Below are 63,354 nucleotides of genomic sequence, written 5' to 3' on the forward strand. Positions count from 1 at the left end.
GTTATTAGCACAGACCTTTCAATCTAAATGAGTTTGGAGAATGGGGGGGGGAAGAGCACTTCCAAGCCACCTATCCTTCCCAGAGAAGCTGTGGATGCCTCACCCCTGGAAGTGTCCGAGGCCAGGTTGGATGGGGCTCTAAGCAACCTGGTTTAGTGGAAGGTGCCCTCCATGGGCAGGGGGTTGAAACTAAATGGCCTTTTAAGGTCCCTTCCTACCCAAGCTATTCCTTGATTCTACTCCGGCCCATTTCCCCTCAACAAGTGGAGGCAGTGCCACCCCTCTCCCGCCAGAGAGGAGTTGCTGTGACGCGGAGTGGGTTTTGTGAGGGGAAAAAGCGTCACTTCTTACTGCCTATAAACCTACGGACGGGCGCCCCGAGAGAGCCGGCGGGCGGAGGGCAGGCGGCCGCCGCCACCTCGGTCCCTGAGGGCGCGCCAGCCCTTCCCGGCCCTTCCCGCCCTGGAAGCCCCTCCCCCCGCTGGAATGCGCCGGGAGGGGAGTGGAATGACGCGGGCGCCGCGGGGTCACGTGGCGCGAATGGAATGCCAACAATGTAGCGAATGTCCCGACTGCGCCCCGCACTCAGCGCCCGGGACGGCCGAGGGGGAAGATGGAGAGCGGCCCGGGTCCCCGCGGCCGCCGCCGCTGCTGAGCCGCGCCGTGCCGACCCCCGGAGGGCGAGCGGCGGCGCCGGGCGCCCCGGGGAGGTGAGCGGAGCGCGTGTGGGGGGCGCCGGCTCCCCTTCAGCTCCGGGTGGGAGCGCTCCCCATCCCCCAAAACTGCTCTGCGCGGAAGGGAAAGTCCTGTGGGGAAGCGGGAGGTGCGGGCGAGCGGAGCTGGGTCGGTTCTCGAAGCGGGAGCGAGCGTCCCGTGTGTGAGTCCCCTCGTGGGGGCCGCCTGGGCGCCCTGCCCGCACCCTCCGACATTTTCCGGACACTCGTGTGACAGCGCAGCGCAGCTCCGGCGGAGCGGGGTGGGGGTCCGCCTGCCCGAGGCCTCTGCCCCAGCTGGCCGGAGCTGCTAATAAATGGCCGGAGTTTATTTTGGGAGCTTTCTGCCCACGAAAGGAGTGGGGGGAGAAGGGGCTCCACGGGGGTGAGAGGCGACCCGCTGGGGCAGACCCTGCGGGTTCGGTGTCGCAGGGAGCGAGGGCCCCGGGGAGCCGGCCGGGGGCATGCAGGGCCCGCGGGGTCCGTCTGGCTGCGGAAGGGGCCCCGCTGTTCCCAGTCAGCTGAAGGTCACTGCCAAAACCCAGGAGCAACTCGCCACCCTGTCCGCTGCCTCGTGAGCGATGTGCGTGTTGAAATACCCCTTTCCTCGGGAAAGGCACTCGCCCAAATGACGCAAAAATGCTCGCTTGGAGTGTCCGGGCTTTGCGGTCAGTCACTGCCGGGCTGCTGAAGGAAGGTGAGTTGTTTCCCACAGCTCTGCTTTGGGTCAGTGCTTTGTGGCTGGCCGTGGGACACAGGCACAGAGTCACTTTTGGACAGTCATGTTAGCAGGAGAGTGGAATCGTTTTAGGGAAAATCTTCACTTCCATACTGTGCCCACTTATAAAGATAAGCACCTTTGTATAATAATGAAAATCCTTTCCCCCCCATTGTAGACGTCCAATACGAACTGAACAGTCCCTGCTTCCTTGGTGTTCTAAAAAAGCCCCCAAAGCGATACTTGTAAATTAAAAGAGGGAAAGAAGTTGTAGCAGTTTCTTAAAACTTTACTCCTTCCTATACTGCAGTGATTTCAAGTTCAGCTCACTCCAGTGCCTGCACAGTTACAGGGAAGCAGCTCACCAGCTTGGGTGAGCTTTAGTTTCTTGCTTGTGTCCCAGCTCCACGGAGCCACATGCAGCCTGTTGGTGAATGAAGAAACAGGAGAGTGAATAGATAGTGCTGCTGGGAAAACAGACATCAACTTATAATTTCAGTGTGTCATTGATCAATTGTTTGGTTGCTGACAGAGCAGCTATTGGTATTTCTCAAATGAAACAAAAGAATCAGTTACTCAAAAATCGTTTAACTTGATGTAATTAAGCACCTGCTTGAAATGTCCATTATCTTTCAGGATAAAGGACAAGCTTCTAATTAGTACAGAACATGTAACATTTTGGAAAAGATCTTAGGACTGTTTAGTCGGAATGGCTAACAACTCAAAAATAATTTCTTCTGCTGGCAGGAAGGCTGTTGTTACATCCATGCTGCAGGCAGGGTGCAGATTAGAAGGATTTGAAATTATCCAAATCCAGATGTACAGTTAGAAATGCTTAGACAGAATGAGACACACTACATACCTTTTAAAGCATACAACCATATTATGGGGTTTTTTCCTAAAAAATGCAAATCACAGGAAGATATAAAAAAAGCCAGCAGCTTGTCTTTCCTTGTAAATCATCTGTAATATTTAGTGTTCAATTTTTTTTTGCTTATCTTACATATTTAATTTTTTAAAAAACCCTGCAAAATTTGAAACAGGTTTGCAGCTATCTCCAGTACTTACTGCTGTTGCTGCTCTCATCCATACTGTCTGAACGAGCAACATTTCTTTCTGGTTTAAGCAGTATTGTAAATGTAAGCTGAGGAAGTTGCCAGCTGGCTTGACCCAGCATTATTAGACGCGAGCTGACGCCAAAGGTCACAGAAGTTCTTTATGTGAAGCATGTGTGTAAGTGGGAAAGCAGTCTTTTGCTGCAAAAAGGTGAGGGGCTTGCAAGCTTTCCCAGCGCATCCCAGGCCTGAGGATTGGCACAGGGACTGAAAAGGAAGAACAACCCAGATGCCTAAACCAAGCCATATGGTGCCTGCTGCTGTCAGGAAAAGAAAGAAAATTATTGACCAATTAATTGCTCTGTATCTTCTAAGCACTAGCTAGTTATGATGTAATCCAAAGAAAGCTGCAATACCATTGTGTTTTATTTTTTACCAAGCCTGTGTATTATCTTTTGCTATATTCTTTCCAAGGAGAAAAAAACCTCTTTTTGAGATCCTGCAGTTTCTTTTGTCTTCATTTGGGACAACAAAAGCTTGATCTGTTACTGACCAGTAGCTGGTTTGTGGAAACATCAAAATCTGTATGAACAGCTTTAGCACTTCACTTAAAACAATTGGCAAATGTTGCTGTTGCTCTGTGAGTTAGCTTTGCAGGGTATTCATGGAGAGCACCGAATGGAGGAACTCAAGACCTCTAACACATTATAGGTGTTTTTTTAGTTAATGGAGCATTTAAACCCTAACAAAAAAGGTTGTTTTGGGTTAATCTCAAGCGTTTAATCTGTGCTCCTGCATTTCAGTCTGGTCAACCATCATAGAAGAGTCTGGGGTCTGACTGCACTGTTGCATTTGAGACTTTGGTAGAGGAAAGCTTGAAGTGGACTCTGTCCTGATAAGGAAGTGGTGGTGGGCTTCAGTGGTAAATGTGTCCTGATTCTGTTGGGCTTCACAGCAGTAAGCTGTTTGCTTGGCAGTGAGAAGTGATGGTAAATCAAGGAAACGGTTGGTTTTTTGGGAAGTGCTACAGCTATCACAACAAAAAGAATTTTTAGTATGACCATGGGAAAATAAAGAACACTACTTCCCTGAGAAATCCTTTTTAGTGATAAATGTCCTATGATCAAAAGTGAAGCACTTTTAAAAAAAATCCAATTGACTTCTGAGTGCCGGTGAGAAACATACAATGTGTTACCATCCTCTGTATTTGCAATTTGGAAAGAACTGAATGGAATTCTTCCCTTACCATCAAGGTGGCTGGAGCACCATTCAGGACTCACTTTGCCTGTGCAAATGGCAGCAGAAGAAGCCAACTTGCGTAACCAGCATCAATAGCAAGGTTGCATTTCTGATGAGGCTGTCTTTTAATCCTGTTCCAAACGTACCATTATTTCGTTATTGTATTGTGGTGATGCATAAGGATTTAGTTAAGGTAGGATTCTTGTTCTACCCTCTGCTGCATGGAGAGCACAAGTTTTACAGTTGCTCAGTTGTGCTGCATGGGTGTTCTCTGCTGTACGTCAGAAGAGCTGACATGCAGCAGAGAACATAAAGCTGTCTGAAAGTCTTCTTTTTCCATGTTGGGATGCTGTATGATCTGGTTCTTCATCTTCTGCTCTTACTGTGTAGCTCCATTTACCCATCTTTTCCCTTTCTTCCCTATAAGTCACAACTAATGAAATATCAATATACCCTTTCCTCTCTTCTTTTTTTGCCTCCTCTCTTCCTTGCAGTTCTGGTGAGAACCGTTACCTCCGGACTTTGCTAAGTTATTCACGTGGAAAGGCAAAATATCTTGTCTTTCTGTTGTTCACTTTGTTATTGAAATACTAGAAGTTGCTATGGTTAGAGTCATCAATATTTCCATTATAAATTTTTTTCATAAACTTCTGAAACTGTGCTCAGCTAGTGTAAAACAAACAAAATCTTAAGTGGGGGAAAAACATTTCATAAGCGTACTCTTCCCTATTTATGAAATAGGATAGGCTTGTCCAGAATTCGGTTATGCAATTGGATAGGAAACTTGCCACAATTAGGTACTGTAAAATTCCTAAATTATTTTTTTAAACCTTGGTTTTTAGGAGTTTTATTTTGAAGATTAGACTTACAAGAAAAATGAGTTATTTATTGGTTATGTTGAGAAAATGTTCTAGAATCCTGCTGAAAACAGATAAAGTGAAAATCATTAAAGGGTATCCAACTGTGACAGCTTAAGAGGTTCAACTGATTCATTTTCACTTGATTAATTGTCATGCTGTCCCTTCAGAGGCATTTACAATATCTACTTAATTGAATGTACTTTCTGTTTTTTTTTGTTTCAGTCACCATCAGTCTGCAAAATGATGATTCCACAGATTATCATTTTCCGTAGGAAATGTGAAGATTGTGAGCTGAAGTAAAACATTGGCAGAAATCTCTTGAAAATTTTGCCTTTTCTTCTCTGTGAAGGATTATGTTTATCAAGAAATTGATGCCATCAAGTGACGCTTCTTTGAAATAATTTAAAAGAAACAAAGACTAAAGCTGTATTTATGCTCAGAGAAAACTGGATCAACAATGAGGCCAAAGACTTTTCCTGCTACGACATATTCTGGAAACAGCAGACAAAGGTTGCAAGAGATTCGAGAAGGTTTAAAGCAGCCATCCAAATCTTCAGGTCAGGGTTTGCCAATTGGAGCAGGCAGTGAAACTTCTCTGGACCCTAAGATTTTAATAGGGAAGGATGCTGCAAGGCAGCAGCAGATGAGACAAACGCCCAAGTTTGGACCATATCAGAAAGCTTTGCGAGAAATCAGATATTCTCTGCTGCCCTTTGCTAATGAGTCAAGCACCACAGCAGCTGTGGAAGTCAACAGGCAGATGCTCCAGGAACTGGTGAATGCAGGTTGTGATCAGGTATGTATGAACTGGGAGGGAGGATTGACACTGCTGTCAAAACAAGTTCATAGTCTGGGCTGAAGAAAGGACTTTGATGGTGGCTGTCAAAATCATGGAAATGCACTGATTCTTCTGGCAGTCATATTTCTCTATGAGCAACAGAATAGATGGACTTACTGGAGACAGATGTGAGTAGTGTGGAGTTCATTTATGTTAAAGACAGTCATGGTCACCTCTAGGACTCTTCTATGATTAGTCTATGGTTTCCCCAGTTGATATGTGAGACTGAACAAGGTAGCTTGTCTTTTTTTTTTTTAGCTTTCTTTTCTTCTTTTTTGTTTCTTCATTTTTCCCTGCAATGCTTAGTAACAAGCCTTAGTTGTGAGTAATAGGGTGGAATTTTGTCTAGCACATCCAGCTCACGGTCAGAAAAAAATGTAAGAAATTATAGACACAATATCTGGTATTTGAAGAATCTCACTTGCTGTTGGCCAGAAGCACGAGGGCTTGGATGGATGTTCAGCTGACTGCAGTGATTCTGTCCACACCTTTTCTTTTTCGCTTTCTTTGCTTCTATTAAGAGGTAGCCCTGCTCAGATCAGAGACTTGGTGTAGAGATGCTTTTTATTTTTGTCATCCTGGGATTGATGTTAGAATATATTCTTAATTCAAAGACCTTTCAAATGGTGCAGAACACAGTCTTTTTGTGTTGAGCTGCATTCATCTTGCTTGTGCTTCCAGTGTTGGTGTCAACTTTCACCTCTGTCCAGGAGTTGCTCAAAATTTTGCTTTTTAGAGAAAAAAGCTGGTTTGGGTTCAGATTCTGAGTGTTGCAGGAACACTTTTTTCCCTGTGTGATTGAATAGAAGTTGTTGACAAGCTGAAACATTTCTATTTATAGTCCTTGATACAAATTGTAGAGATTTAAAACCAAAGTGCTTTCAGTGGCATCTCCTTGATTTCAAAACTTAGCCCCCATTCACTCATGGCAGAATGTGAGTCTCTTTACTCTCCTAGACTATATTCTGGTTCTGTATAACAAAATTAACATCAAGCATTATTATAAACAGTATAACAGTATGCATTTCCCTGGAGCCATATAAATATTAATTAGTGCTGTTTCTATGCCAAAGAGTTTATGCTACACAAGATAATCAGAGCTAGAGTAGATTGCATATCTAATAAGAAGTGCTGCAGAACAACTAAACACTTCCTAGTCCAGTGAACCAAGATGCTGTACTGAATTATTTAACTGAAGGAACTAAGGATTTTCTCTGATCTCTAGTACGCCATGAAAACAGTGTTTTTTAGAACTCTAGCCTCTAAATTTCTCTAGCTGTTTAGGATGGGAACACTCCCTGTGCATATGAGCCAAGGTTAAATGAGCACAGCTGGATTCTGGATTGGAAATGCACATTTGGTAAGTTACAGGGACAAATCGTTCACACATAGAACTTGGCTTGTTGGACTGAGATCTTGGAAAGTACTTTGAGCACACTACAGCATAGTAATGTTAAGCCAATGTATAAAGCAGAAATACCTGAACACCTGTTAAAATGTCTTGGTATTCAGAGCAGTGTAATGAAGTATGTGTGTGAATTTTTTTATATATTCAGCTATTTTGACTTCAATGTTCATACAATGGTATTGCTGATTCTAGAGCATTGAACCCAGTTCTGACTCTGATGTGGAGATTTTTGCTCCTTAAATTTTGCTTGCATTTTTGGTTGGGCTTTTTTTTGCCCCTCCTCATTGACCATGATTCTTCCATCCTCCCGTTTGTTGTTTCTCCCTAGCTGTGACTTGTTGCCTGGCAATGGCATTATTGGGCCTATTCTTTAGGTGTGTTTGGCACTCAGGTCTATGCTTAACCAGGGTCACATTTGGCTAGGGTCCAAATAGAGGTTTCAAGACTGGAGTCCTGTGAATAAAAGTGCTGAGCTTCCTAGGGTGAGTCCAGACCACATAAAGATTCACTGTCCTGGAGGGTTACAAATGATTGGAGCTTCTTGAGATGATGTGGATGGTATCTGACCTTGGAGATGGCATAGTGTAGGGTGACAGACCTGCTTACTGCCTCTAGGTTCTTCTTTTCCCCCTGGTGCCTGAGCTGTTTTGAATCAGATGCTGAACTGTTTCGTATCATGATGTGTTTTAAATCAGTGATCCCAAGCTGCCCTGTCCATGCTTGTGAATCAAAGCCTTTGAATGCCTACTACGTGGACATCTTCTGTAGTCCTGTGGGCAGCAACAGATCTCTGATTTACTAGAGAAGTGAAGGAAGCTTCAGTTTCTTTGGGGATGTTTTTATTTACTCTGAACCCAATGCTTGTGTTGGTAAATGGGCATTGCAGCCCACAACCAACCTTCCCCTTTCAAAAGCCATGAGAAGTTGTTTTGAGGTTAAGGATTTCAGTCCATGAACAGCTAATGTTCTACTTGAGCCTTCCACTAGAGCAAGCCTGCAGAATACAAAATCTTACTCCTCCTGATCCTGCTTCATGGTACACAAATCAGCTGCACTTCAGGTGCTGCAAGCATCCTGAAGTGTCTGGCAGTTTGTCATAAGCTCTATTCATGAGCATTCTAGGAGGCTGTGTTTGGAACTCCATTTTCCAGCTGGGTTTGGGCTGATGATTTTTGGTGTCGTGGATGGGGCACTGAAAAGTAACACTAACCTTGTGGGAAATGTTGTGGTGGACACCATGCAAGGGTCATGATTATTCTTCAGTCTGTTTATTAAGCCACAGGAAGGGCTTTTGGAAGGGTGAAGGGAGCTAGTGACAATTGAAAAGGTAAAGAATTTTAGAGGCCAGAATAAGGATACTTCTATTTAATACTCTTACTAGCTCCACATATCTGTAGTAGCATGGATAGATTTTAACAACAACCATTTTACATCCTACAATAGATGTTGCTTATTGGGGTTTGGAGCTCCCTGTTCTGCCTAAAGTGATTCTTAAGTTTTGAGATGAAATTGAAATTGGTTTTGTAAAATAAAAAGGAAACATAACATTTTATTACTTTCCTCTTGTTCTATAAAGTCCCACACAACCAGGTTCGTTATAAACCACTTGGTAGACTTAAAAAGTATATGCAATGCAGTGTAATTAATGGAGTAAATATCAAATTCTCATGTCTTTCAGTTGCAGTCATCATAGGTGTTATGTAGGAAAACAGATTTTTTTTTAAAATTGGTTAGGAAGTTGCCAGTATTCTTTTAAATTACCTCTTTTCTTCCAGAAAGATTTCTTTTTCAGCCATAGTGTAGTTTTTGGTTTTAGAGTGAAATCTGATACACTAAACTTAATGGGGACTTCACTGTTCACCTGAAAGAAGCTACAATTACATCTTTTCTTTGTTTTAAGAGATAAAAAACAAAATAACACAAATAATTAGTCATTGTTTTTCTGAAACAAATAGAGCAACTTGTCTGTTGTTTGCTTAAGTCATCTTTTCAACAGTAATTATTTAGTGAGTTTCAATCAAAAATAATTAGTGCAGCCTAAATAGTTTTGAAACTCACAAAGCATGACTGCAAAAGACCAGACCTTTTTCTTTGTAAAAGCTTGAAACCAAAAGCACACCTAATATGCCATTCTTTAGTAAATAAAAGTCCTTGGGCTTGAAAGCATAACTTGCAGTCACTGTAGGGGGACAAGAGTGTGGGGCATCTGTCCTGTGGGCTGGTAAACCACTGGAATCACCTGGGGCAACTGGGTGGCGTTTGGGGTGTGGTGGTAAAAGCAGCTGCTGTTGTGGACTGAATGTTTCTAATGAATAGATGCAATTGAGTGTATGATCAGTGGCATTCCAACAACCTGAATGGGCTGTACTGTACTTACTGTACTTCCTTGGAGCATAAACAGCCACTGACATTGTAATTTAGAGTGGGCTGCAGCAGTTCTAGATGAACTGTGGAATGTTACACGCTTGTCACTTTTGTGGGCTTTTTTTTCTTTCCCTCAAGCAAACTTTCCTTTGAGCAAAGGGTGCCTTTTCTGGGTGAAGATTTCTAGACATGGTTTGTTTGGGCAGCTATTTTAAAGAAAAAAATCATGTTTTAAGATTTTTTACAGGCTACATACTGCCAGTAACATGCTATCTGTTGTACAGCTATGAATATGTGAAGTGGGGAAGTTCTTATGCTTCACTTTCTCCAGAGGCTTTTATAAATATCTGGAGTAAAACATGTACCCCCAATGCCGATATCAGGATACTTTGAAGGGGAAGATCTGTCCATTGGTTACTAATTGTAGTGTCTTTCAATGAAATGGAATGTTGTCTGTGGAATGGTGTAATAATGTGTGTAAGAATATCAAATTAACTACCTTGTCATCAGTATTATGCTGAATTAATGAGATTCAGTTTGTAGAAGTGGGGTGGGGGTTTTGGTTGCCTTTTTTTTTTTTCCCTTAAATTCCTCATTCCAGGATTCTTTCAGTCTCTTCATCATGGCTTGCCTTCTTTTTATTGAACCCATTTGGCAAAGATTCTACCCTGTTTTGTGAATGCTGATTGGTTTCAGGTTTTGAGAATGGGGAATAAAGTATTTCTCTCCATTTGAACAAATATTTGCAGTTCTTTAAGTGAGGAAAATTCTGCTCTGCCAAATAGAACTTCAGCAAAAAGTCCTTTTTTTGCATTTAGCTTGTACAACTAGTATTCTGTTCTTCCTGTTCTGCATAGGTCATGCTTGTCCACCTATGATCCATGTGCCATTGAGCAGTGTGTTACTGAGCAGTAGGACTTTTCACCATGATCTTGGAGTGGTGACAGGAAGCAGATACAGTGTAGAGTTTTGTTTTGATAACAGACTTGCTGAAGCTTTGCTGTAGTAAAATATCTGTTGTGATGTATTTGTTAAGAGGACAAGTATAAAGAGACAGCTTGCCTTCAAGGTGAAGGACAGCAAAAATTGTAAGAGCAAATAAGAGAACTAATTTCATAACATTGGCCTGTCCTGTAACAAAATTTTGTGTTTGCTTGAGTAAACTTTACCTGTGTTAGGAGTTTTGCCTGCCCAGCTATTTACCAAAACCTCCAGGATGAACATCTTAGTCATCTTCTGGATGTTTTCAGTCCAGATTGTTTGGTTAATAAAAAATGACTGAGCTGTTATAAGGTTGCCTGGGTTATTCTGTGGGACATACTTTAAAGGTGAGGATCACAGAATATTTTGAATTGAAAAGAATCCACAAATATCATTAAGTCCAGCCCTCAGGTGAATAGCTCATACAGGGATCTGATCTGTGCCCCTCGTGTTGTTAGTACCATGCTCTGACCAGCTGAGCTAATATGGTGCAAGTCATTACAAGCTGTGCTGCTTGTAAAAGTATTTTGGGCTACAGGGAGGAAAAAAGGGATGTTCAAATGAGGGCACTCACTGCTGAATGTAGGAGAAAGGTTTTATTTTAGCAACTGAAGTAGATCTGATAATTCAGGGTAGCAGTCTCTTGGGTGTTCCATTTGCATCCACCATTTGAAGGTAAGTTGTTCACTCCACCTTCTCTTTACTAGGTGTATTGAGGGCTTGTTTCATAACCTTTTCCTACACTTTTTTCTTTCTAACCTCCCTTTTTGGTTTCAGTCTTTCTGAGAGATTTGCAGTGTTCTTCCATCAAAGCATGTAACGAAATGTGTTTCCCCACTAATATGCCTGAGGTTAGCAACTTAAGTCATTTCAGTTCTTCAGAAAAAAATTGAGTCATAGTTTTCCAGGGGCTCAAAGCAAGAGGTGGAGATTGCTCTTCAGCTGATCTCTTCTGACACCTTTCTCTCCTAAGCTCCTAAATCTTCCTATGTTTCTGTCACTTCTTGATGATTCTGGCTTAGTGAGCTTACTTATGACACATGACACAACTCCCACAGTGTATGTGAGAAGGTGCTCTTGGTATTGTTCTGTGTGAGCATGGCTTGGGATATGCTTGTCCTGCAGAAGGAAGAAAAGTATTTTCCCTTGAGTTTTTGTGGTGGTGGAAATATTCATTAACAGTTGTAAATGATCGTGTGTTCTTCCCATGACAAGATTTGGCAGCTGGGCAGTAATATTGCACTGAACAAGAATATTTTAAACTCTGCCCTTAATTCTTGTTAGTCTTTTTTCTTCTTTATCAAACTATAGAATGAATTGCATCTTGATAGTAGGATTGTGTTTGAAATGCCAGGACAGGAATCAGATGCTAGACTTTCAACTGTAGATAAGTGTGAATCTTGAGTTACCTTAAACTTTCCTATTCCTCATGTCAGATAAACATTCTAGAAGCTTGGGAGTTAATATAAAAATATAAAATTGTATCTTGTTATAACAGGGTACAGGATTAACTTGCGCTGGATACTTAAATTGTATTTATTAAAATTTAATCACCAGCAGAATTTTGAGCTACAGATTTTTTTTTCCTAATGAGAAAGGAAATGACTTCTTCACAGTCACTAAAAAATCTGCATAAGCGTTTACTTCAGTCTCTGAATAAAAAGCCCTTGTGACCAAAAGTGAAGATTGCCATTATTATTCTAACAGGAAGCTGATATCACAATAGTAGTAGGGTGTAACAGTTCCTTTTGCATTTTTTATGTTGTTCTCAGCCTAAATCTCTGCTGTTTCTTCAGCTTTAGTATCTGAGAGGAACCAATGTGATATTATATTTTATACTGAGACTGAAAAATAGCGTCTCTGCATTGGAAGGGGGATGTGGGGTGCTTTTTGCTTGTCTGTGGGAGTTCTTTTTTTCTTAAAGAATTTGAATGGCACTTTTATTAAACTTGGAGAGATTTCAGCAGAAGGACTTGATACAAGACTTTTGCCTGCTACTGTCTTTAGGGGTAGGTCAAGGTGTGCATTTAGAACTCAATTCAACCTAGGAATGTTTTTAGTAGTTACTAAACTAATTAAAAGCTTATGTTAAAGCTGCTAATTGAATACCAGTACAACAAAAATAAAAATTCAGTGCTACTCATGTGAGACCCAGGTATGTGCTATCATTCTGTGGAGTCATTTTTTTAAAATTGATTTTCTTTTTCCTAAAGCATGGGCAAATATTCTTAAAATAGCATACAGTTACATTTGTTTTCCTCAGTTTTTTCTTGCTGTAGCCCCATCTCAAGCAGACCACAGCTTGTTGGTGCTCCCATGGGCCCAGTATTCAAATTGTGCTCAGCAGCTGCTTGTGGTGTTGACTTGTATAGAATGTCCATGTGCCATGTGTGTTATCCATGTGTCCCCCTAATCTTCCATAAATCAGGCTCCAGTACTTGCACTCTTTGCTTCTTGGGTGCTGCCTGTCTCTGTGACTTGCAAATGCTTATATGCAGTGCTGTCTGAAGTAGATAAGGAGAGATGTGAAAGAGCCCTTCCAATCTTTTTACTTGGTGGTGCCAGCTGCTGTTTTTCTCATGTAGTGGATATGTCCATTAATTTCCCACCATTGCCTTGAATCACTCTTAAGAAACAGCTGGTTAGACCCAGGTTTTCCTTTCTTTGACCTCAGAAAGAATTCTGAATGGATTACAAGCTGCTGTGGCTATAACCAATCTAGTTATAGAGTAGATGTTCCACAATCAAGTACTACTGGAACAAATGCAATTTGCACTAGTAAAATCAAGCAGAGACAGACATATGATCATTGTTTGCTTAAAGCTACAAATGTTTGTCTTAACATGGGCTTTAAATTTACGTAGGTTATGTGTATAGCATGTGAAATACATCTAACTTCTTTCATTCCTTCTGCTTATGTTCATAATTGTGAGTGTATATTAGATCTGACATTTTTATGTTTCTTGGAGCTGAGGCTTAGAGTGGGAAATGCTGGCCCTTATTTTTAAGTTTTTCTCATTCCCTAGCTTTTTGGAAAAAAACAAACTTAAATTTAACAATGCTTCTGATTTCCAAATTAGAGGTTGAAGTTGCTGTGGCATTGTGGTCTGCGGTCTCATCCTTGCAGTAGCAGTCTCATATTGTCCAGGCTTGAGAGGGATCCCAGTTTCCCATCTCCAGGAGATGCTTTAATAAAAGCCTGGTGAAAGCCAGTCAGTCAAACTCTTGCTGTCTGCCTGCTCTACACATCTGCTGCACGTCACCCAAAATACCACTGCTGATAGAAATATTTTTGACTTAATGTTACTGGGCAACTCGTGTGGAGGTGATTCTGTCAGCTCTGATCTTGATGGGGTCTCCCAGCTATGGCTGCAGCACAGCAAAACTGGTTAGTTCCCAATGGACTTGTCCTGCCATCTGGGCAGTCACTGACAGTTCACAAGAAACTTCTGGGTTACAAATGGACACAGAAATTTGGTTTCATACAAGCAACGCATGTGTTCATATATGTGTTGGGATATAGACTGCAGTCTCTGCATGGTGCCAGCTGCTTGTGAAGAACTTAATCCTTAGGATTTGGTACTGCATTGAGGATTTCTTTTTCAGTCTAAGGAAACAATATTCTAATGTTTGAGGCTATGTTCTGCTTCCCTGCAGTGTAAGAGATGGATTTGTCCTGATGAGAAACTTGTGCTCTTCATTTTGAGTGAATCCAAGTAATTAAAAATATTTCCTTAGGGAGGTGAAGGATAAAAGGAATGAGAGAGGATATGAAAATACTTAAAAAAAATTATTTCTAGGTCAGTTAATTTTCAGAGGGCTGAAGCCGAAGAACACTGTGTACCTGTAACTTTGTGAATCAGGTAATGGCCATGGCAAGGACATGGAAATAACTCTGTCCTGTGCCGCTGCTTTGTCTTTAATTGTTATCAGTGTATGTGTGCATGTGTGAAACTTACTGTGACACACACAGTCACCTATGCACTAAGAGAAATACAAACCCAGTGGGAATTGGGAAAATGGTGGGATTTAAATGTATATTGCTTGAATGACCAAGCATTTTGCAACTGTTTTCTATACCCTTCATTATCCTCCTTTTCTATATCCTTCATTACTCTAACGTAAGGTTTGTAAATTACTCATTTAATCCAAAGCACGCAAAGATGCAGGGTCTTGCACCTCACATGCATAAAATGCTAGGAAGAAGGCTGCTGCTACTGGGTGATAATATGGTTAAGTTTCTGCCCTTTAAAGAGACTGACTTTAGAAGGAGAGCTAGCAGTGTAAAATTACTCCTGTGAAAGTCTTTATATGGCTACGTTTGGATTTTTTCCACTGTTTGAATCTGTTGGATGGGGGTTATTTCAAAACAAAGAAAATGTCAGCTGAGACTTAGAGATCGCTGTTGCTGATCTGCAGCTTCATTCCCTCCCTGTTTTTGTTTTGTTCTCCCCCTGTATCAGTTCTTATCTTCCAGCCTCTTCAAGTCTATACCTTCCTTTCTTTACCTGTTGTCCTTTTGCATTGCTTTTTCTGCTCCATTGGTTTGAATGACTAATATCCAACACCTCTTATGGGCCTGTCTCTATGTGCCTCTGAGCACCCTAAATGAGTTCATTTTTTTTAATAATTGCAAACTACTAAGGAATAACTCTTGTATAGACTTCAGTTTTTCATATTAAAAAAAAATTGGTGTAACATGTTAAAGAATTATAGATGCAACTGTAATGTGACTTTGCCAGCACACCCTGTGTGTTTTCATTTCTGCATCTTTTCTTCCATTCAGTGTCAGGGCTTCACAGGCTGTGCTTAAACCAGCCACCTGTCCCATTCATGCTTTTCTTCTAGCATTGCCACAGTTGCTGTGTTCATTCCACCATTCTACCAGATGTCAGCCGGATAAAGATGCATAAAATCCAATTCAATCAATGTAATTGAAATCTTTGAAATACTGATTTATGCGGGGTATCCCCATTTACAAAAAAAAAAAATAAAATTCTGGTTATATCAATTAAAAATATAAAAAGTTGTGGTCAAAAGACAGAGACTTTTGAATCAAGATAAATTCACTCCATATTGGGCTGGTTTTGTTCTGGCTCCAAATGAGTGCTCCAAACCATATGCATTACACCTTGGTGGAGCCTGTTTTTTTCTGGTTGTCCAGCACAGTTTGATTCTATTTCAAGTGATCCCTGTATTTTAGATGATCGATCCCCTGATTACCCATGTGATCTTGCTGCCCAGACATGGTAGCAACCTGCTGAAGCAGGGTGGAATTTTTCTTTTTCTTCCAGATGCTTCAGCAGTTGCTATGCTGGAAACTCACTTCCATCTCCTTCCTGTGATCGTTTCTTGCATTTCTTCATGCATGAGCCATCCCTCCTGTTTAGAAGATCTTTTTATTATGTTCTTTAATGCAAGCACTATGCCCATTGAGTGCTTTCTGGAAGGTGTTTTATGATGAACCTGTGAAATGTGTGGTGTTGCAGTCATGCAAATAGTGGAGAGAAGCTACTGGTGCATTGTTCAGCAGTGCAAATTGAAGATCTAGAGCCTGGGAATCTACAAGTGGGCAAAAGCCCTCAGTGTCAGCCAGGACACGTGTCAAGCCAGCTGCCCATACTACGAGAGGGCCTTACTGGGAAGTGCCAGCAAATTCGAAAGCAAACCACAAGAATTTTCATTTGTGTTGGTGTGCCTCCCCCCGCCCCTGATCTCTGTTTGCTGAGAAGTGAACCTTCAGGGCTCTTAACCACATGAAAGTAACTAGAAAAAGTATTTTTTCAGTATTACTTTGTAATGCTGCAAAATCATTTGCAACAGATTTTTCCAGGAACTTCTCTGTGATTTGTAAGTGTTAGAAACGGTTGGAGGTTGAGAACTTGCTGTTGCAGGCCCTGCTCCTCACTCAGGCAGAAATGGGAGCTCAGATTCGCTGCCAGGGAGAATCTGTTGCCCTCCGAGCCTGGAACAGCACTGCTCAGGAGAGAGAGTCTGGGACAGAGCTCTACTTTGAAGTCAGAGCTGCCTTCTCCCAGATTCCTGGGAAGGTCAGAGTGTTCTGCTATGTGTTCAGCACCTCCAGGAGCACTATTTCGAGCAAATAGCAGTGCTACATGCCTAGCAGGAATTTTTGGTTCTTTTCAAAGAATGATTTCTTGCTTTGAGCTAGAGGGTTTGTGCTCCCAAGCTCACCACTGTGTAGTGGAGTATGAACTCAGTGTTGACCCTGCCCCACACAGGCCAAACATCAACAGCTGTAGCATCAGCATAGCATCTATATCTAGCTGGAGCAGGCCAGTTATCTTAGTTTCTGCCATGCATACAACTTCCTTCTCTTCCTCTCTCCCATGAACTTAGAGAAGCAGGACCGTTGCCTAGCTTCAGACCTGAGTCAAGCTGGTGGAGCTCTCCTTGCAAAGAAACTATTGAGCCCATGAATTTGGGGAAACTCCTGCCACTAAACAGAGAGGTAGTTTGTTTTGCCACATTCACACAGTAGTTTTGTGGTTTCCCACTCTGAGAAGAGGCTCTATTTTTTCTTTTTGACTCACAGATCATGGCAGCTAATGGATAGAGGAAGTATTGCTGTTGAGGTTTAAACTCTGACAGGAGAGTGATATCCAACAATGATGATGGCCGATGGGAAGCATAACAAGGATGAAGCTCCTGCTAAAAAGCAGGAATGGGTGTGTGAGCAGAGAGGATGATATTTGACTTCTACTTGACGGGCAATGGCAGTTGGGTCTCAAAGGTGGTAGTGCTGAGCTCAACCATTAATAATAAACTGGTTGTTTTAACTGGCATATCTGGCTTGAAGTGATCATGCTCAGGTGTTGGGAAAGCCCTTCTCTTCCATTCTGCAGGGTGGAAGAAGCAGCAGCCTGAGCCTGAACTGCCCCCTGCACACCAGGGAGAGCAGTGTGGGGTTCCCACCAGAGTTCCTCCAGTGTGTGCCTGCTCCTGGCTCTAGCTGGGATCACTGCAGAGGTGCTTTCCCCACCTTCTCAGTTTACTGAATTTAAAAGCTCCAGGTTACCTTGCATTCCTCCCTCCCACTCTCTTTTCAGTTTTTTGTTTGCTTGCTGTCTAAGGTCATGCTTAACCCCTCATTCTGCCCACCTGCTCTGTTCACAGGGCTTAATTGCTTTTTGTACTTTCAGGTAACACCCTCCTCTATTTGAAATGCCTGGCTTCTGTGCTTGTTGCAATGGTTGTTCTTGTTTTTAAGAAAATAAAGGATTAGCTTTTCATGTAAAAATAGCTTTATTATTTCCATATGCAAGGAGAAATCAGGGCAGGCATGTTTCCAGGTCAGCCTGGAGATGGGGTTGGATGTGAAACCCGCTGTTCCAAAAATGGGCTAGGGCCGGCAACAGTTCTTGATCTGCTGAGCAAAGCTAACTGGCTTGGAGGGAGGCAGGATCCCTTTTTTGGGTGCACATGCATCATGCTGGTATTCTGGAGAGGAGTCAAGCACTGCCATAATGAGCATTTTGCTCTGTTAAGTGCTTGTGTTTGTTTTACAGTTTTTTCATAACCAGGTTCTTTTGTAATTGTAGGCGTGAGTTTTGCATAAAAGATTACAAAGGAAAGTTTCTTAGGGCATAGTTCTATACTGCAAGAGTATCTGAGTAGAAGACATTTGCAGGAGCAGTCTTATGTTGTTCCTATTGTTAGATTGTGCTCAGTTGGCAGCTGTACTTTGGATTTTGTTGTCCATGCGTAGCCTTCTTGCGAATCTCATTGCCATGTATTTCTAGATTTATATGAATGTGATGTGGATCTTTTTCATCTTTGTATTTTGCTAGGTCATATTTTTACTTCCTTCAGGCATATTTTAGAGATCTCTTTAAGGCTTTTAAAATTAGTCACCTTGAATTTTTCCTTTAGCTTCAGAAAAGTCACTACAGAATTAAAAAGTGCACAGAAGGGGAATTACAGGCAGTGTTAAAAATGTTCCTTCAGAACAGAAAAGCAGATTTAACATGAATTAAAAACTCAGCTCTGTTTCAGAGTTGCAAAAGCTCTTTTATTCACCAGAGAACTGTTAAAGCTAGTAATTTTTGGCATAATATCGGTCAGGGAAGCGTGACAAAGTGCAGTGGAATGCACTGAGCTGTGATCCAGCTTGTAGTGTTATATGACTTGTAGTGTATGGAGCATTGCAGGAAGTGCTGCAGGGGGATGGGAAGGAAGGCCTTTTAGTTTCATCAGCTACTGAGTAACAGTGTCCTCCTTCCTCAGACCCCCCACCTGCAACAACAGGGGGTCCGCCTTGGTGGCTTGGGTCAGAAGACAAAAAGCGAACTTTCTGCCTGCACAATCTGCTCAGAACCCATTTGTTGTCTGAGCACCGCTGTGCAGAATGCAGTGAGATAAGGAAGTTTTGTGAAAGAAGTGTGAAAGAAGAGCAGTGTGTTTGGGATTTCAGATCCACTATGCATGTGGACTGGGATCGTATCCCCAGCCCCACCATGCTAGAATATGAGGATTCTTGAGCTGAACTTCTACCCTCACTGGAATCAGCTGTAAAATTCCTAGTGATTTCATCGGGCCAGAGTTTTGCTGCCTATTTTGAGCAATAAAAGAGTCCCCCTGTTTCACCAGTACACACACATGCTAAGTCCATTTACTTAGACTTAGGGTTTGGCACAGATTTTGGCCTTAAATGAAGTATGTTCAAATCTCTTTAATATTGGCAACTTGGCTTTCAGATTACATGGATGACTGAATAACCAGTTATAATAACCAGCCAAGATATTCTTGTAAATTGTAGCATACCTGGTATTTTCCCTCTTTCCTCTCTTAATTATGCTGACAGTGTTTACAGAATTTTCCAAGCATTTATAATGACATTATAAAAAAAAAGATCGTACCTTTCCTAGCGGAACAAGATCTTTGGTTTATGACCTGCATGTTAGAAACTGGTAAAACCTCAGTATGGTATGGGTGGTATTACCAGTGTAAATGGCTAACAAGAGTTTTACTATTCACTTTGGATTTCACATTTGCATTGCAGTGATAATCAAATAAAAAGCCACCATTTCACCCTGACATTGGAGTAAAGCTGTTTGGTGCAACATCAGTGTAAAGAATGAGGTCTCTACCCAGAAGACATTACAAACTGGATTGATTTTTCTAGGGTAGAAATGTGAGAAGGCTGCAATGCAGAAAAGATGAAAGGATAATGATGTTCAGTGGTTTTATTGTTTGCATAGAGATCTCTCTCATTCTTACTGTATTCTTGTTTAACTTTCTACAAGAGGACACCTTGAGGTTGTACTAAAAAAATGGCTTAATGTTCAGGGCAGGAGTAAATGAGTAGTCAGCTGGTGGGATGGCCCAGTCCATACACTTCAGGTTAGAAAGAATGCAAAGTCCCTTGGCAGAGAGATTGCTTAGATGGGAGTATTGTAATACTCATTTGGCTTTTAGCACATAGATCGTATTTAAAATTTCAGCTGTCAGATTATTACAGTTTAGGGTACTTCTGCTCTAGTTTCCTGGCTCTAAACTTTTGCAGAGAAAAGCTGCAAGTTGAAAACCAACTATTAAAACTGATATACAAGAATCATTATAGTCACTCAAGTAATGGGCTACATATGGAACTACTATGGCCTTATTACTGTTTTCTTTTGCAAGGCAGTACTTTGGATAGTTCCAACAATCTCAGCTATTGCATGTTCTGAAACATAAATCCTACACATTTCATTTGTGGAAAAACATGCCTGAATTCAGGTTTTCACACATAGTTTTGTATGTGTGTGTGTGTATAAATATATATATATACACACATATGCACATACTTCAGAGCCTGCCTGTCATTGGCCTCTGGCTAATCTCTGAAGGTGGTGGCAGACACTGGAGAGCTCAAATAAAAGTAATTAACCATAATGACAACAATTTTAAATGCTGATGGATGCCTTGGAGAAGAGGAATAGACAGTTACAATGCCTGTTACAGGAAGCAGATGTTGGCCTTGGAAGCACTGCTTGAACACTGCTGTTCAGGAATAACTGCATCTGTGATTCTGCATCTCACAGCACTGTCCAAGGCAGTGTGCACCCAGCTGGAAGCCCAAGTAAGTGGAATTGTGGAAAGACCATTTCTCTGGAACTGTAGGAACTCCCCAAGATGACCTCTTAGTGTAGAGTGAACCTGATCATCAAAATACAGGGAACCATCTCCATGTATCATCACCATGGAGGCTTGGCTTTGTTTTGTGCTTGGCATGCTTGAAGAATACAATCACAGATCTTCCCGTGAACCTGCAGTGTGGTCTAATGCAGGGACATATTTAACAGTACTTGGCAACATGCTCGCAGATTAGCAATCAGTAGGAGGACTGTCTCCACCCAGTTCTCTTAGGGCAAGTTTAGGAGGTTGAAATTTGATTGCCTAACCAGGCATATGTCTTTACCTTTGGCAGCTTTGTTGAGCAGGTGCAGAGAAACTGAATTATTTTTACTTCATGCAGAAATCATGACATTCACCTGTGCACTACTGCACATTGTTGTGTCTTAGTTTCCGAAACTCTGCCTTACGAATTCTCCCTCCTGTGCCATGTAGTGTTGTGCTTGTTACCCCATTAAAGCATGGGCCAGTTTTTATTCTCCTGCTGAAATACTCAAAAAGAATATTGTTCATTGTGGTTTTGCTGTAGACCTCAATTTTAAGAATATGTTTCCTCAAGGAAGGAAAGTGATCACTTGTCTCTTTTTGTTTATTAATGTTTTGCACCCTTAAAGATCTTAGAAGAAACACTGCTGCCTTTAAATAGTATTTGTGCAACTGAGTATGGGCTGTAATAATGATAATGCTGATAATAAGAATTGCAGAACCGCAGAATAGTTCATGTTGGATGGGACCTCAGTGGGTCGTGTGGCTCAACTTCCTTGCTCAAGCAGGGCCATCCTAGAGCACGTGGCTGGGGATTGTGTCCAGATGGTCCTTGAATATCTCCAGTGAGGGAGGCTCCACAACTTCTCTGGGCAATCTGTTCCAGTGCTCAGTCACCCGCACAGTAAAGTAGTTCCTCCTTGTGTTCAAGTGTTTCTGCTTCTTGTCTGTTGTCCTATTGCGTGGCACAACTGAGAAGAGCCTGGATCCATCCTCTTGACACCCTCCCTTTATACATTTGTATACATTGCTGAGGTCCCCGCTGTTTCCTTTTCCCGAGGCTGAGCAGCCCAGTTCCCTCAGTCTGTACTCAGGAGAGATGCTTCACTACCATAATCATCTTGGTAACCCTCTGCTGGACCCGCTCTGGGAGCTCTGTGTCTTTCTTGTACTGGGGAGCCCAGCCCTGGACACAGCCCTCCAGATGTGCCTCACCTGGGTCTCCTCCCTCGACCTGCTGGCACTGCTCTTCCCAGTGCACCCCAGGATTCCATCTGGGCCACAAGGACACTGCTGGCTCAGGGACAGCTTGTTGTCCACCAGGCCCCCAGGTCCTTCTCCACAGAGCTGCTTTCCAGCAGGTCACCCCCAGCCTGTGCTGGTGCCTGGGGTTATTCCTCCCCAGGTGCAGAACTCTGCATTTGCCTTTGTTGAATTCCAGACAGTTCCACTCTGCTCATCTCTCCAACCTGTCAAAGTCCTTCTGAAGGACTGCACAAACCTCTGGGGTATTGGCCACTCCTCCCAGCTTTGTGTCATCAGTGAACATTTATCAAAATGATACTGGGGCAAGTATTGAACTTAATAGTAGTAATGAAGCGTGAAAAACAATTGGCAGTTCCGCTATCAAATTATATAAGTTGAAAGCATTGGAAAATTAGAGCCTCATAGAAGTTTGAGTAAAGGCTTGAAGAGAGAGGTGAGGAATACTGATCCCCTGCCAGCATTACTGGGAACTACTAAGCAAATGTATCAACACTAAGTGACTTATTCGAGAGAATATATCTGTTTGAACCTTCTCAACCTCCCTCCTCAGACTTCAGTTTTGAAGATTAGTAGAATCATGTCCTCTGCTCTGCTTTCCTCCCTCTCCTTTGTTTCAGTTTAATTGGGTTCAGACTTCTCTAGAGTTCAAAATGTATATTTCTTATGTATTTTCATAAGAAATATAGTTGTTGTGGAATAGGTCCAGTATATTCTAGAGTGTTAGAGCGTTTTTATTGGCTTGATACAGTGAGATTTTTTTTTCCTTCTTCTGTGGTTTAAAATTACTCATCTAACATGTTGATTTATAGCCTGTCATGTAAGACTGTTTCCCCTTGGCTATATCTTTTTAAATGATCAAATGTATTTTTGAAAAATGTCCTAGTTTTGCCTTGAAATATTAGGTGATAACTGCACAAGTAAGGGAGGGATTAGCTTGTTAAACTTAGTATGATATCAACATACAAAATACAGCACTTAAAATCTTTCTTAATGCAGCACGGAGGCAAAAAAAAAGAAGAAAAACCTTATGTTCTGAGATATTACAAGCATATTCCTTTCACCTAAGAAGTTTGTAGGCTGGTGTGAAGGAAGTAGAGGAGACTCCTGGACTGGATTTCCAGGAGAGCAGCTTTTGTTGTTGCTGACAGAGCCACACATCTTCCCTCTTGGTTCTCCCCAGTTCATTCTTGCGAGCTCTGCCAGCACAGTGTTTGTGGAGCTGAGCAGTGACTGATCAGAGAAGTGATCCAGGTTAAAAAAAGTTTTTGGGGATGATGGGAGGAACATGAGCACAATTGAGGGGTACAACAGGGGGAAGGCACAGAAAGCAGCAGAGAAGTTGGGAGTGGTGGCAGCTGCCTTGGCTGTCAACCACCATCAGAGGAAATGCCGAGAGAAAGCTCAGCCTTGCACTCACATGCTCTCCTCCTTCCAGCTGTGCTCCAGGGAGGGCCATCTGCTCCACAATGTTTTATCTTGCTCCTCCTCTGGTGAGGTCTTACTGCCCCAGCTGAGCTGCTGCTGGAGTTAACCCTAGCTGTCTTGGGGCAAAATGCTTCAACAGCTGAAGCACAGGTCTGTGCTAAACGAGCTGGCTCTGGTGGCAAGTGTGGGCAGGCAAGAGGGGAGCAGGCAATGCGTCCAGCACAGGGAGAAGTGACAGGCAGCCAGGGACAAGACAGAAATAGTTTTCTGCCAACACACTTGCAACTGGAACAGGTATGTGCATAGTAAGTTATGAATGCTAAAAGTAGTGATGTGGTTGTTTTCTACATTGCTGTGCTGATTTCTTTGATGGCTCATGGCAGGTTTCTGAGAAAGGGGATGGCATTAAGGAGAATCTTTCCAGAGGATTTATTTTATTGCAACAATCTAAAATACATCTAACAGCTTTTGCATTTAAAATGAGCAAAGCGAGAAAGATGCTTCTTTAAGACTGTGTGTCTTGACTATTAAAGTGTGCCACTTGGCTGGTAGCCCTCAGAAGTAACAGTGAGGTGAACTGAATAAAGATACTGTTAAGGAAAAAGAAACAATTTTAAAAAGGACAATTTCAGAGATAATGTGGAAACCTCAAAAGAAATAGTTTTATACTGTCATGTGTACTTTTGAAAATAATTGCACAATAAAAGCAAAGTTGGATGACTTAGTTGTTTCAGTTCCTTTCAGTTCTGTTCAACACTATCTAATATTTATCCCCTACTCTTCTGTATTGAACTGGACTTGGATTCTTGCTTACAGTGTCCCTCTAGGACACTAATTAAAGCATGTGTTACTAACTGGCTTCAATTTATTTTTCATTTATTCATTTATTTATGTACTTATTTCTGCACTTCTCTATTCTTATGGAGCACAGTAAAGGACCAGTGGAGTGAATCATTATTACCGATCAGAAGTAGTCTTTTCTTCATGTTTCTCATCAGTTTTGGGGACCTCAGTGGGCATTTCTCCCTCCCCCCGTGTAGCTCCCAGTCTGAAGAAGATGCAGCTGCTCTCTTGGGGGAATTGTTTACCTCTCTGTGGAATCTTGTCCTGGTCAGCTATGTGCTAAGAATGTGAATAATTTTGCTGCGGCTGCTTTACATGTAAAAAGCCGGACCTTAAGATATTTTATCTGGCTGAGGGGGTTTTTTTCTTCTCTTTTTCTTTTTTTGCCTCCAGCATTGGTAGGTTTGAGAGTTTTGTCTTGCAACTGCAGAAAGCTGTAGTAACTTTGAGTCATATGAGGCATTTAGTACAAAGAGATATTTTTGTAGTCTTGAAAATCATTAAATGCCAGTCAGTGTTGTTTAGCAGTTCTTACTTTTGGAGCTTTGTTATATATATGTATTTTATAGAGTTAATGAAACTAAATCAAGAGCTGCATGGAGACTTCTGGAAAATCTCTAATGAGATCCCTAGTGCTGAAGTGTATATTGCATTACTGGATTGAGCATATTGATTTTAAAATGTTAAAAGCTGAACGAACACCTTTTAATGTTTTTAAATGAGAATTTGGGGGGGGAAAAGAAAGATAGCATTACAAATAATGCATACAATTCAAAATGGCAAGGAAATTTTAAAAAATAGTATTTTATATGAAAGTTTTGCCTCTTCCTACTCTGAACAATAAATATGGCAAGTTGCCTTGCACAGCACTTGCATTCTCTGTGTGTCTAAGTGTCTCTACAGAAAAATATTAGGAATCTTATCTCAAGATAAAACCCAGATTTTTCTTCAGTCACGTGAGATGTGCTGTGTTGCACTGGGAGACTGAGAGAGAAAGTAGCCTTCATTTGTCTCACAGCAGACCTGTATTTCTCAGATATATTCTTTGTTTTAGACTCTGCATTACTGCTTCGTGTCTGTTGGGGTCCCATTGTGGTACAAATCCTCAAAGGAGAGAACAGTTGACTGGTAATGCATTCCAACCAGATATCCTGGAGGTTTTATAAGTTCTTTTAAAGTACTCCCCAAAGAAAAAGTAGGGGAGCCAAACTCTCATAAACTTCTAAAGGCCATATCAGGAATACTCTGGAACCTTGTTTAAAAAATTGTTAGTACTTGACTTGAATATGAACAGGCAGCTTAAGTTTGCTGTCTTCACTTGAACTTTCCTTGCCTTGGAGGCTTTAAAACAACGCTTCAGAGTTCTAATGGTTTAAAACTGAACAAACGACCTACAAGAAAAAGCAGGTGGAGGAATATCACTCTTTAAATGTTAAAATCTTTTGAAGTAAAGAGAAATTTGTAATGCCTTAATTAGGTAACACTTAGTAAAAATGACAGAGGCACTGTTAACAGGAACAGGTACAAAATTCAATGTGTAGAGTTGAATATGGAGAAATGCCATAAACAGTACTAATGCATTGCAAATTTGTAGCACCATGTAACTTTGTGGGTAACAGCTATCTCTGGCAGCACAAAAAAACCTCTTCTAGTCTTTGACACAATTATTTTCTATGCTTTGGGGCTTTATTCCTGGACAGCAAACTTCCTAACTCATCTTGCTGAGTCTTAATATCCTATTTACAAGTTCTTCCTAGCCTATGTGTCTAAGAAATAATTTGTAAAGTCTGTGAATATCTGTGAAAATCCTGTTTTCTGCATAACTCAATATACATGTATCTTTTTAGTAGAAGGAAAGCAATAGAAAACCCTCATCTTGGTGTCCGTGGCCACTGAAAAGAAATGCTTTGATACACGAATAGCATTATTGTAAATGTAATGCCAGCCGAATGTGTTTTTGCTAATGCGTGAGCAATAAAATTAGCAAACACATCACTTGCTGCTAATGAAGAGGAATAAGCTCATCATGAAACCTTCATTGAACTGCTATTCTATCCAGCTTGATTACTCACCCTGATAGAGTAAGAAACTGCTGTTGCTGACAAAAAGAAAAAAAAAAAAAGTGAAGAAAAGAGAAGATAAAAGAAAGGAGAAGAGAAAGGGGACATACATGTGCTAGCAGGAGGGGGTCATGCTATCATTCTCACAGCTCAGGATGTGAAAACAAGGTCTAGAGGAGGGCATGGATGGCCTGCTGATCTTGCAGCAAATATGCCCTGGTTGCTAAAAAGTGTAAATAGTAGTACCACAAAATACCCCACTTGAGAGAAAGAGCATGAGAGAACCCAATTTTAAGAGTAGACTTAAATGACAGCTGGCTTTTGCACAGCAAGGTGCTGCTTTTGCAGGAATTTGCTATAGTAATGTATTTAGTGATTTAAAATGCATTGCATCAGGAATAGGTGGTGTTATGGTTTTTATCTTTTAAGATTGCACACCTTGAGTGTGGGGACCCTCATCTGGACTCCCAGAGTGCAGAGTAGCAGGTTCATTTGTTATTCATGGCCGTATTTCATACATGAGGATCCTGGCACACAACTGGCAGTGAAGCTGTCCTGGAGCATCCTTCTGGAAACAACAGTGTTGTTTTGCTGTGTACTCCACCTTTCCCTCGAGGCAGGGCTCAATTCTACCTCAGGTTTGAAGATGCCTTCTGAGCAAGGCTATGTTCTATGTGTCTTGAGTGTTTGTGAGATTCCAGTGGAATCAATAAACTCCAGAAGGCAGCTTGCTATTGTTTTTTTTCCCCAGGAATTTGTGTAGGTTCTTTGCTGGGTGCTGCAGTGTTATTAATATCCTCAAATTAATACTTACATTGGTATTAATATCAGCCCTGTTGGCTGAATTTGTGTGTTTCATTGGGCTGAGTCAGACAAAGGCAAAAGTGGAGGAATTAGTCAGGCTGAAGTCTACCCATTCTCTTGGGCGGGAAAACTTTCTGATTGATTGCATTGGTGACATGCGCAGCACCTTTCCTGCTCTGCTAATTACTTTAATGTGCTTTATGAAGAAGTGATAAAATATTTCCTGTGTGTGTTACTGGTCTTGTCTTTTCAAGCTAAATTCTCTCTTTGAGTTTCTGGATTCATTGTGCTTTCTGGATGTAAATCATGCCAGTCCAGAGGAAAGTTTCAAACCAAATGGTGACAGGGTTTTTGAACCAAGAATTTGAAGATTCTTGCCCCATGCATACCTTCCTCCTAGTTATAAAGGCTGTAACGCCTGATATTGTCTGCTATTAGCTTTTGGCAAACTCTGCTGCTTGGTGCTGCTGCTGAAATGGTTGTTTGCTTCTCTTTACATCAGCTCAACTGCTTTACTGCTGTATAAAGAAAGTAGAAAACAGTGAGATGGGAGGTGTGCCATTCAACACTTTAGTAATGCAAATTAAAATTAAGAGGCTTAGTCCACTGGCTTGGACTTCTGTGCCATGTAGAAAAGATTTGCTTTGAAATACCAGGTAGATGACTCTTGTTCTTTGAGTTAGAGTTGTAAGCCTCAGAGTTTGCCCAGTGTTTGGCTTGGTATGAAAAGGGGATGATGAGTGCAATTGCACCCATAGTTATTAAAAAATGTGAACAGGGACCTGGAAGGGGGTTTCAGTGAACATTACAGGAAATTCGAGTGGTGCTTGGTTTGAGACAGCTCATGAGCTTATACTTGAATTTGTTTACTAATTGCCCTCTGTTTCCTTTTCCTCAGGGTTTAAAAGCTGTTGTAGAATGTACCTTATCTTTGCAATACTAAAGGTGTGGATGAATAGTGCTGTGCCTTGCCTTGTGGGATCAGGAGAAGCTTTTAAGCCACACTGGTTAATGCAAGGCATGTGGCTGAAGCACTGTGTGATGGATTACAGGTCGCTACAGTGGCTGCCAGACAGGTGTCAACTGGAGCCCAGGCTGAAACTGCTACAGACTGTGTCCAGAGGGTGGGAAGTTCCATGTTTCTGTAAGGAAAGTGAGAGGGTTTCAGGGAAGTAAAATAGGATCTTTGGAAAGGAATTATGTACACAGTTGCACGTGTGTGCATGTGCATTCACTCACGCATGAAGTAAGCAAAGCTCCTCCATGCTGCTCTGTAATGTAAACCTGCCAGTGCAGTAATTTGTAAATGCTGCTTATAACATGATTTGCCTCACTGTAAGGTTTCTGAATTAGCACATAATAGTGCTCCTGCTCCAGTGCTAAGGAAGGGTTAGGAGAGATTTGTCCAACTTTCTGTCTGTTGATGGACCCGACATGGGTCATTTGCTTAGACTTGAACTCTAAATAGTTTAAATAGCTCTCCAATGAGCATACTTAAAGAGTAATGAGGAACAGTTATGGCTGTATATACAATTGTTTGCTCTGTTTTAAATTAGAAATCCATTTCAAAATAGGATTGTTCTCTTGTGTCTCTGTAGAGCTCAGCACAGTGCAGAAGGCTTCGGGGTGCCATCACAGTAGAAATGATTTTGTGCATTTAGGGGATAATTCAAGCACTGCAGATGTACAAATACACTTTTTTTTTTCTCCCTCCTTTATTCTATCATTAATGTAAACCTGATCCCTGTGAATTTTGGAATATAGATAGTTCTTAAGTACCATATGTGTTCAAAATAGAATCCTGTGTGCTTGCTCCTTACAACTCTCTGCTGTTGTGGGATCTGAAGCAGTGTGTTTTCCAGAAGGGGAATTTTCTGTACTCAGGGAACTACTAATATTGCCTATTACTGTTGGCCAAGTATGATTGTTAAATCAGGAGTGTGTGCTCTTTGAAAAGCTGGGGGAGCAAGCAGGTGCCTTCAGAAAGAGGCATTACAGCCTCTGAGGCAGGCAGCAAATCACCATGGATCTTGTATTAAGTTTACAGTATCACTACCTTCACCAAATATCTGTGGAAAGAAGGTTTGTGCCATCAGCTTTTCAGACAGAAATGTGCTTTTCCCAAGGCTGGTGTGGACAGGGAGAACAGGTTATTTGTCACTGCTCCTCAGATCCATCTGTTAAGTTGGATGATAAAGCTCTCTGCACCCTGCCCCCTTCCTCTCTCCACCCTGCTCCCCTTCGTCTCATGCCTGTGTCCTGGCTGGAAGAGAGCAGCTCAGGTCTGTTTTTCCTTCCCAGACTGCTTGAAGGACAGGAAGAAAAGAAAAGTGGTATTCGTGGTGGCTCTTAGTTATTTTCACCCACTTTATTATTGTTCCTAATGTTGTGATCTCTCTTTCCTTGCCTGCTTGTTCTTTCATGGCAGTTGGGCTTTGTGCAGAGTGCAGCTTTGGTGCCTGGAGCAGGACCTCTTCCAGCTTCCTTCAGCCTCCCCATTTCCAAATCTTTTCCAGAATGCCTATTGTGCTTCCAGAAATGGTCTAATAAATGTATATGCAAATATAATTAAATTACTTGTTTTATCAGACTGGTGACACAAATAAGAGTCTTCTTTATTTTTGCATATTGCTTTTAGGGGGCTCACTTTAAATTAGATTATTTTAAAGGAGATAATCTACACAGATGTGCAGACATTATGTAATACCTGTATGTGTGTCAGTACATACACACACTCTCTGGGACATCATCAGGAGTTGTTTGATGAAATTTTCTGATTGGATTTGAAAATGGACATAGCAGCGCATGTGTGTTTTCTCTTTGAACAGATTGCATCTCTTGAATAGTTCATCAGAGCTTCTTGAAGTGTTTACATATGCGCTCTTTGTCTGGAGATGCCTTGTTATAAATACTTTCTTCATTTTACAAGCATTTGTTTGGAAATATGTTGAGCAGCCGTGCTTGGTTTATTTCCAAATGTCTTAACTTTGGGACCGTGGATTGGCATATAGCCTGAAGTTCATATCTCTCCTTTTCAGGGGAAGAGCTGAACTTGAACAATTCGTGGAACACAAGGACTGTAGTGTAAAATGGGAGGCGTCCCCTGTGAAACGCCCGTGGCTAAACACAGTGTGTCTTGCACTGAGCTGTGGGGGGGGAATGGAATATACAGACTTAGTTAAAAGAACAAACAAATACCAGGAAAAAAATTAAAAGGAGTTCCATGCTGCTAGGTAGTATAAGGTGCAGTACTTTAAAAGTATATGTGTTAAAAAGTATTTTCATGTAGCTGGTTCCTTTTGAGACATCTGATGAGAACTTATATCATATTTACCGTTGCTGTTCTCATCTCTGGTTTTTTTCTCTCTTCTGCTTTATAAGATGGTGAAGGTGTTATGGTAGCTATTCTTTGTAAGTACCCTGCTGCTAAATTTATATAGCAGTTTTTTCTTGTCTTGGAAGAACTTAGATAGCTTTGATTAGTCATCAACTTAAGGAGAAGCAGCTGGGAAAAACAGAAAAGTTTTCTGTGATACTTGTGAGAGAACTTTGTATTCACTCTAGGGCTAATAAAATACAAAAACTAAAGTGATCAATTTCAGATATTGGTTTCACTGTTCTGGTTCATTTGTTTCATTTTTAACCATCCAGAGTTGTTTTAAATCCTAAAAGATATTAGAAACACTTTAATCACCAAAAGAAGGGTTTTGTAAGTGGAAAAAAGTAACCAGATGATCTAGTTACTTTTGTTTTATTTTGTCTGATTCTTTCCATAGCAATAGCAAATAGAGCTGTGGAAGGAATATAGTTGGACATCAGGAAGAATTTATTCACAGAAAGGGTGATTAAGCATTGAACTGGACTGCCCAGGGAGACCCATCCCTGGGTCTAGTTGACGTGGTGATGTTCAGTTGAAAGTTGGACTCAGTGGAAGTCTTTTGTTACTGTAGTGATTCTGTGGAATGTGTCATATTCTGTGGCTTTGAGGATTAAGGTAATTTATTTCAGAGTTAGTTTGTGGTGGTCATGATACAAGGGTTTCTGTGGTGGACCCAGTAGAATTGACACTTCCACCCTCCATCATCTTTTTGCCCAGTACTCCAAGTTGCATATTTTGGCCTGGATTTAATTACCTTATTGTAATAGTAAGTTATCCTGCTGCCATAAACATAATAACAGGACCCCATTGTACTGGGTGCTATACAAACAGAGTAGTAAATATACCAGTCTTCCGTAGGTGACTGGCTAATTAAAGACTAAAAGTGTTGGAAGGCAAACAGAATGAGCAGCAGCATAGCAATGACTGTCACATTAGATTTATTTTTATTTGTTTTTCTTCTAATAGGGCCTTTATCAGAGGACTGTATCATTTATGAAATCCTCCCTCTGTCTTTTGCACGTACTCCCTTTGTTAGTTCTACAAATATCCCTTGAAAAGGTATATAAAAAACAGCTGGTTAAAGTTGTTCCTTACCTGCAATTCCCTATTTCTAATTTACAGTCATGTATTTTTTTTCCTGTGTTGATGTGATTTAATTTAGGGAGTCTTACATTTTGTGATGTGTCTATATTCTTTTTTGTCTGCCCAGTTTTATGTACTACAATGTGTCTCCTCTGCATACTTAAACCCCTGGTAAGCCTGGTATGAGGGAAAAAAAAGAAGGAAGGAAGCACTCCGACAATGTGAGGTGGGAATGCAGAGTCAGTGCAAAGCAGAGCTAAAGCATCCAGCCAAAAGAATGGATGACCTTCAGAGCTGGAGTACTAGCAGAATTAAAAATAATTCAGGAGCACAAAAGGGAGAAATGCTGTAAGCAAGGGCTAAAAGCCAGGATTAAAGCCCCAAGTGACTTTACCACAAGGATGACTTTTCCACCACTTTTGGCACGTCATCAAGAATGGTGTGTGTACCTCTTATCAAAATCGTGTCCCTGTCTGATCTTTCTTGATACAGAGATGGGCTACTACACTACTACAGAGAATGAAATTCCCGTTTAACAGAAGAAAACAAATTCAGCCCTGGAGGCCAAGCTGTGAGAATCCCTTAGGATGAAGGGGGCTTGCTGTGTAGGTAACAGCAGAACTGCTGTGAAAAGACAATCAAAACTAAAATCAGAGGCAGTAAACTGACCCTGCACAATTTAGGCTGGGAGGGAGGTTTATTATTGCCTAAGCAGGATAGCTTGGAGGAGCTTCTAACAGGAACAGTTGGGACAGAAAACAAACCTACCTAATCAGGGGGCAGATATCCATTAGTTTCTGAACGGGTCACATAGTTGCAGAATGGACTATGGGATGCTGCAGCGCTCTGTAGGTTTCTGCCTCTGCTAATTTCCTCCTGCTTTTCTGATGCATTAAATCTGAAAAGCACTAATGACACTCAGGATAATATCATAATTATGTAGCTAGAATATTTTAATCAAGGTTATGGTAGGCATGGGAATTTATGTGCAAAACTTAGCCCCTGATGTTAGCAACCTGAAAACAGGCAAAACAAAAGTAGAGTACAAAATTGGATGAAGTGTCCAACTGGAGAATAATTACAGAGAGAGAATATTACAAAGTAGGCTTCTCTGTTCTGTGGGGCTGTAGCAGTTCTGACAGAGTACATTGTACACATTGTTTCCTAAACTGCTTGGGTTTTGCATGTTTAAAATCATGAATGAAAAACCCTACAATGGGGGGCTATCGCAGAAAGGCTTGTAATCAATGCTGGATCATCTCTTTTGGCATGAGCTTTATTTTTTTCCCTTCTGCAGGGAACCTGTATCTGTTTCCTGCATCTGTCAGCCATCCCTCTTGTTGAATGGAAAGCAAGTAATTAATTTTTGTTGTTGTTAGCAATTAATTACCCTTGCCAAATTTTGGAGGACCTATTGTCTCCTTCAGACACAATGTTCTTGGGAAAAAGTCTTACTTATTGTAACCTCTTGTGCAATCTTCACTTGGATGATAAATACATCTTGGCAACGAGGAGCTTTCTGAATGAAAAATGTTGCTGGACAACCCTGTAGTACAGCAAGAACGCAAACCTCTGCCAATGCTGGTGGAGTGCAGCCAGGCGGGAGGGTAAAATGGGGAAAGCCTTTCACACTGCCTGCAGAGCACAGAGTGAGATGAAGTCTTTATGTGCACAAATCCAAATATCTGTTTACCATCAAACAAAAATTTGTCCTATTGAGCATCTGAGCTCAAAGGTGGCCTCCCTTCTAGCAAAATCTTGAAATCTGTTGGAAGGCTGCCATCTACCAGTGTAAGACTGGGGAGTAACAGAGAGCATGTGAACCATGCAGCAGTCAGGTTTAGGTAGCCCACTGTAGGAATTAGCTGGGAAACTCCACCCTCCTGTTTTTTTATTTGAGTCCACAAATTTGGGATGCTGCAGTTTCCTCAGTCTGTTTTGTGGTTCATGGCCTGACTTTGGTTTTCCACTAGATCTGTCCAGAACCATAGCTGACCGCTGAAACCTCATTTTAATATTGCAGCTGTTAAGTTAATTACAGCTTTGTTAGAGTTAATTGTAAATGCACATTTTTCCCCTGTAGCTCTTCACCTCTACTGTTTCTGGTTGATTTTTTCATCAATAGTTAGTGATGTCTGGAAGCAGAAAGGTGCATAAAAGCCCTGCATGGAGAGATGTTTGAATCCTCCAAAGGGAATAGAGAATGAGCTGGGGCTGGGAGCGCTCTGTTCTCTTGTGGTTTCTGTGCACACTGCCAGTGGCTGGTGTTTCTCCATGGGCCTGGCAGCTGCTGTGGGGCAGCAGAGCACAGCCAGCAGCCAAGTTTCTCAACCCATGCTGGACTGACAGCGCTTGGCCTCGTGAAAAGGAAACAATCTGAAGCAGAGGGCCCGATGCAGTGTACCTTGCAGTTAATGGAAATCTTTGTTGACCTCAGTGGAAGCTGGATTTGATTCTGTGCCTACTTGAGTGTTTTGGAGTTGGCTGCAGCTCCAAGTGGCTTTTTTTCCCCTGGCTCATTTCTGGTTCCTTTTTTTCCCTTCTCTTTCTAAAGTGTACTTACCTTCGAGTGGTGTAAAATCAAGACAGCTCCATCCGTGTCACTGTAACTGGGCACTTTTATCCTCGCCCAGTGTCTGTCCTCATTTCCTCAGCCCTCCCATTGTCTATGTATTGATTTGCAAGATTTTGGCATCAATTTCCCACCTTTTTGAGCCATTCTGCTGCTTCTCACAAACACTCTCCATCTCACTTAAGCCTCTGCTCTCCAACAACTGTAATTGTTTAATCCATCTTCTGCCCTTCTTCCTCAACTTCAAAACAGTCCTTACATTGATTCCTGGCAAATGCAGCCCAGCCCCAGCTGCCAGCAGGGAGCCAACTTCCCCTTCAGCAGGCTCCTGGAGGCCAGCCCTTTGCTGCCTCATGCCAGCCACGCTCCCTTGCTCAGCAGAGCTCATCCCTGTGTTGCACATGGAAAGGAGAAGGCCACCGTGCCTCAGGAGCCAGCAGCCACCTCGGGCAGAGCACACTCTCTGGGATCCTCAGCCACACATCAGCATGTCTTCTGTCCCTTAGGAAAAGGTGCTGGAAGTAATGGAACTCTTTTCAGGTGACTGCCAGAGAGAAGAGAGCTGTGGGCATGGACAGTGGCAATGGGAAGAATGGTGCAGAGGAGGACAAATGCCAGCTGCAGCACTGCTGGGGCTTCTTGGTGCCCTCCACTCCTTGAGTATCGCATGTCCCCAGAGGGATTTGTCTCCTGGGTGGAGAATTGTGATTATCTGTGACCTGCCTCTGAGGAAAAGCTTTTTCCTTTTGTATGTGGATTTTTGCTTTGGTTTTTTTTTGTTGTTGTTTGGTTGGTTTTTGGTTTTTTTGAGGTTGTTGTTTTTTGTTGTTGGGGTTTTTTTTTTATTGCTCTCCATTTGCTTGGAGATGATGTGAGGTTTTTGTGCATTAGTATCAGAAACTGGGGATACTGGTGTCTCATGAGAGTTAAAAGGTAAAGGGCTCAAGCTGTGGGATGCTGTACAGGAGAATCACAGGTGTTCTTTTGAACCACAAAAGAACTTATTTCATTTTTTCCAGCAGTAATGTATATGCTGAGCAAACTGTGTGTCATGAGGAAACCCTTTGGAGGTTGGGAGCTGATCTAGTGAAAGATGAAAAGTGGGAAGCTGGAGCACAGGGCTGGTGGCTTGCAAGGGTGCGATTGCCACTGACACACTTGCTGGTCCCAAGCTCTTGCTGGCCTCTTAGGTTATCTGGCTGTGCTCAGTGGAATGTGTTGTGCCTGTTCCCTCACATTATTCCCGCTGAAGTTTAAATATGAGTCCCCTAAACTGTGCTGAAGGCAGAACATGCAGCTTCAGGAACACCAGTGTTGTATTTTACTCTTGCTTTTCAGACACAGACAATGGCAAAAGAGGAGAAAGTTACAGTGTGCTTTCAGGGATGATATCAATATGCTGGTGATAACATTTCTCCTATTTTAGCCCCTTTGAGTTATATACAGCCAGCACAGATCAGAGCGGGAGAAATAGACCATGTGGGCTGTTTTATTAATCATTAATACAGTTGTTACCCAACATCCAAACCAGCCCATAAGTGCTTATAGAGAACATTTAATTTAGGAAACTTAGACTTGTGACCTAAGGCTAGATCCAGCTGCTGTAAATGGGACAGAATATATTAGCAGCCATGTGGAACAGGGCTGTAAAGCCCAGAGTCCCTGGATGATGAAAATGGTGAGCACTAAGATGTGCATTTGCTAATACTTCAGAAATGTATCCACAAGAAGAAAAAAAGAAAGAGGAAAAAACATTGTGGGAAATTCTTTCCTTCATACATAATATTTTTCTGTTGATTTAAAATTGTCCTTAGTAATATGTTGATGCCAGTGAAGTATTTCAGCTATAGGAAATGTGAAACCAACTATTGCCTTTCTATGAATTATGAGTCATAAATTGTATGAAAAATATCCAGCTTGCTATAGCTATTTCACAAGCAGAACCTCTGAGTAATGAAGAAACTGCTGCCATTTTGGGGGCAGAAGGAGGGGTCTGAGTTAAGCAGAACAAGATGCCAAGTGCCAGCATGTGGCTCTGTGCTAAGTGTGAATTGGTGCCATCTGAGCTGGGCCTCCCTTGCTAAGTAAACAAGGTATTTGACGTGTACAGTGCAGCAAAGCTGCCCTTTGCTCCAGCTGGAGTTCCCGACTGCCAGCCAGTGCCCAGAACTGACCCTTGGGAGAGCCGTGCACCAGTGCCAACCCAGCTGCCACATCTGCAACCGGGCAGCCAAGCCAGGAAGGCACAACCTCCCTCTGAGTCAGCGCTTGGTGGGCAGGTTGTGATAACAGAATTCCCCTAAAAATAGTGATAAAGTGGCAAGAGAATAGGATACTGACATTTGCCAGCAAATCCTTGGTGGTGGCATTAATTTCATCCAGCTTCAGCCATCTAAGAGTTAAGTTAGAGTTAGTTCTCTAATCATGTCACTGAGTCACTAGGGTTTATCTCCTCTTATACCTATTTTATGAGTTGCCTTTTGGAGGTGATTATAGAAAGGCGCTCAGCAGCTACTTTTGAGTAGGTATCCAGGTTTTTGGTGGGTGAAGTTCTGTGAGGGAAATTCAGCATTAAAGCTCTGGATTTCAATTTCTCCTTCGTTTCAGAAAACACCATGCAGCCTCATGAGGATTTGTAAATTTTGCTTTGCAGCTACATGGTGCTCGAGTCATTGCAAGGTGTTTAATATACCTGAGCTATAGGTAAAAGTATAAACAAACTGCTAGGAGCTGCAGAGTAGAGCAGGGGTTGCTAACTGTGGTTGTTCATAAAATACAGCTAAAAAGACTGTCAAGTGTAGCTTTTGGTTTGGGATGCCCAGTCATTTTCCAAACAAATGGTGGATCATGTCCCAGCTGTACTGAAAACAGCAATTTTTCTTCCCCAGGGACTCTAGTGAGCAGAAATCAACCCCTGCCTAATTAGCTTCTTTGTAGTATTCGTGAAAGGATAAAGTTTTTACTGTGTTCAGGTGTGACTAAGAGACATGCTCTCAAACACTAACAGCTAAATTTTAATTTCATTTCATCTAGTGTGAAATTATGCTGGCTTCTCCATACCTTATTCAAAGATTGTTTTAAGGGCTCTTGAAATTTTAATTTGAGGCTTCTTTAATTGCTAGAATCTGGGTAGGTTGTATGTTTTGTTATTTTCTTTTTATGATTTTTGAGTTGTGTAAGGCATGTAAATGCTTTCAAAATGTGAGTCCATTTGGCTTCAGGCAGCTGGGATCTGGTGTTTAAAATGCTCCTATTAATGTAAGAACACTTACTGCTTTTCAGCTTGCAGTCCAGTGCTTGGGTTTTGTCACAACGTGATTCAATTCTTGTTTGCTTTGTGCAGGAGATGGCTGTCCGAGCACTGAAGCAGACAGGGAGCAGAAGTATTGAGGCAGCCCTGGAGTACATCAGTAAGATGAGCTACTTGGATCCTAGAAATGAACAGATAGTACGTGTAATTAAGCAAACCTCACCAGGTGAGCATGATTTTATTTTTTTTAATTGTGTTCTTCTTTCTTGCAATAAGCTAGTTTTTAAAGTAGGGTCGCTGCTGGGGAGAAGTGTTTGACAGCAGTGTTCCACAGCAGTCTTGTAGGAGACAGTGGAGTGAACCTGGCCTTGCAAGGCCAGCTGGGCTGGAACCTCAATACAGCTCACCTGCTTATAAAGAGTTGGCTGTGTACACATTCATAGTCTACCTTCTTAAACAGAAATCTGTTGTTCAAATCCAAATATTTTCCCATTGGACCAGAACAGATTTATTGGTGTACAAATCTAGGAGGTGGACATCATATCTCTCTTGACATCAAGATTATTTGCACAGCTAAATTGTGTCCCAAAGAAGGACAGTTATTGCTGCTACTTTGTTTTGTGGCCTCTGATAAGGGAAAGCAAAGTCAGCTTGCCCCCAAGGCTCAGGATGAATTCTGCAGACAGAGGTGACAAATGGGTCTCACTGGCTGCCTCCCACTTCCAGGCCAGAGTAGCCACTTCTTAGAATGCTGTGGATTGCTACAGCCTCATCAGTGCATCTCACTGTGTGCCAGCAGATGAACTGTCAGGGGTGGTGTTGTAAGAACAGCCTTAGGAATGCTGGCCTTGTGTTATCACAGGAGAAAGAGCTGCCAATTACAGATTTCACTTTAAAGATCTCTGATTATTTGTTCAGCCTGATTCCATTTCAAAACATTGCATTCTTCATGAGGGTGTCATTTATTGTGGTGCACACCCTCAGTGTGCAGAGAGTGTGCAGAAACCTCTCTTAATACCGTGCACATCCCTGTGTGTCTGTAGGCAGCAGGGCTTGTGTGTCAAAGTGAGGAGTCAGCAGCTGTGCTCAGGTGTGCTGCATCTGGCCCAGCTGGGGCGTGCTGTACTGCAAAAAGCTTGTCATGCGCTGTTCAAGCTTGTTAGTATGTCAGTATGGCTATTCTTACAGGTTTTGTGAAGTCAGGATTTTAAAAGGAAATGGTTTAGGTAAAAATGGGCCAAGTCCTGTGATTTGTGAGAGCTAAAGAACCAGAAGGGGAACAAAAACATAGCAGCAGCACAGAGTCTCCCCTTGTCTTTTTAGCACAGCCAGTGCTTTATACACCTGCAATTTGTCCTCAGATCAAAGAACTGATGAAAAGTGCCGTTAACACTTCCACTGTAGGAATGCTGCTATCTTGTCTCTGCACATTCTTCAAGCTAAGATTAATATGTTGACACCCTGAAAGATTTTCCTTTCCAACAGATGGAAGATGAGTAATGTGAGGGGGTACTCTGTGTCCAACACATAAGAAGGAATGCAGGACAAACTGTATGATGCCTTTGTTTAAATGAAGGAAAAGGAAAGAGGGATTTTTGAGAATGATGGAAGAGACAGATGTAAACAGAAAACCAGTGTGAGCAGGTGGCTCGCTGTGCAGAACATGGACTCTGTGATGGCCTAGTAGTTTATAGCAATGTTGACTTTAAGTTGTATAGAAAGTCCTTCCTGGAGCTTTTTTCTTCCTGTTGTTGTACTTAACACTCTGCTCTCTAGCTTCCTCCTGCTCCTGACTCCTGAGAGCAATGACTGCTAATACTGGTCCAGCTTTAAGAAACAGGCTGTAGAGTAGTCTGATGAGTTCATAGTTAGGGAATTTGTGCTTCTATTTTCATGATTTGATAGGACTCCCTGATGATTCCTGGCATGAGCATTATTGTGAGCCAGTAGCTTGTTATCAGTAGGAATACTTGGCACCTATAACTTTAAATGTTCAGAGTGTTTAATTTAGGTTTTGAAAGGTGTTTTTAAAACGCATACTCCCTGAGAAGTGTGCATGTGTGTGTATGTATGTATGTATGTATAGATGCATGAGTAATACAAAGTAATTGGTTCACCTGAATTGTTTCCTAACATTCTTCTGTATTCTTTTTATAAAGGAAAGGGTATTGTGCCAAATAATGTAACCCGCAGGCCAAGCTTTGAAGGATCAAATGAATCTTTTCCATCCTACCATCAGATCAGTAATGCAGCCTATGAAGGGACAGGCTTTGGAGCAGAAGGTGCAAATATGCTTACTGAGGTTCCCAGGCCATACATGGACTATTTAATCTCTACTTCTCAGTCTTCAGCTATGACTGCTCCTGTACAGCGACCCTCTGGTGTAGGCGCTCACAGCACACCAACGAGCCATCAGCAGAAAGCTTACCCTGCAAATATGGAATCTTCTGTGATTAATTATCCAGTGACTAATCACAGCAGTCAGGCCTTGCAGCTGCAGGCGTCCCATGGCTGCAACAGCCCACATTACAGCAGGCAGCACATGATGGTGCAGGGGGAACCTATGGGATATGGTGTTCAGCGGAGCCCATCCTTCCAAAACAAGATGCAGCAGGAGGGGGGGTATGCCAATCTCCCAAATAAAGGGGCAGTTGTTCAGAACAATACTGGTCATGCATTTCAGCAGGCACCAGCAAGCCTGTATATCTCACATTCTCATCACAAACAGACAAGTCCTTCTTCTCATCAAATGCATGTGATATCCAGAGGTCCAGCCTTTGCTAATGATTTTTCAGACAGTCCACCACAAAATCTATTAACTCCATCTAGAAATAGCCTAAACATGGACCTCTATGACATGAATAATCCTCAAGTTCAGCAGTGGCAGGCAGCAACACCATCACGCAGAGATTCTGTACAAAACCCAGGAATAGAAACATCTCCACGGCAACATGTATCCTTCAGACCTGATGCCTCGGTGCCAAGCAGAACAAACTCCTTCAACAACCACCAGCAACAGCCACAAGTGACAGTGTCTATGAGACAGGTTCCTCCAGGCAAACCTGATCCTTCCATTACGTCTCCAAACACAATCACGGCAGTCACATCTGCTCATATCCTCCAGCCAGTGAAGAGCATGAGAGTGATGAGACCAGAGCCTCAGACTGCAGTGGGACCTTCCCACCCTGCGTGGCTGCCTGCGCAGGCACCGGCTGTGGATGGCCTGGAGATCATGGAGCAGCATGTGCCACCGCCTGGAGCAGCTAATGCCTACCAGCTCAATGTGGATTATGGTAACCAGGAGCTGCGGTGTCCACCCCCACCCTATCCCAAGCATTTGTTACTTCCTGGCACCTCTGAGCAGTTTGATATCAACTGCTTGTGCATGGGCGTGGAGCAGACTCTGCGTGTGGTCCCCAGTTCAACGAGCAACAAGGCTGAAGAGAGCAGTGAGCGAAATGACAAAAGCAGCAAGAACACTAAAGCTGAAAAACCAAGCAAAGATAAAAAGCAGATTCAGACATCTCCGGTGCCTGTGCGAAAAAATGGCAAAGATGAGGAAAAGCGAGAATCCCGAATAAAGAGCTACTCACCTTTTGCCTTCAAGTTCTACATGGAGCAACATGTAGAGAATGTCATAAAGACCTACCAACAGAAAATTAACAGAAGGTTACAATTGGAGCAAGAAATGGCAAAAGTAATTCTTGTTTTGTTATAATAAAATCTAATAGGGTCAAATTGATTATTGCTATTTTTAATTTGTAAAAAAAAAATTGTAAAGGCAGAATCCACTGAAGTAGTAGGTATCAGACACCTCCCTATACCAGACTGTATCTCTTTAAAAGTGTGGATGCAGGTCTGGGAGGCTGTTTGAAAAACCTGTAATGTGAAATGATATTTCTTCATACCAGAAAAGTAAAATGAGGCAAAAAAACCCTGTATTATAGGTAAGTAGGTAAGAACTTAGAAGGCAGGCTTGAGGCTGAGATAATTCTGGCATTACTTTGGCAGCTCTTGCAAAACTCTTTGCTTGAGTTCCTCCTCGCTGTTCCATGATTGCTGTCCATTCACCAAAGCCATGGTTCAGCTTGGCAGTCGCTGTGCCATATTTTCAGATGACTATGTAATACTTGACTGAAAGTTGTCTGTTGAACACATGTAAGTGATAATGTCATGCAAGTAGCCATATTGGACCGACTTGAACTGATTTTGGGACTGTTGCCAGAACTCATTCTAGAGGCAGGTCTTGGGGAGGTGCATTTTGGGTGATAGAACTTCTTTCATGCCTAACTGCAGCTCTTGAATCTAAGCTGACTCTCTGATAGTGCTGGTTAAAACAAAGCTGCCAAGCTCTGATGGTTGGTCTGGCAGTTGTGTTTTTAATTTTTATTTCTGGAAGAGGAAGAGGGTTTTTTTCTTCCTATGCATGACTGGAATATCACTAGTCTATTTTTGCATTAAAGGATAAGCTCTAAGGAAAGCTCTTATTAACACATAATGGGTAATAATTAACTACCCAATCTTCCCTAGCACAGTCAGTTTCCAGAGTCAATTGATTCAATTTTCACGTTGCACCAGAAAACTCAGGAGATTGTTTACTGAGGTTAGAATTAAGAGAATATTCTTGGAAAATCTCTTGAAACATTGGCATTTTACTGACAGTTAATAGTTTGTCCTCACTGCAAGTACAGGTTGTATTGTGTTGCTTGAGTATTTTCCTGAGACTGAGATAGGGAATGATTTCTAGAGAGGTATAACAGGATCTAATTGTGCTAGTTCTTCTCTTCTGACTCTTCAGTTTTCCCTCATTCAGAGATAATTCAGGTGTAAACAAAAACAACTCCTTCTCCTAGAAACCTTATCACTGACTGAAAATACACATGCAGGAGATTTTGGCTATCTTAATATTGTACTATTCTAGAATTAGCAAGAACAGAGCACACTCATTATTTTACCCTAAAAAGTAAATATTTCCTCTATTATGGATTGATGTAGTTATCTTTCATTTTAAAAACAGTATTCCTTGTTTTGATTTGGCTGTTTCCTTCAGTCTGAAATTTCATCCTACCTGTTCTGCAAGTTTCTGTAGACTTACCCCATGCTTTATTCATACAGATTTAATTTTTATACCGTGAGGATCTCATTGCATAGTCTGGCTGCCCACATTCATCTTTAGATACCTAGACTACAGATGTGAAATTAAATCAGCCTAAGCAGCAGTCCTGTGGGTGTATGCTTGGGTTTCTAACCTGCTAATCAGTGAGCTTCAGCTCCCTCCACCCTCCCAATGGCCCCATCTCACCAGGCACTGATCTTTCTCTCAAAAGTAGTTCAGTCGATGCCAATTAATTCAGGATTTTGGAACTGGGTTACGCAGAAAGAAAAGAGCATGCTGCAGGAAGTGAGTTGTCAGAGGAGCCTGGGGGTCAGCCTAGGGGTTTCTGCTGGTGGAGGCCACCAGTGGTTCTCAGCAGAGGGCCAGACACTGAAGTTGGTAGAGTTGCCATTCTGCAGGCTCTGTCTTATAAGTTGGGGGAAATCTGGTTGGGTCCAGCTGCTTCTCTCTTTTCCAGGAGGTTTCTTCTCACAGCCCTGTGAAATATTACTTGCAGTTATTGGAAGGCTCTCTGCAGAGAGGAGGTGGACAGGCCAGCTGCTCTACAGCTTGGGTGCAGAGGGAAAACTATACATTTAGGAGGGAGATAGCACCAGCGTCTGGGCTGCAGTGGCTGAGGGGAGACCAAACCTGAGGACATGTACATATTTTGGCAGGGGAAAAAGAGAAGTTAATGGAACAGATGATCAGGAGATCTAAAAACCTTGAGAGTGGAGGATGTTTATGGCAGAGAAAGAAACACAATTTCTAAAGAAGGTTCCAAGGCACTTGGGAATGTGTAGGTCAAAACCAGCTTTTTAATTACAACACAAAACCAAACAAACAGCACTCAAGGTAGGAACTGTTAATGTGAGTTGCCCTGGGGAACCATTCATGAACAAAGTGAACTGCTGCATGTAGGTTTAAGTTTCATTTTAAATTAAGCTGGGCTTAAGTGCACATACATGTAGTGGAGCGCAGTGGCAAAGTGCACATTTGAAAGGTGTAAACCAAATCCCACGGTCAGGTTTGTTATGTTGTATTCCCCTCTCTGACAATATTGCCCCCTGTCTTCTTGTTCAGCCAAAAGAAACAGGCATACCAATCTCAGATACTGCAAATTCAGGCAGCAAGTTTGGGCACAGTGAATTTGCTCTTTTTTCAGAAATACCTCTACAGACAGACAAGAGAGTATATCCCTCACGAATATATATTTTCTGGTTCTTAGTTAATTTTTCTAAGAAATGTATTTTGGGAATGCTCATTTGTTTTTCTCTTGCTATGAATATAACAGTACTAGCTCTTGTGGTTTGCTTTCCTTTGTAAAGGCAGGCCTCTGTGAAGCAGAACAGGAACAAATGAGGAAAATTCTCTACCAGAAGGAGTCCAACTACAACAGACTTAAAAGGGCCAAAATGGACAAATCTATGTTTGTGAAAATCAAGACTCTGGGTATTGGTGCGTTTGGAGAAGTATGCCTGGCCTGCAAAGTGGACACCCATGCCCTGTATGCCATGAAGACTCTGCGAAAGAAGGATGTGCTGAACCGGAATCAGGTGGCTCATGTCAAAGCAGAGAGGGACATACTTGCTGAGGCAGACAATGAGTGGGTGGTTAAACTCTATTACTCCTTCCAAGATAAAGACAATTTGTACTTTGTGATGGACTACATCCCTGGTGGAGATATGATGAGCCTGCTGATTCGGATGGAGGTCTTCCCAGAGCGTCTGGCTAGATTTTATATTGCAGAGCTCACTTTGGCCATAGAGAGTGTGCACAAAATGGGATTTATTCATCGAGACATCAAGCCTGACAACATTCTGATAGACCTCGATGGGCATATCAAACTGACTGACTTTGGACTGTGTACTGGATTCAGGTGGACTCACAATTCAAAATACTATCAGAAAGGTAATATTTTTACCCTTTTTCTGGGATGCTATTGTGTTATTTCTTTTGAAACAAGCACTTACTTGTTGCCAGAAACACCAGATCAGGAAACTGGACAAACAGTCAATGGCAATATGATGTGTCTCTGTCTGACTCACTCAATTAGCTTGTTTCCAGTCCTTTGTTTCCAATATTGTTCAAAACCCTGTCAGTAATGTGGTTGTCTCCACTGCAGCAGCAGTAATTTTTCAGTTTATACTTGTTTGGAGGGTCTGTTCTGGTGGGGAAATAATTTAATCACGGATTTGGAGTAGTCCATACATCTCTTGTATGTTCTGTTGAGTTCTGGTGTCTGTTGGCAAAGAGATCATAAACAATTGGTGTAGCTAACTTAAGTATACTCCATAGTTCTGTGTCCCCCATATGGAACTATATTTCCTTGTGCTGAGACAGAGACATTTTGTTCGACATTTTGCATGGAAAACCAATTGTGAATGGGGGGGCATTAAAAAATACCTTGGGTTTAAAGTTCAATTGCTGTTCTTCAGTGAGAGTAGGAGATGGCTCTGGATCTGAGTAAACACTTCTCTCTCTCTGTGTCAAGTTTTATGACCATGAATGTGAACTTTTTCTCCCATTTGAAAGGGAGCCATATCAGACAAGACAGCATGGAGCCCAGTGATCTTTGGGATGATGTGTCCAACTGTCGATGTGGAGATAGGCTGAAGACATTGGAACAAAGAGCTAAGAAGCAGCACCAGAGATGTCTGGCCCACTCGTTAGTTGGAACCCCTAATTACATTGCCCCTGAAGTCCTGCTTCGTAAAGGTAGGTAAACCTGTATTCTCCTCCTGTTTCACTGGGGTTTTTTTCCCTTGAATAAGCTTGCTGTTTTGGAAGATTGTCATTCCGAAGGCTACAAACACTTAACTCAGATTAAGAACTCCTGATGCTCCAGTGTTTAGCATCACCACACTGGGGGTGACCATACTTTGTGTGTGCAGTGTCCACACTCTGAGGCCTTTAAATGAGGCTGCTAATAAATGTGTTGGATAATTTTAACAGTGATATTTTTCAAGTATAAAGCAGATTATCTGTACTCATGGAGTACAGCTGTGACCCCATCAAGTTTACACAGACCAGTGAGTAGCCAGCTGACAGTTCTGGGTCACTGATTCAGATGGGCCACTTCAGCATGGATTATGTAAACTTAAAAAATGCCCTCTATATTCCCAGCCAGAACCTGTGGAACCTAACAGAAAGTTTTTCACAATTTACTCTGGACACCCTATATTCAAAAGGTTAGCTTGAGGAATTTGGACAGTACTTGGTGACATGCAGAACTGACATGGTCACTGTAGCAAGGAGGTTAGGTGTTCAGAGTTGTCTGCAAACTGCAAACTAGATCCTAAGCATGATCCTCTCTAACAGAGATTTCACATTGTATCCTACATCATTTGATTACACAAATTCCACTGAAATCAGTGTTTAAATTTTTTTTTTTTTCAGATCTTAAACATACACCTTATTGGTCTTGTCACAGCAGTTAAGTGATTAAAGTTGTTCCTTTGCTTGTAACTTACTCAGAGTTGTCTGTGGCTTTCTTATGTCTGTAGAGCCAGGCTGTGTCTTTCAGCAGCTTTTCAAAGTCACCTCCACTGAACCTAAGGTGGACATCACTTGCTAAACATTTTTGTTATTTGAGGTTCAGTTGTGCTGGTGTGAGATTGGGCACAAAAAAACCCTCCTTCATTCTTTTTAATGATAGTGTCATGACTCACTTTTGTTTATTCAGAAAGGTTCAAGGACAATAGGATTAGATCTTTACTAGAAGTAAACAGCAGTAAAGTAGGTCAGCAAGCAGAAGTCACAAACCTTTTGTCTGAGAAAAGGCAGAAGTTTGTGCTGTATGTTTTAATACTTAATTGCAAGTAGCTCTGTACACATTCTCCTTTGCTAATGGAGGTCAACCTTTTGACTTGCCTTTCAGGATACACTCAGCTCTGTGACTGGTGGAGTGTTGGTGTCATCCTCTTTGAGATGTTAGTGGGACAGCCTCCTTTCCTGGCTCCTACACCCACAGAAACCCAGCTGAAGGTAAGTTGAAGCAAAGTTCCAGTCTGTGGTAGCAAAATTTTAACCCCTCCCAGATCTACTCCCCTTTCTTTTGCTAGAGAAAGGAGTATTGGTTAAAAACCCCTGATTTTAAATAGTTCTGTGCAAGCACACATCTTTTGCCAGTAAATGAAGACACTGAATATCAGACTAGAACTGACTTGTCCAGCTGCAGAGAAAGATACTAGTTTTATGAGTCTTCTTAGCAGAATTTTATGATTTCTCAAGCACAAGTTCATCCATGTAATTCCTTAGGGTGCCTATTGGTACCTGATATGCCAGTGACAATTGCAGTTGGCAATATTAGTGTTTCAAAATTGAGCAGTGATAGTTCTTTTTTAGAGAGGATCTGTCTTGTGATCACTTTTCCTACTTTACATTTTGGAGACTAAGAGAAGTAATTCCTTTGTGTAAACTAAGTATGTTCTCAAATCTGACTGGGAACATTCGGGAAGGAATTTGCCTTTTTAAAAAATGGAATTGTTCCTTTTGTCTGCTAGCCAACGATGTTTTTCTGGCTCATTAGAGTAATTGCTAACAGGAAATGCAGTCTTGAAGCTGTGAACTATGCAGACTGTGAGATGACTTGTTACGTGTGCACTCCTGTACAGTTCATGTTGGCCATTGGAAGAGTTCTGTTTCCAGATCAAAAGTTCCTTAATACCTTTGTTGCCTGCAGGTGATAAATTGGGAAAGCACACTGCACATTCCCTCACAGATCAAACTGAGCCCTGAGGCAACTGATCTGATCACAAAGCTCTGCTGTGCTGCTGAGGACAGACTTGGAAGAAATGGAGCAGATGATATTAAAGCCCATTCTTTCTTTCACTCTATGGACTTCTCTACCGATATCCGTAGGCAGCCAGCTCCCTATGTTCCAAAGATCAGCCATCCAATGGACACTTCAAATTTTGATCCAGTTGAAGAAGAAAGTCCTTGGAGTGATGCTAGTGGTGACAGCACCAGGACCTGGGATCCACTAGCCTCTTCCAACAACAAACACACAGAACATGCTTTTTATGAGTTTACTTTCCGAAGATTCTTTGATGACAACGGGTATCCGTTCAGGTATCCCAAACCTTCTGGAATGGAAGTTTGCCAGTCTGAGAAATCTGATGTAGAAGACAAAGGTGTGATAGATCAGACTGGAGCTTGTCAGCCTGTATATGTGTAAATTATTGTATAGAGTACTCCAGATAAGACTAATCTCAAGTCCAATAGGGCCTTTAACTGATCCTTTAGGAGCTGATCCTGCAGCACTTGTGTACCTTCAGCTAAGGCTGGAGACATCCTGGGGAGTAAAAGAAGCTTGCAGGGCCAGGTCCTAAAGATGGCACTCTTGAAAGTTCAGGTCAGTTCTACTGTAAATAACTTTGTTGATAATTACACTTGAAATCCTGGTCTTCACCAAAATCTGCAAGGCCAGCAGTCTGTCATTTCTGGCCTATTTTTATTTGAGGTCAGCATCCCCCTTACTCAGATTAACACTTACAGACTTCTGCAACTGTCAGCGTTGTTTTTTAAATGAATAAAGAGCACTTATATTTTGTTTATAGCAGGGTTTTTTTCCTACTAAATTATAGGGATTAACTTTGACAAATCATGCTGCTGTTCTTCTTTTCTACATTTTTATTTTATCCATAGCACTTACTTCACATTTAGGAAGATGCATAAAGCTGAAGAACATGTGATGAAAGGTCTCTGTGCAATAATGTAAGAAAGAAAAAAAAGAAGAAGAAAAATGAAAAAAAGAAAACTGCTCTCTAATTTTCTAAATTTACTGATGCCATTGTATTCACACCTGATTTTTGTTTATTATATGTATTTTCCACATTTCAAAATTGTGACATAACCTTAAAGCTGCTTTATTTCCTTCTGCTTATTGGAGTGTAATAGAAAGTGTGAGCAAGTGGCAACTTGGGTGTGATTTCATTGTCTAGTGTGTGAAGAATGTTGCATGAGCAGTGGTTTTCTATTTGAAATGGCCTTTTCTTGCCATTCACAGGCAGGTCCTGTGGATTCATTTTTCTAAGGGTCTAAAATTAGACCGTTTTAAACCGCGTGTTGATAATGTATTGTGTGGGTGGTTTCCTCTTATGATTGTATCCAATATAAATTTTGTAAAACAGATTGCAAAGGTTATACCTGAGTAGTGACGTTGTGGTCTGATGTAATAGATGGTTTTAGCAAGCACATGTCACGGGCACACACGTTTCCCAACGTGGACCAACAGCCAGAACATTACAACGGAGCAGATTTGTGGGGAGAGCCTGGATGGGGCTGGCTCAGGCAGGGAGCAGCACTGTGGTCATGGCTTGGGCAGGGAGCAGCACAGTGGCCATGGCTCGGGCAGGGAGCAGCACAGAGGCCGTGGCTCCAGCTGGCAGAGGCAGCACTGCATCCAGACTGGAGCATCTCCCAGCATGGGGCTCCCATAATGCCCCAAAGTCCCGGGTGCAGCGAGGCAGAGGCTGGGTGCCTGCAGCTCCACAGACACCTATGGAACCTGGAGGTACGTGGCTTTCCAGACATCAGACCCCCCACATGTGTATCCATTGAGGATCCTAGTCTTTTAGGCACTGACATTGGAAAACGTTGGCATTGTTGGTAGGTCATTCTGTCCCGTTGTCTAGAGGTTAAAATGTTGCTGTGATGGAGCACAATAGGCCTTCATTTCTGTCAAAATATAGGCATACTTTGAAATACCTGTTTTTAACTATGTTAAAATATGCATTTTTCTTGTATGTATAAGTGAGAATTATTCAAGATGATATCAGAATACTAAAGATAATTAAGCCATACATATTTGCATATATATTATATATAACTAAATAAGTAAACACACACAAAAATCCGTAATTCAGATTAGTGTAACAGTCCTATTTAAAGTGATTGACCTAATAACTTTTGATGAAAACACTCCTTTAATGTGTTTTTGCTTTATTTTCTTTTTAAATCTGGAGCTTCATTATTTTTTCCGTATATTATTCCACATATTATTCCTTAATGTTTTAGCATATCCTATTCTATCCATTGTTTAGATATCTAAGCAACAACATATGAATTCATCAGCCTAAACTAAACAAAAATGATTGTGTATTTGTTTACATTTGTATGAAAGGAATGTTCTGAGGTATGCAGTGCTTGTGTTGTGACAGTTCATGTAAGATTCAGTATTACTGCTTTTTTATATAGTAATGCCATTTTTTTGTTATTTACATCTATCTGACATTCTTTCATGTGGTAGGTTCTTTCTCAGGAACTCAATTTAACTGTTATTTATTGATATATCATTGCCTTTGAAAGCTTCTACTGGCAGAATTTATTAAAAACCTGAATCAAAATCTACAATGTGTTATTTGTTATTCAATCCTCCTTTAAGGCAGAAGTTTTATGGGTTTCTTTTTGTAATGTTATTGATGGGGTTGAGCTATAAACATAAGATCCAAATCTCATCTCTCCTGCAGCATTTGATGTGGAATCTCGGGGTGCCTTCAGACTATTTCTTCTGTCCTCAACGGCCCTTAAGAGAAAGGAGCAGATTCCGGGTAAAACTTGGAGAGAGCAGGTCAGTGGATGGAATAGATATGGAATGGAATAGATAAAACTGAACACAGTCACTTCCTGTGCAGTGGGGGTGCTGCCAGGGCAGCCACAATGCTGGCTTGCCCCCTCTGGCTGTTGCCTCTGATTCATTTCTAAAATGTAAGTAATTCACCTGCACATACAGAATCTCTGCAGCTAAGCAAAACAGGAGAAACCAGCCCAGAAGGAAACAGGTGCTTCCACCATTACTGATTTACAATCTATGCTGCAGGGAACAGAAGCCAACTCCCCTTTCACCTACAGAACTAATTTGAAAAACCAATCTTTCAAGTTTATCAGGCACTGTCTGTAGAAGCCTCTCGTCCTTTGCAGACTTTTCAGAGGTAAACAGAAACTTGGGAGTAAATTTTATAAAATTTGGACAAGTTAACCTTGTGCCACATCCTGAGGGTGGCTCTTACTCTTGTTTCTGCTAAACTTCTGCAAAATCAAGGATCTTCTTTTCAGAGGTAAAAATTTAGGGTTGGTATTAAAATACCCCTTCCTCAAAAACAAAACAAAGCAAACAAAAAAAACCCACCCCAGATAATTTAATAAAAAACCAGAAAACTTTATATAGCAGGGCTGCCAGGAAGAGAAAGGAGCCTCTACAAGCCTTTCATACCTGTACTCTTCAGCAGGGCCAGATTTACTGAGCAGCAGCAGCAGCAATTCTTGAGAAGCAAATTATTCCTAGTTGGATGCAAAAGAACTGGCAGTGGAAGTTAAAACCAGGTGCTTAGCTTGAGCAACATGAAAGCTAAATGAAGGAGAGAAGCATTTGACTTTTAAATGGAAATGGAAGAATGAGGCTATGCAGGAAGCAGGCGATAGCCTGGAACTGGATGGAAAATTGGTCTCATGAGCGCAAGAAAATTCTTTTCCCTGTAATTATTGAGGTATGAAATAACTGCCTTAAAAGCTTTCCTAGAGAAACTGCAACGAGAAGAGGAATTTAGAACATATAATTTGGTCCCATCCCAAAATGCAGAAACATTGGCAGAAAATGGCAACTGTTACTAAATTTACTGTTGGAATTAAAAATAATAAATCTTTCCTACAGGAAATACTCTTAAGAATAGATAATGTAGAAATAGTAACCATTAAAACACACACACACACCCCAAAAAAAGTGTAAAAATGTTTTTCCTGGCAGAGAAATCTGCTGCAGCTAAGAACATGGAAACTGTGCCTACTTCATGTTTCTGTTCTGAGCAGTGAATGAACAGTGGGCAGCTTTTTGTAAAAATGGAGTCCTGGGTTCCATTTACCAAAACTGAGGATCTGATCCATAAAGCTGGGGTCACCTTCTGCAAATGCAACAGTAGCTCCAGGCCTTGCAGAGGAAACTGGAGCCTGGTGACATGGACAACAGAAATTTGAACGGACTGAGGGATGTACTGACTTGCAGCTCTCATGGTTTCTAAAGTGCCTTAACTTCAGTGCTGTGAGATGAAAAATACCTGTGACAGTATCTATTATTTTTTAAATGTGTGAAGATAATGGGCCTTCATGAAGCAGACCTTGAGTCTGCTTAAGTCACTTCTGCTGAGTGGTCTTGAATGTTTCTCAAACTTCAGTGGGGCTCAAAAGATAAAGGCACACCCCATCTCATCCCCATGATCCAAAAAAGCCCCAGGTACTTAGCAGTTGTAAGAAATGGGGAAATTGAATGTGCAAGAGGTTCACGTGGGCCAAGGGAGGTAGCTGATCCTCTTAGGCCGTGAGTGGCAGCCAGGAAAAGGACTTTAAAGATGGTCCAGCCTTGCTGCAGGTTGCAGTGGTTACCCTGTGCAGGTGCACACGTTGGGGAGAACATTCTTGGCACCTCCTGTTGGTCTGCCTCTTGTTGGGAGTGCATAGCAGCCTTCCCAGGGAGTCCTGCTGGACAGGAGGGACCCTGCATGTGTCCTCAGAGAGCCGGGCCTGCAGCTTTCAGTGCTGCTGTACAGGGAAGGGAGGCTGCACTGCTGCCCTGCTCCCCCACCTCCTCTGTCCCTGGGCTGCTTTGGAGCAAAGCGCAGCAGCAGCTCACCCTGAGGCTGCTGGTTTGCCCAGCCAAGTGCCACAAAGGAGCTCTCTATGTGCCACAAAGTGTAGCCACAGATGGAAAGCTTTTCCCCTAAACTCCTGGCTGTTCCTTTGAAGGCCACATCAACTGTCCCAGAAATATGCTTGTCGTAAGTTATAGGCTTTTTTTCCTCCTGCTTTTATGCTGTTGGGCAGCTATGGCTGAGGTTTTCCTTTCTTTTTTTCAGGGCAACAGTTGGCTGCACAATCCTGCTCCTTTCCAAAGGGAGCCCTGATAGCTTTCTGTGGCCAGAGGGGAAACTGAATTAGAAAGGAGAAGGATCTGCAGGTCGCCCAGTAACATGGCAAAGTTATCCCACTAAAGTAATATATCTTTAGTAATGCAAAGTCTGAAAATGAAATCACTGCTCCTGAGGGCAGCCTCTCCTCAGCCTCTCATGGTGGCCTCATGCTCTGATGAGTTACTGTGTCTTCTTGACAGCTGCTTTCCATAGCATTGGTCATTCTTGGCCTCAATAGCAGCAGTAAGCTCAGCTCAGCAACTGCTTGTGGCTTTTACTGGTCTGATGCCAATTTCAAAGTTAATTTCACTAAAAAGAGACCTGATCGTGCTCAATAGTACAGCTAGTAAAAAGGAAAGGAGGGAACACACATTTACCTTTTATGTGTCTAACTTTGCTACTGAGACCTTGGCACAAGGACAAAAGTGTGCATTGGCACATTCTTATGAAAGGCTCAGTTGTTCAATACTTCACAGGTATGTTCTCCTGCTATTTATATGTTTGGGTTTGCCTCAACATTGGAGGATGGGTAAGAAGTTTTTTGGTTTGGTTTTCTAGGCATGAAATCTAACAGGTAAGAAAAGTCAAAATTCAGCTTCAAAAGAACCTGTGTGGAGTGTTGCTTACCCTGATGTTATGACAGAACTCCAACAAAAGGAAGGGTTTTTTTATAGGCAGAACTCACTTGGGTGGAAACCAGGAAGACTGCAGATAGCCAAGCTGACGAGGGACTGGCAGGAAGAGCAGTGGGTATCAAGTCTGGCTTTACAGCTGGATCTGCTTTGGCTGGGGCCAGGGATGAACAGACAATAGAAGCACAGAGATGCTACAGTTGGCAGAGACTTCTAGAGATCTGCAGTCCAACCTCTGACTCACTGGGCTGCAGCCTGCACTGGGACTGCCGGCCAGACTTTTGTCCAGGAAAAGCCTCCAGAGGTGGCACATCCTCCCCCAGCACAAGGGCCTGAGGCTGAGTGGAACAGAAGATGGCTGTCACCAACCACATGTGCTGGTCTCCAAGCCATTGGGAGTGGGGGTTCTGTGGTGGTTCTTGGCACTGAGGCCCCTCACAGAAGCCTCATGTCACCATTGAGTGTTGTACCGCAGCTGCAGGAAGGCATGATCAGACAGTGCTGGCCAAAAGATCCTGAAAGAAAGTGTGGCTAAAGGGCTGCATGGAGGATTCTGCAGCTCTTGAGGTGTTGGGGCACAGACCACCCTGGCTGTTTCCCAGCCTTTGCCCACCACTGAGCAGAGCCATGCACAACTCTCACCTCAAAGGAGCCCATTTCAGAAAATGTGCACCTGCACAGCCATCGGTGAATGAGGTGACTGCCGCAGATCAGGCACCTTTTCACAGGCAGAAGTGCTAGATAAATAGCAGAGCACTGATAGGAATGATGATGATCTGCTGCAAATCTGGTGGGACACCCATAGCATGTCACCAAGAGGAGCAATAATGCCTTTTCTGTATCCATCTTCTCAATGTGTACCTTGTCCCTGCTGTGCAGAGGGACTGTAACGCTGACTTGTGTCAGTGCTCTGCCCCCCAAAAGGCTTAATTCTGGAAGAATTATCTAAAAAAAAGTATGTCCCAGAAGAAAGTTGTCTTTTTGTTTCCAGGGATTGGCTGGGGACAGGCTGTTTCCCTCAGGGAACTCTATTTGTGATGCTGGAGACCAAATCCCTGGGCAGAAGGAGATGAATTCAAATCCATAGTGGGTTTTCTTCCACCCAAAGAAAATACTTCACATAGGAAAATATTGGTTTGACAAAATGGAAATATTTTGGCAGAACTTACCAGTGCATTTACAATCATATATCTAAAACATGGTAAAAATATTTTGTTTCCAAAGAAATCAAACCAAAAAATGTAGTAAAAAGGCAAAGGGCTTATATTTTATATTTAACACACTCTATTCAGAATTGCAAACATTAAAATGAACTACTGTGACTATGTCATTTTGAAGTTTCCAGGACAGATTTTGGAAATACAATTTCTTGGAAATTTCCAACTGTGCATTCCAATTTAGGCCTGAAGGATTGCTTTAACATTCAATTTCCCACATAGCAGGACCTGCCAACTTAAACTAGCTCTAAAAATAACAAAGGAGGTCAAACAAATCCATCTAATATCTGAAATTAAAATGAACTTAACTGACAGCCTCATCCCACATGGAGCTCTGATGTTATCAATCATCTTGCCCTCTTCTGAAGTTTAATCCATATTCCAGCCAGGACTAGGAATTGGAATCACAGCAGGAAGGGTTCTGAGGATGTGATGGTCGGAGCCAGTACCTGCAGTGCCCTCGGTGGAGGGTGTCACACGCTGGGGACAGACCAGGAGCACAGAGAGCAGCAGCCTCAGCCTGAGTGGGGGTCTGGCCAAGCTGCTGGCCCTGCTCCACACAGCCCATTCCCATGGCCGAGCCAATCGCTGGGAAGCTCTGTGAAGTGCCGGAGCAGGACAAGCAAAGGTTATTTACCCCAGCCTGTAGCTGAGGCACTGACACTGCTGTGCACACAGTTTCCTTTGTTAGTTGAAATGCTGTGGTTTGCTGATTTGGAAGTATTCTTTTCTACTGTGGCTAAGTCAGGGGGACAGTGGTGGTGTGAATTGGTGTCCCAAGCAGCTGCATGTTTGCAGGAATGTCTTGTTAGTGCTGTTTTCAAAGTGAACCACGGCCCAGATGTGCTTGGCAGCTTTCCCAGTGGAAGGTAAGGAGCAGTGTAGATGACAAGATGTACTGATGTGAAAGCATTTCAGGGCTGGCAGATTTAAGGCCTTTAAGCCAAGAGCCAGAGCAGACAAACAGGAGCAGGCGTGGTGCAAGGGCAGGAATTCTTATACCTGCTGTGGCAGAAGTGCAGCAGTGAGCAGTCACCACTCCTAAAGCCAAGTGGTACCCAAGTGTTTGTGCCCATCCTAGTGGCACTAGTGGACTAATGTCCCATCCCCTAGGGAGGTTTTTCTGTCCCCACGAGTTGGGACAGCCTGACACAGAGCCGGTGAGTAGCAAAGCAGTGCAGATTGTCATGGCCTAGGAGATTTGTCATCTTGCTGCTACAGAAGGACACGTGTGGGGGACATGGAGTCACCCAGGGTGATAGCCAAGCCTATGTCATTATTGTGACAGCTAAGCAGGGCACATCAGGTGCCTCACAGGTACCAGCCTAAGAATGGCATGTGATGCCCACAGGAAAAATATTTTGGGGTGCCTCCATATTTCATGTTCCCATAAACTGGCACTGTTTGATGGAGGGGCCTCCTGGTGTTCTTTGATGCAAGGAACTCACATTCCACATAGCAATCAAGACCAACCCCTTCCTTGTGTAGCTCCCTAGCCAAAGCCAATTCCATATTCCTAGCAGCCTTGCACTTGGCCTTGGTAGTTGGTATAGTCACAAGCTTGAAGCCTGTAACTCAAAGTCACAGCAAAATGAAGAACCTTGAGCAGGTTGGAGGTGACTGGACACTGCCTGTTGAGTAACCCTGACAGCAGGACCTCTCTCTGCAGTGCTTTACTCTTGTGTTTGGTTGCTGTAACATTCAGCCCACTTCAAAATCTCCTTCACAGGGTGAGAAACCTGGTGGCAAGCTGCAAAAATTCTAATTGCTTAGTGTGGCGATAGCATGGAGGGTTTTATAACAGCTGGCTGAAGAATCAGCTGATTTAATACATGGTTTTGCCAAGGTAGAGTAAATTGCTTCCAACAGATTCCTGCTTTGGTTCCTGTAAGACACCTTGAGGTGACCTTATGCTGCCTGCTCTGAGTTCAGCACAGGAGGCTGGACCTGCAGGACCCCTTCCAGCCCTGGGACTCTGGCGTTCTGGGCCAAGGATGGCAAGGAGCTTCTGGAGGCTCCCCTGGCCAGAAGGTGGAAGCCTCAGCAGCAGCAAAAAAAACAAAACAAAACAAAACAAAAAACTCTCAACCAACAAAAAAAAAAAAAAAAAAAAAAAAAAAAACCAAACAAAAAACAACCCAATCAACAAGATGAAAAGCAGTTTATCTGGAAGAAAAACTCTTTGCTAGCAGCTGAGTAGCAGTAGGGAAAAGCTTGAACCATGAAGCATTGCTGTAAGTAGCAAGAAGAAGAAAACAGTGCTGATGAGTGGACTTAGGAGTCACTTTGTGGTAAGGACAAATCGTGGTGTGGCACAGACAGCAACTGGACAACCCCAGTGACAGCAGCTGGAGCTCAAGGGGCAGAGAGGAAACTTTCTGAAGCAGATTGCAGATCTGTGGTTCTGTCTGCTCTTTTCTAATACATTGAAATTCACTTTGCAGCTCAATGACTGACTTAAATTAAATTATTAACATCCTCACTTTTACAGAAAGCATCCTCATCCTTTATTATGAATTTAAATGTTACTTTGCATTTTCTGAGTGTCAACATGGATAATCAGCCTTGACTTCCTTTTGAGAAATATCAATAAAATAACAGCTTCTACTGTCAGGCTCTGGCACAATTCCCAGTCATTGAGCTACTTGAAACAACATTTGTCATTGCTAAAAACCATTTCTGAAAATAACATGAACTGCACCGTAGAAGTTTAGCTGCTGCCCTCTTTTGGGTAGGATAATTACTGCTCGTCTCTGTCGGGGTGCTCTACCACCGACAGACAGGGAATTAACTCTGCGTCGGGAGCACAGGGGTGAAATGGTTCTTTCTGTACACAGCATAATATCCTTGAATACCCAAATTCTACATGCTGTTTGTACTTTACAATCAACAGTGGCTTACCTATGAAGGATTTATGCAATCAGTGGTGGTTTCTTTGTCCCTCTGTTCTTCTCCTACGGTTCCTGTGGGCACTGAACAACTCTGTGCTGCAGGACACTGTGGATCACAAACTCACATTGCAGGCTGAGTTTTAAATGAGTTTTAATTGCTTGTGGAATACCAGAGAGAATAGAGTAGATTTATCCAGTCTCTGTAGACTGACTTTCAGATGGTTTGCTTTTGTGCTGGGAAGCCCAGAGTTAATAGGTACTTATATTAACATGAACATATTGTGCTTCTATTAAGATTCTTTCCCCTAGTGTCTGTATTTATTTTTAAAGCGACTAACAGCAGTTAAGTGGTCACAAGGGGGATAACCAGAATCTGTCAGAGAAGATACAAGTAAATGTCCCGAGACCAAAGCAGGAGAAATGTAGAGGCAGGAAAGGATGTTTGAAGCTCAGGGAAAGGACATTAAAGAACACCTGTGCCTTTGCAAATCAGCTTCTAGATTATTTTTAAATCCTGGGATATGAGTCAAGGGTGAAACATTTCCCTTTAAGTCCCTGCACAGGCAGCTACAGCTGATCAGTGAGAAGCAGCAAGAGGCGACCAGTATGGAATCAGTGGAGATTTTGGGGGAAAATGCCTGCACCTGGGTGGCACACTTTCCTTCCTCTGCCACTCTTCCTTTCAGTGGACAGAAAGTGAAACAAGGGAGATGCAGGTTCAGAAAATATGTTGTTCTGTGATCTCTCCAGCCTGCCCTTGCTTTTGGCTTCACTTGTAGCACTGAGACTAAACAGAGGGGATGCAAAGGCTTGTCACTAAGATTATCTTCCCTCCCCTCTCCCTAACAGACTCTTGAGCAGTGGCTTGAAAAATTGATGTATCACATGTCAAATCTATGGAAGAAACTGAAACACAAGCATTTGATTTCTTAGTTGCCTCTCCTTCATTTAGACAGCCCTGGCAACTCTCTGGTTGCTGCACAGCTGTCACAAACTGTCCCCCCCATCCCAAGTCCAAATCCCATGGAGTCCCTGAATTCAATGGTGCAAAGATGCTCAAACACCAAATTTTGCTTCGCTCCTTACAGGTTGCTGAGGATCCTTCTTCAAGCTGATGCCAGGCTGGCACAAAACAAGATTCTCACTGCAGACAAGTGAGTGCTTACCTGACCAGGACAGACTATTTTGTTAAACATCTTCTGGTATCTCTAAGGAAAAGGGTGGCTAATTGTGTCTCATTGGGATACTGGGATAATGTGTAGGGTGAAATTCCTGCTTCAGAACAGGATTTTTCAGTTTCTTTATTCCATATCTGAAGGTAGATGCTACTGTATAACTTGTATAATTTTATATGAGTTTTCTGCAAGAGATTTTTTTGTAAGTGCATATATTCATCTTTTAAAGGACTGCCTTGTTAACTGGAGACAGCTGGTCCCTCTCTAACTTGATGTTGCTACTCATACAAAATAAAACATCTCTAACATGTAAAATCAAGATAGCTTCCACTATATGAGAGCCATTACTCTGATGAAATGGACTGTCACAAAAGGGGTAAGAGAAACTTTTGGCTCTAGGAGGTCTGAAGTCCAAGATCCTGAGCCCCTCTCCTACCTCCAGGGATGAGGCCACTGCCTACACTCAAGAAAAGCAGCCTCCTATGTGTTCACAGGTGAGAAAGTTGGGATTTGGGTGTCTCTTGCCCGCAAACAGATGCAGAGCTCTGGTCAGAGGTGCCAAATAGGTGACATAGGTGTAGAGTTTTTTCTCTAGAACAAAATTGGTTGTCTCTGGTGGTCCTTTCAACAAAGGGTTGCATTTATTATAAGCTTCTAATAAGATATCCAGCTCACCCTAGGAATTATTTATGGGACCTGGCTGTGTACTTTGGGGTGACACCACAAGTTCAGGCACTGATGTCCCTTTTGTTGATCTACTCTTGGTGATCTTTAAGGCTGAGGTCTGGATGTCCTCAGCATCTGCTGATGCTAATGAGAGCTGAGAGCACCCCATGAACTCACTAGATTAAGTGCTAACCTTAATAATTGCTGATCTAAATGTTCCCACTCCAGCAGCCAAGGACAGGAAAAATGTTCTGGAAATTTAATTTAATCTCTCAGCATGAGTGTCCTGCAGGGAGCTCATCCCTGCTGCTGGACTGTCTTCTCACAGAATGCCTCAGACACCACCTTTGAGGGACCTACCGATTCTGTGTTGAAATCTCATTCTAAATATGATCCCTTTTGGTGTTATTTCACATAATTTTCACATATAGTTATTCACATAACTACAACGAAGTTAACTGTGCAAAAATTGATGTTCATGGTGTAGACACCCTCATGAACTGGGCGGAGAGGAGAACTCATTGTTTAGTAACTGTGGAGCCCAAGGGTAATCACAACCCATGGGCTTGCCACATTGGAAAACCATTTTGTGGAGTAAAATGCAGTGATAATAATAATCCCCAGATGCTGTAGGAGGTGGAAGCCAAAGCTGTGGTTTGTAAAGGCCATCTCGTGGTAAGGCACTCGTGTTGTCATTTTAAAACAGTCCATCAGGAGATGCCCTTAGGTTAAAAGAAATAACTTGAGCCACCCCCAATCTTTCTGCAATACTGATGGTATTTTAGAGACCCAGAAGTGAAGATGACATTTTCCAGTAGGCACGTACTGAGCAGGGGCTTGACAACAGGGGTGAGCAACAGTCTGACCCAGTCACAGGGTGAGCCGGGCTGCAAAGTAAAACTGATTTTTTCTTTTTGAGGTAGATTTTAGAAACTTCTCTCATTTTAAATTTAATTGCCTGGCAGTTTTAAAAATGGTGTCCAAGAATACTTTTTAAAATAAATGCCATAGTTATGACAACTCCACAGTTATGCTAAAACAAGACTAAGAAATCTGCTAAACACAGGCTGCCACAGTCAGCTCATCATCTTCACACCAGAGCAGAGCACAGCAGGCTGCTGTACAGCAAGGCAAGGAAGTGAACAGGGTGCTGCCAGACCTCCATAACTTTGGAAAATGTAATGGGCATGCTCCATTGCTGCATATTTTGGCCCAAGTGCACATATTCAGTGTTCTTTGAAGCAAAGCCAAGATAGCTGTCGCCTCACAAGGAGCTTACAACGAAGTTACACCATGCTGTAGCCAGCAACAAACTGATGGTCTTCTGAAATTTTCCAGATAGGAAACCCAATAAGAAGAGTCCTTATTTGCTTTAATATCTTGCTTTTTACTAACAAAGCCTTGAATTTGAACTACATTATGTATTATTCGTATATTGTTCTCACTACACGCTTAATTAATACTAGTGTCTAACAAGGGGCACTTACCTATGTAATTTTTCATACTCAGTTTTCAAAAATGTATCTATTCATAGAGTTGGCTACAAGGTCAACTCTACGTCAAATAACAAGTGACAGGAAAATATTTGAAGAGTAGTACCAGTATATTTTTAAAAAAAGCCCCCAGAAAGGTCGTCTCTTCATGCCAGAGAAACTGGATGAATCACTGTGTTACTCTGGGGACTACTATTGCTTGATGGGTGTGACCTACCTGCTCTTTTCCAGTCTGGATCTCAGTTCAGAGGTCATTGTCCCCACCCAACAACTTTTCTATCTGTGCTTATTTAAAAGAACAGATTGATGATGGGGAGGTGACTGCATCAGGTGAGTAGGAGTGTGCAGAGGACCACTGCTCAAGTTGGACAGAGGAGACAATCTTTCTTTTGCCTTCAGTTGTGCTAGACCAGCTGTTCTGCCTCCATTGCAAATATACAGCACCCTGGAATAAGTGCAATAATGTCATACTTGAAGATATGAGGAATAGAGGGATGGGATCCAAACATTGGCAGCTGGTATTCTCTTAGGCAGCCTCAGTCCATGCAGAAGTTTACTGGCAGTGTCTGGATACAGTCCTGACTTAAACAGGTCATGGAGGCTGAATGGTGCTGTGGTTTCCAGAAGAGATTCCTCCAGTTGAGGGTGATGTTGATCAGCTGGGAAGCTACATGGCTGCTCCCAGCACAGAAGGGAGCATTTTGCCAAAACTGCTTCATGAAATAGAGAGAAGGTGGGTGCTCCTGGGACCCCACTTCCCTCCAAACAGTGTCTTGGCATTTCTTAAAAAGCTGCCTCCAGCAGTGACAGATGTTGAAGGGGTCTCTCAGGTGTTCCTCATGTCTCTCCTGCTTGCTCTTGCCATTTCACAATGTGACACAGTGCAGCTGCCATCTCTCCAAACACCCTCTGTCACAGCAGTGGCCAGTCCTGTTTCATGAGCACCATCTTCACCAAAATATTTACAACAGAGAAACCAGGTTCACCCCTTCTAAATAAAGGTGGATGCAGTTGCAAGAGTGGCTGAAAAGAAATGAAATTGCTTATTCCCAAAGAAAAGTTAATGCAGATGCCATGATTATTCCGTGATTTCAGCAACACTGAGAAAATATGACTGATACATACAGCTGTGTTGGAGTTGGTACATCAGCCTCCAGCGCATTTCCTGACAATTTAGTAATGACCATTTCCTGGCTAATAAACACAGTCCCATCATTTATTTGCCTTAATCACCTTGGCCTTCCGCTTCAGAGTTCATCCAGTCCAAAACAATGCTCTTGCTTTTCTTCTTTTATTCTTTGTTTTATTTTTCAGACACATCCTGATGTCATAACTACGGCTAGCAAAGGAACAGGGCAGGGGACATTACATTGTTTGAACTGTTGTCATGCCCCTTTGCTGGATCCCACAGACCTGCTATTGCCTGTTGTGCTGTGTTTCTTCCCATTTTCCAACATATGAGCACTAATGCATATTTTACTTAGATTATTCTGGACGGGTTATTTCTAAATGCAGTTGCTGACAGTAAGTTATACTGATGGTAGCAAATAAAACAAATTCTGTACTAACAGCTGTAAAGAATGGAGAGATTCAAAACAGCAGCCATAGAAAGAATAAACACAGTTTTAATCTGATTCCTGACACACTTACTGTCCCAACATCCCAACAGAAACTTCCTTCATCATTTTGTTCAATGCAAAAATCCTTTGAATGCCCAACATGAACTGACCAGATCTAACTCAGCATGAAACTTTCTCGTTACACATAGGACATTTCTCCCTCCTTTATCTGTGCCAAAAGCTTATTTGGATGACACCATTTTCTCCAAGACAAGGTAAAGGGCAATTTTTAGTCGGTATTTCTGCACACAAATTGTCACTTCCAAGCCTTAGAATTGTCTCGTTTCACTGCATTTTACTGTGACACCCTGAAAACACAGCCCCTCTGGCCCATTGGACAATTAGAGTCTGAGGAAAACCATCCTCTGAGTAAATAATCAGTACTACTCTCCTTGAGGCTAACAGAACTGTTATCTCAGCTGCTCTAGTCATTTAGGCAAGACTGTTTACTCTGATGCTCGCTTTCAAGGGACACATTTTGTAAAATTACTGAAAAATAAGCTGGCAGACACTTCAGCTAAGAATAATGTGAAGCAGGTGATTTGCACGGGGAGAACTTCTACTTCTGGAGATGAGTAAAGCAACAAATGATCTTGTCTTCTGCAGTTAAACTCCTAATTGGGAATATTTTCCTTATGGCAAATTATCAATACATTATCAAATTGCTTCTGAAATGTTAAGTTTTAAGGTAAACTGTCACAGCATGTAGAAATCATATGTAGATACTATTTATAAATTAGGATTGCTACCTTCCATTCACCAAGGCAGGACCCCTACCTACTGTTTTTGATTGTAGAGGAGAATTACTCTCAATATTTAAACTTAACTTTGCTTGTTCATTCACTAAGTTTTGTTGTTTTTTTTTAGTTTAAACTGGCTTTAAATTTGAATTTTTTATACAGTAAATTTATAATGAAGCATGCTACCAATGCTCCCCAAATCTCCAAGCAAACCCAATTCAACCCATGAGGAGTAAGAGTGATTCTGTCAAACTCATAGTATTTAGGAAGCAAATTTTAAAAATACATATGGTACAAAATGTACCTCTATTATGAGATTATTATTGTTTTTTCCTCAGTGGGTATTATTTGGGGGGCAGACTAGGCTACTAATAAGACTGCTGGGCTCCCAAAGCTGTGATGTGACATTCAGGAACTGCACTATCCAAATACGTGCTTGCTCTTTCCATTGACTTTTCAGCCCCATGTCATTCTCTTCCTGGGACAGAGGTTTTTTGTGACCATGGGACCTTCAAGAGTAGGGAATTAATCTCGCTGAAAAATAAACCTGGAGGGATTACTTTGGTTTGTTTTTGGGTTTTGTTAGGAAAGCTGCCCGGCAAGGGTCAGTGTGCAGCCTCACAAATGCTCGTGCCAGAGCAGTGCTGGAGGCAATGGAGAGAAGCAATGGCTGCCTGTTGGATTTCCTGCTGCCCACTGCCCCTGCCATGTCCCCTTGGTTGTGCTGGCATAACTGAGCCACTGGTCAGTACGCTGAGAGCAGAGAGCTTAGGCCAAAAAACAACCCAGTGAAACACCGGCTGCTAATTTTAGCTGGATTGATTTTCTGAACCGCTTCAGCTCACGGTGACACGGACAGTCATGCCAGCACAGGGGAGGAGCACAAGGAAGGGCAGGGAATGGAATGACAGTGGCAGGGTGGGCAGGGTGGGGACTGCCACAAG

General features: G+C 42.2%; 1 protein-coding gene across 1 annotated transcript; it reads left to right on the forward strand.

The window, feature by feature from the left end:
• Positions 1-586: 586 nt before the first annotated feature.
• On the forward strand, positions 587-49,419 carry LATS2 (large tumor suppressor kinase 2). Its single transcript, XM_084201187.1, has 8 exons — positions 587-710; positions 4,808-5,381; positions 37,074-37,206; positions 39,140-40,677; positions 43,404-43,986; positions 44,611-44,793; positions 45,956-46,062; positions 46,760-49,419. The coding sequence occupies exons 2-8, from the start codon at positions 5,043-5,045 to the stop codon at positions 47,252-47,254; spliced, it is 3,378 nt and encodes a 1,125-aa protein (XP_084057313.1). The 5' UTR covers positions 587-710; positions 4,808-5,042; the 3' UTR covers positions 47,255-49,419.
• The last annotated feature ends 13,935 nt before the right edge of the window (positions 49,420-63,354 follow it).

This window comes from Fringilla coelebs, assembly GCF_963513975.1.
Source record: "Fringilla coelebs genome assembly, chromosome: 2".
In the NCBI taxonomy this organism is placed as follows: Eukaryota; Metazoa; Chordata; class Aves; order Passeriformes; family Fringillidae; genus Fringilla; species Fringilla coelebs.

Bases quoted from the DNA above. Each gene is read 5' to 3' on its own strand.
- LATS2 (XM_084201187.1), top strand. From the start codon at position 5,043: ATGAGGCCAAAGACTTTTCCTGCTACGACATATTCTGGAAACAGCAGA. The intron at 40,678-43,403 runs GTAATTCTTGTT...TCCTTTGTAAAG, and splicing joins TGGAGCAAGAAATGGCAAAA to GCAGGCCTCTGTGAAGCAGA. The intron at 43,987-44,610 runs GTAATATTTTTA...CCCATTTGAAAG, and splicing joins TTCAAAATACTATCAGAAAG to GGAGCCATATCAGACAAGAC.